The 72,089-nt window shown below is 37.0% G+C and overlaps 2 protein-coding genes across 3 annotated transcripts in view; both read left to right on the forward strand.

Moving 5' to 3' along the window:
* G2E3 (G2/M-phase specific E3 ubiquitin protein ligase) overlaps window positions 1-1,291 on the forward strand; it is a 17,125-nt gene extending 15,834 nt beyond the window's left edge. For both annotated transcript variants that reach the window (XM_032189176.1, XM_032189175.1), the window contains one exon: window positions 1-1,291. This exon is cut by the window's left edge and continues 250 nt beyond it. The gene's annotated coding sequence lies outside the window, so the exon portion shown is untranslated.
* Window positions 1,292-4,127: 2,836 nt separating this feature from the next.
* On the forward strand, window positions 4,128-47,613 carry SCFD1 (sec1 family domain containing 1). The gene is made up of 25 exons (XM_032188429.1): window positions 4,128-4,181; window positions 6,709-6,779; window positions 7,526-7,614; window positions 8,546-8,636; window positions 9,259-9,381; window positions 10,576-10,663; window positions 11,823-11,912; window positions 13,074-13,129; window positions 14,014-14,099; window positions 15,929-16,028; window positions 19,329-19,468; window positions 20,354-20,444; window positions 20,771-20,844; window positions 21,435-21,516; window positions 28,112-28,208; window positions 31,851-31,921; window positions 32,903-32,982; window positions 33,550-33,612; window positions 34,578-34,653; window positions 35,535-35,588; window positions 40,224-40,276; window positions 41,426-41,459; window positions 42,723-42,788; window positions 46,012-46,080; window positions 47,101-47,613. Exons 1-25 carry the CDS (start codon window positions 4,151-4,153, stop codon window positions 47,122-47,124), a joined length of 1,899 nt encoding a protein of 632 aa, XP_032044320.1. The 5' UTR covers window positions 4,128-4,150; the 3' UTR covers window positions 47,125-47,613.
* Window positions 47,614-72,089: the final 24,476 nt, after the last annotated feature.

A 72,089-nucleotide genomic window follows, 5' to 3' on the forward strand; every position in this document is an offset into this window, starting at 1 on the left:
CTGATTGTTGGAAACTTCAGTTTTCTCGGGGAGTATCTGCTGGCAAGGTGCTATTGGATTTTTGGATTGCGTGTTCTCTGCCTTTTCCCACTTGTCCTCCAAAGGCATGCTGAAAGTAGTAATCTTCTAAAATGAAAAACTGTTTTCAAATTATAATCTTTTTTTTTTCTTGTTGAAACACTTTTGTGGTTTGAAGTTGGTTTTATGAGCCAGCAATCTCTTGCAGAAGTAATTAAAATAGTGTTTGTTTTTTTTTCCTGTAGACTTAAATGAAATGTTACCAAATTGTAACATTCTAGCAGTCTCCTAGAAGTATGTTGACTGTGTTACTTACATACTTCAGCAACTTATTTCTCAAAGTCAAATCAGGTGCTTTTTTTAAGATAGCTGCTGTAGAGCTTTGTCTTAAATCACTGTGATGCAGTTCTTCAGTTTGATGTTGTTATTTTCAGTAATTGTGTTTATATTGATGATTCATTTACATTTTGGTTCTTAGGAACCTACGAAATTTAGGAAGCTTGAAGTCTTTAGATTATTATGTTTAGAGCGTTAAAATGCAATTGAAACTTGGAGAAAACCTAGGCAAAATAATCAGGTGCAAACAAAATCTGGTTCAACTTGAGTTTCTTTTGTTTAAAAAAAAAAAAAATCTTTGGCATTTGCACACATTTCTGCATTCTACTGCTATATAGTAGTTTTTTACTATTTTGGCTATATGTAAAATTAAAAGCTTGGCGTAAGTCTTAAATATGCAACTATAAGTGATCTTTCAAAGTTAAATATAAAAGAGTAAGACAATGTTATTGTATTGGAAATCATATATATATATAAAAAAAAAAAGGAAGTTTCTTTCCTGCATAGAAGTCAGTATTTTCATATGAATAGTCACTAAAACTATGTTAAATTTCAGTCTACCATCAAGCCTCTTGTCAGTGTCTGACAGTTGTCTAGATTTTATTCTAACTACAACTGTTCAATTTTAGGTGCGTTTTGAGTAAATCCCAACTGTGTAAAATATTTTAATTCTGCAGTATTTGTATAAATAACGTTAAGCCATAAAAGATCAGTAGTGAAATTCCTACATAGTAACACTATGTACTAGCACTAAAGCTATGATATTGAAAGAAAATTTAAGTACAATTAAGTACAATTTAATTTTAATGTATACAGGTCTCTTTTCTGAATAACTTTTTTCCCCTTAATATCAGCTTGGTCACTTATACTGTGTCACAAACACAGGTTATTCTGGATATGTATATAGATACATACATGTATATATCTATATATTTTTTTTTTTTTTTTTACATTTTTCAAAATACTGAAAAGTAAACATACACTTCTTTTTTTTAATCAATAAAGCATGTTTTTAATTGAAAATACAGGCAGGATTGCTTTTCTTTCAAATGTCTTGGCAAGAAAGTATAGTTAGTGTCCTGTATAAATGTGGTGGTTTAAAAATAAATCAAAATGAATCCAGGTTCTGGTTTATGGTTCATCACGTTTTCCTTTCATTAACAAATTGTATTACTAGATGCTAATTATGTAGCAGCATACTGCAATGAAGACCTGTGGAAGTGGCAGTCACTATTTGGGACTGTGCTATCAGGTTAAAGACAAAGAAGCTGATGTGTATTTAAGTTACACAGGTCATTTAACAACATGTAGGTATTTTGAAATCTTCCTTAAATTGCTACAGCATCTCTTCATTTCTTCTTGTTTACAGAACTCTATCATTGGATAATAAATGTGCACGCCCACTTGTTTTTGCATTTCAAAGTATTAAGTTAATTATTCAAAAGTTTTGTTCAATTACATCTTTTTATTAGCTACTTTGAAATAATCTCATCATAAATCCTTTGATTTGAGTTTTAAGAGTATTTTAAATTAAGGTAGGAGTAGTGGTGCTCCTCTGATTTTGAGCCAGAATTGTGGTAAAGTCCCTTTCAAAATGAACTTTAAGCTGCTAATGACCTCTTGCACAACATCATTTAGCTTTTTTATATACTAAATATTTTCTCATTCTCTTATGATCTCTTTCTCCAATAGCATGTCAGTTTTTGAATGCCATATAGCCAATAAAGTTTTTTAGATTCTCAATTGCATTCAGAATAATGTTACCCTTTACAAAGAAGGCAGTCTGTTGTTAATTGATTTGCATAACAAGGACTCATGTTCATTTTTTTAAAATACAATTAATCTCCTACAGATAGAATATTATGCTTTGAAAATGAGTGGTGTACCCAGTGCACTATTTTTTTTTCATCTCTGATTAGAGGTTAATGTCATCTGTGATAAAATCCATTTGAAAACTTGAAGCAATTTCTTCAGCTGTACTGACTGACCATCAGATTTTTAATTGATATGATAGGTCACTGAAGTGGAATACTGTTGGGTAATTTCCTTATTTTATATAAATGATAACTAGAGGCACATTGAAAATTAGGCAAGTTGCTTACTTTAAGTATTTCTGCAACGCAAGAACAGTAACTGTGTGTATGCATTAGCTGTTGTATTTTCCTCTATTTTTATAGAAGTTGCATCCTTCATAAGATTTGACAAGACCATATGAGAACTATTACAGTCCTCTTTGTGTTTGACTGGCCAAAGAACTTTCATGTAGTAGTTTCTGCATCAACTCCCCAAGCTTCCCTCAACAACCTATACATAATATAAGCTATTTCCTCAGGTGATCATTTTCTAGTAAGCAATATTAGGTTACTATTAGTGTTTTTGGCATGGTCTCTTAATATACATATAATTTTCAAAAACATACTCTATTTTATATATATGAAAGCCAAGAGATGGGAACTTTCTAACTTAATTTCATCCATGCTAACTAGAACCAGCTGTTAGCATTTTTGATGAAATATACTCATTTTTTCCTTGTGAGTATGTTTGTACTGGAAGTCTAAAGCATCATGTGCTCAGCCCTGACATTTTTCATTGACATGTTCAGTCTTGGAATTAGAAGACTTGAAAAATTTTGGAGGTATAACCGAGCAGAGCATTAAAGTCATTAATTCACAATTGCATTCTGCATATGCATTTAAAAATTGTATTAAAAAATAATTCAAGTAGAAGGAAATGAAACTGGAGGCTACAAAATATGCTTTAAAGTTCATCTTGATTTGTGGGAATGCATTTTAAAGCTCAGATTTTACTGTTTTTTTTTTTTTTTTTTTTTTTTTTTTTTTTTTTTTTTACCTAAGGGACCTGTTATTTGGATAAAATAAAATTGAGATGTAATAACTTCTGGTATGTCAATCTTAGTGTATACAGCAAATTAATAATTGTCAAAATATTAACGTTTGTAAAAACAACACAACCCTCTAATTTTGTATTGCAATAATTTTTAAAATTTATGGTAATTCGAGTATTAAACAATTATGTATAACTTTGTAAATACTTTCAGTCGACTGTGCCATTAGTGCCTGTAATATTGCAGCTTCAAGCAATATTATGTGAGAAGTGTAGCATCAGTGTTGAAATACTAAATTGTGGGAGATAACTGTCATGTATATGTTCAAAGTGCAATAAGGGGTTAAATTACTATTGTGTTAAATGTGATGTTCTTTACTATTTCACTTTTGTTTAATGGGTTTTAGCTTTGGAAGTGTTATTACTGTTTTCTCTACTTTTGTTAGCTTCTGTTATACACGTTTTGTATGCATCTATTGCATGTTTACCTCGCTATCTTTGTCAAAGGCTGAGGGGGGCTGTTCCTACTGCGTGTCCAGCCTGTATAGTGTGTCCTATGCCCTGTAAGGCACAGATGTTTGTACTTAAATCCTCTACCTTCTTTTTCACCTCAATAAATTACTGAAAGCTGATGCCTCTATTTGAAACACCTGCCCTTTCCACGTAGTTAATTGATTGCCTCTGTGCCACTTTGTTTCTCCGGCAGTCTTTCAGCTGCTCCTCATACACGCCCGGTGTGAGTAAAGTCACAGCACCTGCACCCCTTGCCCTTACAGCGAGGGCTGCAGGCGAGCTGAGGGGGGCAGGCCCCGGGGCTGCGAGGCACCGCCGCCCGCCCGCCCTCGGCACGGGCCCGCTGAGGCCCGGCCCCGCCTGACGGCCCCGCCACGTCGCCCGGCTGCTGCGTGCGCGGCCCTGGGCGGGGCGCGGCGCCCGGCTGGCGGGGAGGAAAATGGCGGCTGGTATCCGGGAGAAGCAGACAGGTGAGCGGCTCCCTGCGGCTCCGGAGCTCGGCGCCGGCCTGCCCGTGGCGGGGAGGGGAGCGGGGGCGGCCTCACGCCGCAGCTGGGGCTCCTCCGGCGGCGTCTTCCTTTCCCTGGCGGGTCCCCGGGGCGGGATGGAGGCTTCTCGGCTCCGCCGCCCCGGCTCTCCCGTGGGCCTCCTTCCCTCCTCGCCCCCCGGAGGAGCGGGGCGCCGGGCGCCCGGCCGGAGGCAGCGGCAGGCCGGCGGGGAGCACGGGGCCCCGGGACGTGGCCGCAAGCCTCAGGTGTCGGCGCCGTGTGGTGGTGCCCGGGGGGTCTCGCTGGGCGCGGGGGGAGCTGTGGCCGGGAGCCGGGTCGTGCCACCCGTGTGGCGGCTGCCCGGCTGGATGGGACAGAGATCCACGGGAAACGGCGCCTAAAGCCGCAAAAATAAATCTTCAGCTGCCGTGGTCCTGCGCGTACGGGGGCCTTGGAGCACGTGTTGACCCCCAGCAAGTTGGGAATACGAGGCTAACAGCTCCAGCTAGCTGTACAGGTTTGCTGTGTGTGGGTAAAAGGGTTGGTTTCTCCGTCTGTCCTCGCACGTTACGGTGAGTTTATAATTGGCTCTTTCATCTCTCTCGATGCTGCGTTGTGGAGCTCTGAGCCATCTGTTTGAACGTATTTCTAAAACATGAAACACGGCGCCTCTGTGTTCATGTTTATTTCCCGTGCTTGCAGAAGTTTCTGTCAGTAGTTTGAGCTGTGGTCTTGTTATCTTGATAACTGACCTGTCCTGGTGGCATAGAGGATGCTGGGTGCATTTATTTAACATGGCATATCTGAAATCAAATGCCTAAAAATTCCAACCTGTGTCTCCGACCTTAAGTTTATACTATTATCTTTCCATCTGTTCTGTACTGTAACTATACTTTCTCTAATCTTCATTCCTGTGACCACTTACTATTGATGGTGCTGTCTGGTGTTCCTTTACAATCCTTTCCTTCTTTTATATATCTTTCTCATAAAGCCCAATGTCTTTTACCCTTTATCGTATGCAGTTGTACTCTTTTATTTCATGTCTCATCTTGTTACGTGATTATTTTAGTCAGTGTTTATACCTGTGTTGTATTGCATTTGGGGAGGTTATACGTGGGGAGGTGGATCAAACAACTAAAAGGTGTTCACCCAGATGAAAAGATTTCCATCATTTGGTACTTGTGCTACCTTGTGAGTGCACCATCTGTTGTGCTTTGGTCCTGATCTGTAACCTGTTGGAGTGTGTCATAGTACATCATGGTAAAAACCTGATCCTTGCCCCATAGAGCAGTCGGCCTAAACATAAAGGAAATGCCAAATATGGAAAAGAAACCTAGAGACTTGCTGGATGTTTGTTATGATTGTCACAGCACATCAGTAGTCTGATTGTTGTCTTTTGTAGAGAGCTGATGCCAAGTTTTAATTTAAATGGCAAACTCTACAGGGAAGTTGCTTCAAATCCAGTTGTGCCCAAACGCCTAACTAACTTTATACAGAATTTCTCATACAGCTTAGATGTGGGAGATGTCACTGGCAGTGAGGGAGTGAAGGTTTCAGGAACAGTCTGTAAGCAGTTCCTGGGATTGCTCAATGGTTTAAAAAAGCAAGTATTAAGCAACGTGGAAGGGTTGATTCCAGGGGGACCTCATCTGAATACTGTGCCTAATCTGTTTGTTGCTCACTGGTACAGGAGAGGTGTTCAGGAAAGACTTACCAATGTGGGCAGGCACTGGCGCGTTTACCTCATGAGGAGAGGCTGTGGGATGGGAGCTTGTTCTGCCTGAAGGCAGCTTCTGCAGGGAGCCAAGGGCAGCCTCCTAGCGCCTGATGAGGGTGCTGAGAAGATGGAGCCAGGTTCCTTGCAGCAGGGCATGGCAGGAGGGTGAGGGACAGCAGGCATGAATTGAAATGAGAGGTGTTCAAACTGGGTATAAGGAAAACTTTCCTACCATGAGTCAAACACTGCAAAAGATTGCACAGAGTGGCTATGGCACCTCCATTCTTGGAGGTTTCAAGATCTGACTGGATGATACCCTAAGCAGCCTGGGGTGGCCTCACACAGAACCTACTAGAGGGAGAGGTTGAACATCTGGGGTCCCTTCCAGCTTGAGCTGTCCTGTGATACTGTAAACCTCGTGAAACTGCCCTGCGTACTCTCACAAGCTTCATTTTGCTTAGGAGTTAGAATTTAATCAGAAAGATACTGAAACTATTTTTAAAGCAAAATGTGATAGAATATAGCCCATATAATTAAAGATAGAGATTCTTTCTTCATGCTTTGGGACTTGCTTCTTTTCTTTTTGCAGTGTCTACTGGAGCCCATAAATTCTAGTTAACATGTTATGTGTCTGTAAAAAGGTGCATAAAAACAATGTAAATATGACTTGCTGCACTAATATTTTATGTTTTCCCTCTCAAATGTTATAAAAGTCTGCTGATGTGTTTAATGGAAATGAAATGTATCTTGAAATGTAAAGAGAGCTAAGCAGTATTCTACTTTATTTTCCAGTGGCTTTGAAACGTATGCTGAACTTCAACGTTCCTCCTGTTAAAAACAGCACAGGAGAGCCAGTATGGAAGGTAAGGACTATTTGAACTGGAATGGGAGAATTTTATATACAGAATATTCTGAAGTATATTCTCTCTGTCTTTAATTTATAAGGAATATTTTTCCTGTGTGTTGTGAGTACAGAATTAAATATCAGAGTTGTTGAGAAAAATACATATTTCATATATTGGCTAATAAAATGCCTGATGACTCATTCATTCTTTAGGCAATATATATATAGGAGGATGTTTTTGAAATATACTTAAGTCTCACATGTTGGCAGAAACATACGTGATACTTTACTCACAAAGTCAGAAGTCCATGAAAAAGGAAGAACTACTGGTAGCATTACATTTAGGACAAGCTGAGCTCAAGTTATTCTCATTACCTTTAAAAAGTAAAGTTGTCTCGTGAAAAATTTTTGCTACTGGAAAGCATGTATTCTGTTTCTTCATCTATTCTATTGTCTTTTTAATTATTTTTTTCCCTGTGTTTCTCCCATTTTTTCCACTCATATATAGTCAGAGAAATTCTGGTTCACAGTAACAAATTTCTGACAGCAGATCGTTGTTTGACTGACATTTTTCAGAAGGAATTGATGAATTTTTGCCAGGTTATCACTGAGTTTTTTGTTTGTTTGTTTTATCTTTGTAAGCACAAATGGAAGTCCATGATAAATTAATGATTATAACTTTTAAAGTTAGGACAGTAGTTCCTTAAGCCTGAATTCCTGTATCCATTGTTTACATCTTCATAAAAAGTTACATATCTGTTTCAGGTTCTCATCTACGACAGATTTGGCCAAGATATAATCTCACCTTTGCTGTCAGTGAAAGAGCTGAGAGATATGGGGATCACTTTGCATCTGTAAGTATTTATTTTATTTTATTTTATTTTTAGTAATTTTATGAAATATTCCCCTGAAATCATGAACAACACACTGAAAATCATTCAATGAATAACTATTAGAATAAATATTATTCACTGTTAGCAGGATTTCCTACTACATAGATGAGGACCCTGTTCAAAAAAAATCCAGTAAGGATTTTTGAGGATGTTTATACAGATCCCTCTCTTGTATATTTTTAATTTTTTTTTTTTTTTTTGGTACAGACTGCTACAAGTGACTGTACATGATCTCTGTTTGTCTTTTTACATGTAGACTTTGTCTCATCTAGGCTAAGAAATTTAAAGTATTATTTTAAGAGATTTCCCATTTTTCTCCATATTACATGTAGTTAGTTCATCAGTGTTCTTTAGCTGTGGTAAAAGTCATGGAGGAAATTTGGAAGATGAGTTTATTTTTTTAAAAGTTTATTAACTTTGCTAAGTGAAGGCTAGAAATCAAAACACAGTTGAAGGTGTTGACTTAGCAGCAGAAATGTTAGAGAAACATGTAAGCACTTTGCCTTTCTCTGTTTTAGTTAGCAGGAAAGGCAAGTGTAATAGTATGAGTTACACAGGTGTTATGTTAAGTAATAATTGGCATACGAATGTTGTGATGCAGTTTTTTTTTTTTTACCTTCCCCTGAATGGAATAATATATTGTGAAGCCTTTTCTCAAACATTGAATAAATTTCAGAGACTTCTATTAACATTTTGAGCTACCAAAAATTATAAAAGTGTGATTTTTGTATTTTTTCGTGTTCTTTCTAAAATCTAAGTTCTAAGACTTAAATTCTGACTAAATTCTGAGAAATTAGAATAAGTCTTTATATAAAAATAACTTCTTTAAAATGTATAGCTTTATATAAATCAGAAGAGGAATGCACTAGAAATGTATTTTTCTTCTTTTCAGGCTTTTGCATTCAGATCGGGATCCTATTCCAGATGTTCCAGCTATTTATTTTGTTATGCCGACAGAGGAAAATATCGATAGAATGTGCCAGGTAACTTGCATGCTAAATGTTTAAAACAGGTGGATACAACAGGCTCCCTGTGGAAAAAAAAAAAAAAGTGTACCAATGCTAGTGTGACTGTTCTGTATCTAGTTTTTGTATGTGTCTCAACGCTTCTGTTTATATTTCATGGATATTAGCACATCATTGTCATAAAGATACTGCCCAAATTTTTTACATGCAAAACTTCTGTTTCCCAGAAAGTAGAAGTATAAATACGTCTTCAGAGTATTGGGAAGTGAAAAGTCCTGAGGCAGCGGGCAGAGATTGAGATACAGACAGTTCCATTTAATTGTTTAAAAAAACAAAAACTTCTGTAACGAGGATGGTCAAACACCGGAACAGATTGCCCAGAGGGTTTGTGAAGTCTCCATCATTAGAAATATTCAAAATGACTGGACCCAATCCTGAACCACCTCATCTCTTTGACTACTTTGAGTAGGAGGACTGTACTATACAATCTGTATGAACAGATAGCCAAGTACTTCAAAAAATTTCATTTGACTATAGATAATTGGATCATCACATAGTAAATGCTTGCATATTCTTTAATAATTAAGGCTTGTAGTAGTACTTAATCAGGAAAAGAGGTTGTGGCTTTGCTTTCTTTTAGGATCTTCGAAACCAGCTTTATGAATCTTATTATTTAAACTTTATTTCTGCCATTTCAAGAAGTAAACTGGAAGATATTGCCAATGCTGCCATAGGTGCTAATGCTGTAACTCAAGTGGCTAAGGTAAGAGAATCCTCCAGTCTCTAACGTTATAGGTGCGACCATTACAGGCATTACTGCAGTCTTATATGACCACATCTGTGCCACACACAGTTTTTCTGACTGAACTGTGAACAAAATAAATGTTCAGCTAGATTCAGTGATTGGCATGGATTTACTGGGGGGGAAAGAGGGTATCTGCAGTCATCTCATTAATCCAGCTTGGTATTATACTTCATCTTAGTCAAAAGTCCAAGTGCTGCAAGTCCTTTGTATTGAATGATAAGAGTGGAAGTACAGTGGTTTCAGAGTATTCCTGATTGCATTAACTCATTGAGCGCATGCAGTGGGAATTTTAGCTACTAGCTAAACAAGAAATGCAGGATGAGTACAGTTTTTATTTTAAATATACAGAGCATTACAGAGGTAGACGTTCCATACATGCACGCTGTTATTCAGTACATTGCTATACCTTTATAATTTAAAGGCTGGTGTCTGGCATGTGTTCTCGTCTTAAGTGCCTGTACCAAAATCTGTATGTTATAAGCTAATGATTTTCATATATACTTAACTACATTCACTTGTTCTCACTCCTCTTACGGAGTACTGCTGGCATGAAAGAAACTGTTGTGAAATGAAATGAAAGCTGCTAGTATTGTTTAAGCTTTAGGTCTTCAGCAGGGGTGAATTGTTGTAGCACTGTGCACTGACTTTTGTAAAGCTGTTTTCCCACTGTTCTCAGTTTATGCTATAGAAAGGTCTATTTTTTTTTTCTAAATGTACAAGTATTTTAAAGAAAAAATAGCATTTGTGAGCTATTATCTCCTAATGTGTAGCTTTTGCCTTCTTTCATCTCTCCTGTGTGAGAGCTCAGTGCTGTTTATATTGTAGTTCTTCATAAAGAAAATAACCTGTAATATTATAACATCATCCAACATTTTATTTTTTTTCTAGTGATGGTTTGCTACTAACAATTTGTCCAAAGAAATACTTGAAGTTGGACTGCTTTCTTTTAGCACTCCTCAGGCGCTCTCATATCCTGTGTTATCACTGGGTCCTTACACAGGCTTTTATAACTCATACATTGTATCTGACATTTGTTTCTTTTCATATGTAGTTCTGTAACATTCACATTTGAAAACATGTGGCAATAAATCACAAATAGGTATTTTTATACCTTACTCTGAACTGTCCTGACCATTGTTCCTTGATTTCTAGGTGTTTGATCAGTATCTCAATTTCATTACTTTAGAAGATGATATGTTTGTATTGTGTAACCAAAACAAAGAGCTCGTTTCATATCGTGGTAAGTAAAAGTTGTTCGTGTAAAAAATTCTAATGAGATGCGTAAAGTTGAAGCTTAATTTTGAAGTTCATTAACATCTGTTAATGATTTTATTTTCCTTTGATCTGCTCAGAGTTCAGGATGATCTGTTAGACATATCATTTAAAGTCATGAAGGAATCATTTCTTAGACTTCTTGGTTATAGCTGCTGATTAAAAACTGCTAATAGAGCCCATCTTTCTCAAGTTTTCAGAGGACAAAAACTAGGGGGGAAAAAGCACCTTTAATGTTAGAGAATGATTATAACTGGCTACATAAATGACCATGATGGGAGGCTTAGTAATGTTCAGAGCATTGGAGTTCCTGTTTGAAGAAAGAGTATTAGGCAAGTAATTATTTAAAATATTTCCTAAATTCAACTAAAACAAAGGAGAGGGCATTTATGGGATGAGTCCTGAGGTAGTGCTTGACTTGAGACCTGTGATAACATTAGGTTTGATGTTTCTTTTTCGCTACTGTGTTCTTGTCAGTATTAATTATTTGATAGAAACGTTGCTAAGCATTTCTTGGTTTTACTTAAATATGGGAGGGAAATCTTTTTGTTTATAGCGTGAAATGTTTTGGAAATTGGGCATTATCCTTAATCTGGAGATGTAAGGTAAATTTATCTATTAAGAAAAAAAGGGGGGGGAGTCCATTACAGGAGGTTCTGTAAGGTTTAGAATCTTTAAATATAGATAAGAGAATTATGGTATGCAGTTAAAATTAAACAGGTAATTCTTGATGATTTTACATTTAAGAAGTGGTTTCCAAGTGGATGGCCATTCCTGTTCCATAATGTGTGTTTTTCTAGAAGAGATTTTTAGTAATACAATAATTATGAAATCCAGAAGTTAGAGTATGCATTGTTAGAGATAAAGGGGAAAATCTGTGTAAAGTTTGACCTTATAGTGAGCAATAGTTAATATTTCCCATTTTTTTTTTTTTTAAAGTAAAAGGAAAAAAGGGGAGGTAAAAGTAATGGAAGTGCTAGGGAGGGGCATTTAATAATTTGCTACCTTCAGCAACAAAAGCTGTTGGCAGTTAGCAGCTGTTAGGTAAGAAGAGAATCGCTTTCTCAGTATTAATGTCGCATGAACTTCTTTAACCCTGATTTTAACTGTTTTCCACACCATTTTAGCCATTAACAGACCAGATATAACAGACACTGAAATGGAAACTATAATGGACACTATTGTTGACAGTCTCTTCTGTTTTTTTGTTACGCTTGGTAAGTTTTCAAATTCTAGCATATTTTCAATCTGTGTTCCTTTTAGAAGAGACCCATATTCAGTATGGTAGCTAGAAGTTTACTGATTTCATATAGCTGAGTTAAGGCAGAAGTAGACATGTGACAGAAATCTTAATAATTTGCTGAGAGCTTTAATGGTCTTGCTAAAATTACTGCTCTGCATCAGTGCAAAAGAAAATAAAGGTTGTCCAACATGGGAGGTGATACGTTTAGTCTTCAATGTCAGTGGGTGAGGAATACTGAAATGCAAAGTTTTGGTTTTATTGTAGTTTGCACTGTGGGTCAGTAGTGCTAGGAATTTGGATTTGCAGCTCAAACAAAAAAAGGGAGGGGAAAAAAACATCACACAAACCCTGCAAGGATCTAACTAAAATAACTCATAGAGTAGGCAGATATATTAAAGTTACATGTTGTGAATTTTATTGTTGCTTAGTTCATATTTTTCATAGTGGCAACATCTAATCTAAGTTCTCACTGAGATCAGTGAATCTGAGATAATAATCCTTCAAGAGAGTTTGGGGTCTCAGTGGGGCAGTCTGTTCAAGACAGGTTCCCTTGAACCAACTGAGTTCTTCCAAGTATTAACATGATACAAATTAAGGCCCTTTTACACAGACACTTAAACTCATGGTATTTGAATTTTCATATTTGTATAGGTTAGTGGGATACAGCAGCTAAAGATTGTGAAATCTGATCCAGTGTAAAGTGTGCTTTTGAAATTAACATTCCCCTGCAGTGAGATGTAACTGATACATAATTTTATGTTTTTTTGTGGTATTACTTATTATTGTTTTCAAGTGACTTCTAATCTTCTGAAACAAAGTTTTAATGCTCCCATATGAGAGTTCATTTGACCAATTCTCAGTATGTTAGCTGTTGTTCTAGAGTACACTATGCATTTCATAAATTCATGCATGAGGTATTCACTTACTTTTGTACAACTTCATGTACAATATTTCTATGTAGTGTTCTTGGTTTCACAGGTAAAGACTGAAAAAGAAAAAAACTAATATAGAATTGGTATTGTCCACTTGAAAATTTTTATTTCAAAATGTTACTAAAAATTTGTTTTATGAAAAGTACGCTAACTTAAAATCTTAAAATTATAATGCAAGTGGAAGTCAATATATCTTTTATTAGGAGCTATTCCTATAATCAGATGCTCAAGAGGAACTGCAGCTGAAATGGTGGCAGTGGTAAGAAATGATTTTCTGAGAAAATATTGTTATAAAACTTTGCTTTTCTCAATACCACATAGAGATCTAGTAGCATTGTATCTTTTTCGTTCTGAAGGAAATAAAACTGGAAATAGATATACCGTTTTTTCTTTCTGATTTTAGTACCATGGAACTCATCTGTAGAAATTGTAAAATTATGCAATCAGCTGTTAAGAAACTTAAATCAGAATGATTTTTTTCTGTATGTCTAAGAAATTTTTCTCTATGTTACTGAGAAACACATTTTTACTGTATCAAAGTAAATTTGATCATCAAATAGGAAGGAAATTGTCAAACTAAATCACAATTAAAAATCACTACAGCGCTGTCTTCGCTAGGGATCATCACTGTGCTTCATTTCTTCCATCTTCCTCACATCTTTCTTCATTAGTGAAGCCTTAATGTTGATAACATGTAAGCATTTTGTCTGCATGCATTCATACTGGGGGTAGTCACAGTTTTTGAGATGCTTACTGTGGTAGTGACTGACAGTCCAATTTTCTGCTTCTACCTTGGTACCTCTTTGGTGCCTCCTGAAGGTATTTTTTTTGTTCATGTGTTTAGGGAAAGAGTGGTAATTGCCTGAGAGGGATATTAGTGGACATAAAGTATTACCTTCTGTGCAGTCCTGAATCTAGATAAAAATGCAGGAGGGAGAAAAAAGAAGGAAGAGATTTCTTGGGAGTCAGGTCTACTGTGCAGTTGATCTAGACTTCATGCAGCTTATAGACTACACTTACAACACTTATAAACTACAAAATCAGCACAATCGTAACATGTTGATCAGGTAAAGAAGTTTAGAAGCCATTGGTTTGTTAAAAGCTGTTTTGTGTTTTTTTGTTTTTTTTTTTTTTCCCCCACAGAAATTAGATAAGAAGCTCAGAGAGAATCTAAGAGATGCCAGAAACAGTCTTTTTACAGGTGATACGCTTGGAGCTGGCCAGTTCAGGTATGGTGTTAGTAATAACTATGTATTTTTATTTTTCATATTTGAGTTGTCAGAAGGATCTCATTAGGATAAGTCACCGCTGTGTGGTGAGTGAAAACTGTTTACAGGGATTAGATTCAAATTCTGTATTAACAGAATTAGCTGTACTTCTAAGTAAGATTACCTATCTCCTTAGTATAACTGGGTTGGAAACTTGTGACGAAAAAATGTACAGTCCTAAGACAGTGAATCAAAAATCATTTAATGAAACAGACAATTTTGTTCACACTCTAAACCTAGCCCCTGCTATTATACTCAGTTTGCAGTACCAGGATGTGCAGCTGCATGTTTGAACATACCTGTTATCAATCTTTAGTCCATTAAAAAGGAGGAAATACCCATTTTCTCACTTATGAGCAGTTATAAGTTGTAGTTATGTCAAAAGCAAATGTTTTTCAGCTTATCTCTTTATCTACCTTAGGAGGACTGCATAAGGACTGACAGTTGGATAATTAGACAATTAAGAATGGTTGTCAGTATTTGAATTGTATGAGGGAGAAAACAGGGTTGGGAAAAGACTTTGCAGGTGTTTGTATGCATCTGGAATGTGTTCTCTGTCACCTGCCCTACATCTGTTTGCTGACAGATAGTTGAATACTTGACAGGCTGCCTAAGGAAAGTGTGTTATGGTAGTTCACACTGTACATGAAAAGTAAGGAGACCTACTGGGAAGACTAGCTTAAGGCAATGGTTATGATCTCCTAACTGGAACTAAAACAGTCATTATGTATTTTTATCTTATTCAAAGCAGAATTTTGGTAAAAGACACACAAAGTTTGTGTGGCAAAATGAAATGAGATTGAAAACCATTAGGAGAGAGAATAGCTGTGAAATACTAGTTCCCTCATTTCCATGGGAACTGAATTGTAAGCACTGTTCTTCCTTCAGAAGGATGGCTTGTTTTTTTGATAGGATAGCATTATTACCCTCAGAAAATCAAGATACAAAGCAAAGGAAGAACCTTTACATTTAAATGTCTTCGGATCTCGAGTTTGCTTTTCAGAATGATACAGGCAGGTGACTAAGGCTCTTGAGATTAAATATCTACATAAAAATACTTTATTGCAAGGAAATCCAGAGCACGGAATTAACATGCTTTTACTCTGTTCAAATACACTGCAATTTAGCTGTCACATTTATTGTAGGATTAATGTGCTTTAGGGAAATGGATACACCAATGGCCTGTAAATTCACAGCCTTCTATCTTCACTATAATTTTTTCATGTAGCTATAAGCCCAGATATTTAGGCATGTCTGGATTTTTTCTACTTAAAGTTGAGTATTGATGCAGTTACCATAATGCATCTCATGAGTTCGTAATCTTTTCTTTATGGACTTTAATACAAGCAAAGAGGAAAAATGATATGGAAAACCATTGAGAGAGGGATTTTGTATTTGAGGTATGTAATGAGGATTAAGGTCAAATATGACCCGCTCAAGCAGGTTTAACACTTGTTTAGAACTCATATGTGTATCCACTCAAAAAGGTATTAGTTAATACCTAAGGCTAGTTACTGGTTGATGTTTTGACTTCTGCTTAAAATTATGCATAGTAATCTCACTTAGTACAAAATTAAATAAGCTTTTTATCATTAATAAGACAGTGGTTAATGGAATTTCTGGCACTGAACAACTCCAGATGCTTTGGGAGAAGGATGGAGGAACTCTGCAGTAGGGAATTTGGCTTTTAACTTAAAATACAATGTAGAAGGTGGCTGATCACACTCAGGATGTTATTGGAATGTTCTGAACATGTTTAAAGAAGTACTAATGCAGTGTCATCTTTTCAGCTTCCAAAGGCCCCTATTAGTCCTTGTTGACAGAAACATAGATTTAGCAACTCCTCTACATCATACTTGGACATACCAAGCTTTAGTGCATGATGTTCTGGTAAGAATAAATCTGATTTTGTTACCAAAATTTTTTCACGCAGCGTGTTATTAAACGTAGTACCAAATTTTCTCTAATTTCAAGAACTGTTTTTTGTGTTTTATTTGAAAGTTGTTTAGTTAAAAACAACTTTGAAGGTTTTTTTGAGAAGGTCTGTGTAGGAATAACTTCTAAAATTGCTATAAAGTTGAAAGTTTGATATAATCAAAAGATGGGTAATTCAGCAATCCTAGATTATTCTCAAATAGTTCATGATCTTTTATGTTAACACAAAATTCCATAAATTCAATTTCTTTTATGAAAAATGCTTATAAAGAATTTTAAAAATGATTTTAGTATTATTTTGTATTTCAAAAATATCTGTTTGATTTTCTCCACAAGATGGTGTAGATGTTCAGCATAGAAGTGCCAAGTGATATGACCATACTGTGAGGAATCTAAAATAGATTTATTTTTTCAAATGAAGATAGCCTTAAAACCCTTCCATTTCCTTGTGTTTATGTTACAAAACCACTAGCAGAAATTTACTTGAATGAAAGCCAATACTATTTACCTATTTGCTATTTGTGCATTTCATACCTGGTTACAGTGTAATTAATACAAGATACGAGTAAGAATAATTACTTTCTGGATGTTTTTTTTTATACCCTGGAGTTAGTCATGCAAATCATTTCAAAGCATAGCTTTGAGAAATATTTTGGTTTTATTGTCGAGGTTGTTAGAGGAAGATGTCAGATACCAAATGCACCTGTGTTGATATGATTATGTGTTTGTAGTTGGTTGTGAACTAGTCATATGTACAGTGTTGTACATATGTAAATAAAACTTGTATTGTTGCAAGGAAGATTTTTTTTTAGCAGAAATTGGACTGTTTATGACACTTTAAAATCCTATTTTATGTAATTCATTTGTTGTGAACAGTCCTTTCCTCCTCACCTAAAAGACATTTTTTACAAATAAACATCTTTTGGCCTGTTTTCTTCAGGAAAGGCCTATATGAGAAAAGTATGGTTTGCACTGTTTTTTCCAATAACTGTTGAGCTGTCTGGAGACTGGCAAATGGATATACTACATTTTTTTCTGAAAATCAGTGAAAAAGTAGAGAATGGAGACCCAAATTAGAATTTTACACCTGCAGATGCTATTGCATAAAGTCAACTTTTACTGTCAACACTTGTTTGTTGCCTGTGAGCCATTTAATAAGCAAATGGTTGCTGACTAGCTAGTAAATACATGCCATGCTCTGCCTATGTGCCTCTTCCTCAGCTGCTACATAGATAAAGTACCATTGGGTAGCCTCAGGCATGTGTTGGGTATAGGACTTTGGTACATCAAGATACAAAGGGATCAAAGATGTAGTGGAAACTAAGGATAACTACTGCTGCAAATATGGAGAGGTATTGGAAGAACACTAGGAGAATGATTTGAGGGTTGTTGGAAACTGACCTGTACTGCATCAAGCTTTAGTAGTCTCCCTGGAACAACTTGTTAAATGTTGCTTGTTGCTTCTCGTTTTTGACTGAGTTGATAGGATTATGAATTTGTATCATAAAATTGTAACCAAATGGCCTGTGATTCCATTAAAAGGGCAAAAGTTTAATTTAAAAAAGTCAAGTTACTCACCTTAAAGGCAAGTGTGCCAAGTTCTTTGCAGACTGAGCATAATATTCATGAAGTCACCACAGCAACCTTTGAAAAGGCCATAAATTGTAATTGAAAATGGCAATAATTACATAAAATGTACAGCCAGATAAATTGTTTTACATTTAAGCTCTCAGTTAAGATAACCGTGGAATTCTGGGGAGTGTTAAACTAAATACTAACCAAGCCACAAAATGGTGTGCTGTGTCATTTGAAATGGTGATGATGGCATCTACACATACACAGACTTGTATGCAGAGATCCCCATTTCCAACTAAAATACCCCTTGGGAGTGGTTGCAGAAAGTGGGAGGCACAGATAGAAGGCCTTTAACGGACAAAATGTGGAGGTCAAAGGAGGGGAACTGGAATCAATCATTTTGGTAAAACCTGTCACTGCCAGAACTAACTGGGAAACTCAGGTCACTGTTGAGCTAAATTGAGCCAAAACATAAATCTCACTGTAGTGAAACAAATATACATTAAAAATACCCTATTTTTTTTACTGAAACTTTAAGCATGCTGTGTGTAAGATGAGGTTTCTACCCATTGACTGCATGTGCTTCTTTTCAGTAGCTACTTGGTTTTGCTTATATATAGGCATGAATGATTTAGAACGAAATACTAAAAGTGTGAACTTTGCCAAGTGATAACTAGAAACATTTAAAAATTGTTTTTATTTGAAAATTTCACTTAATATGATCTACTGTAATGAACATAATAAAATGGAATTTTATTTCTGGAAAAAAATACATAATATAAGATTCTTGACAGTGTCTGTAAAGTCAACAATATAACTCCTTTTATCATTATTTGCCAAGCAAAGATCACCTCTGAAATTTTAAACGTTCCTCAAAAGGGTTAGAGTAAATTCAGCAGTAGGATACTTGCTAACCTCTGTGTTGAAAACCTGAGGGGTTATACTGTCCCTGGCTAAAGTAATGGGGGAAAGGAACAAAAGGCATACAGGAAGCCATGTGGTGACATGGTACGTGAGCATAACTGTGTCATTTAGCTAAAAGACATAATTTATAGGTTTGTATATCTGTGGAAGAAGAAAAGCTATATGGAGAAATAGCAGCTTTGTTGCAATCTGTTGTTTTGTCACACACTATTTCACTAGTGTTTAAAAAAAATAAGGAAAGATCTGTGAGGGTTTATCTAAGTAATCCTCATGGCAAACATTCCCAATGCTGATGTCTTGACCTTCTTTGCAAGTTTGATACATTTGCTGTAGTTTTGTAAGTGAAATTCAGCCTTAGAAACTTCTTTTTGTATGCAACACAGAAACTTTCACTTCTGTAATGTTTTGCTGTGTGCATTTAGAGTGTTCAGCTATTGCTAAATAATTTATTTTCCATACGGAAAACAGTATGCCTCTTGGTTCAGTTTAAGAAGGTTGCTTACAAGACAAATCAGATGTCTTTGCTTGACATTTGTTGCTTTCTTTGATGGCTTTTCAGTAAGTGCAAGTAATATTTTAGTTCATACATTGCTATTATCTAGTTAATAACTTGTTTACCATCCTCTTATAAAATGTTCATAAATAGTTGTTGCTATTTTTTCTAGAAAATATTCTGGAAGATAATTGAGTATAAAAGATGGATTAAATGATTAAAAACTACCAAATAGTTAGATAAGATTCTTTCTTTTATTTTAGGATTTCCATTTGAATAGAGTTAACTTGGAAGAATCAACAGGAACAGAAAGTATTCCAGCAGGTGCTAGACCTAAGAAAAAAAATAAGAAATCCTATGATTTAACTGCATCTGATAAATTTTGGCAGAAGCATAAGGGCAGGTAAGCTTTATAGGTACAAAGGTTATATTGATTTAGACAGTTTGTGTGGTAGAACTTCCTTGGGTTGGTTTGGCTGCAAGGGCATATTGATTATATCATAGCACTGCAGATTAGGCTCAGGAATCCGAGTATGTGCCTGGAGAAGTTTTCTGTGGTCTTATGATGTTAGTATGGTGGGTTTTGTTTGTTTTTAATAGGCTCAACTATTTAAATCTAATTTGAAGTGTACAAATTAACAGGTTTGTTAGAACATTTTTGGAGCACAAAGGGCTCTGGGTTAGGAAGTGCAAAAAGAAACAGAAAAGTGTGCTGTGATGAACAAATGAACAAAACTACTCAGATGAACAAATATCTATACAAAGTTCCATCTGCCTATAAGGCTATTGTACTTAAGGAAAGAAACATTGTGATTTACATGGCCTGTACTATGTGTTTCACTAAGTATTAAATTTTAGGGGGAGAATTTGCTACACGTAAATTCCTGTAGAAAATTTTAAGAAAAATAAAAATAGTGAGGAGGGTATAAATTCAAAGTATCCTTCATATTATGGTAATTCTATTTTAAGCTTTTTTGTAAAGATTTTTGATGATTTATTTTTTTTATGGAATGAGCATCATCCATATTCATTGTATCTGCTTTCGGCTACAGAGCATGAAAATGTTTTTATCAAAATTACATAAAAATGTTGAAAGCAGTGAGTATGTATCTTAGAAAGTTTAAGTAAACATATAGTAAGATGTCACTGCTCATGGACTTGATAATGCAGCATGATGCATGTATTGATATTTCTGTCATTTTCAAGATCATCTTGATCATATAACTTGTCTGGTTCTAGTGTTTCAGTTTGTTGATTTAATTGAGCCTAATGCAAAGTGTTGCATTAGTCCTTTTCCAGAGGTAGCTGAGTCTGTTCAACAGGAACTGGAATCCTACAGAGCCCAAGAAGATGAAGTCAAAAGACTTAAAAGTATCATGGTAAGGTTTATATTTGAGTTTTATCTAAAGCCTAATAGATGCTCAGCATACTACACCAGTTGCAAAAAATAAAAAACATCAGTGCATGCTGAGTCTTAGGCATAATGTAAACACGTAGAGGACTGTAAGTACCATAATTCATGAGAGTTCAATTTCTTGCATGTATTGACATTACATTCATATAACTTCCATAATAACAGTAAAATACAATCCAGACTTTACTATCACTATGAGAAAACAGGTTCTGAGTGCCCTGACTGTATTTCGATGTAGTATTTTCTTGCTTACAATTATTTTCATTCCTTTTTCCAATTTGTCAAAACCAGGGTATTGAAGGGGAGGATGAAGGAGCAATAAGCATGCTTTCTGACAATACAGCTAAGCTAACATCAGCTGTTAGGTAAGTTAAAGAATAAATAAAATAATACATTATTTTTTAATTAATTGGGAACAATTTATAATTCCTTCTGTCATTTCACTTTCAATACCCTTTGAAATAAATAGTTTTAAAAATAGGCTATTCAGCTCAGTAATAAAAATTAAATGGTGGTAAAGTTAAAGACAGCACCCTTCACAAGTAGTTGTGCATGCAGCTTCCACAGCATGTGCATGTTTGGCCTCTAAACATGGCTTTGGAATGCTTCCTCAGCAATGCTGAATGATCTAAGTACAGCATAGATTTGCTTACAGACTCTGCATGGGAATCATATTCTCCTGCTTCTGTATTCATAACTGCTTTGAATGACACTAGAAGACTGAGGTTTAGACTAGTTCCCCATTGTAAACCTAAATTGTAAATTGTTTTTCATTCCACTACCGCCTTGGAGAAGGGAGGTGTTCAGTTTTCTGCCTTTCACTGAGGCCCAAATCAGAAGGTGAAAGGAAAGATACCTATCCTGATAGTAGATGAGGTGATATGTCCAATGTCCTGTAAGATCCAGCATGTGTCTGCTGCAACTCAGCAGGTTAGTTTGTATTTAATCTTTTCAGCTCTCTTCCAGAACTTCTGGAAAAGAAGAGGCTCATTGATCTTCATACAAATGTTGCAACAGCTGTTTTGGAGCACATAAAGGTAGGATTGCTCTCTGACTTGATTTTCTGTAAGATGCTTCTTGCCTGGAGCAATATATTTGACCAAATGAAGCAAGATAGGAAAGTGAGCTTTCTCAGCTGTGCTACCTTTTACAGAAACCGCTGTATAACATTACTTAGTGTTGAAGGGTGAGAGGGAATGAGTTTTGAATGTCTATGCATGAAAAGTAAATACAATTTCTTTGTATTGGAATTTACTACTACACTCTTGTCTTTTTTACGATGGCCACAACCTTTACTGTGAGTTAAATTCTTTCTAAAATAAGTTTACAATGGAAGTGTTTGGTTTATTTTAGACGTGTCATGGCAAATTATGATTTGAGTCTAAGCATTCATTTTCTCTTCTGTGTCTGCACTTATCACAAGAGTACTGTTTACTGTTCACCTAATAAAAATGATATCCAGAGGTGTGGCAATGATGCAAGTTACTAAACTGGTCTTTCCAGCAGGGTCTGTGTTAGATGTGCTTTGTGCATAATCTAAACTCTTAAGAAGGATGTTTGTCCTCTTTCCTGCTTAAGTCTGCCGCTGTTGTAATGACAGGAGGGATGGGCCTACACCAGCATTACTTTATATACAATTTGTCAGGCAGAAGACAGGTTTCAGAGTGGGATGTGGAATGGAAATAACATTGTTTTTGAACAACAGTGTTCTCTTGGCAACAGTCAGATGCACTTGTTCCTTCTAGATTAGGTGGTAGCAACACACTTCTCCATTACCTAGAGGTAGAAGGAGTTACTTAATGTGTCCCTCTGCTGTAGCCCTTCTGTACTAGCCTTTAGGCTCCCTCCTCTGATAGGAGCCTGGTACTACAGAGCTCCCAGGGAGTGATGATCTATTTCTCCATAGATGATTCTCAATTCTTATCCTGCAAAATGTTCAGGCTCCTTACCTTCTGTAGCTGTCAAAAGCTGTCAAAGAAGTTTGTGAGACAAATGGGAATGCAGTTCCTTCAGTATGTTGATGATGCATTGTCTTTTATCAGTTTCTTTTGATTTAGAAAGAATCACTTCCTTCTCCAAATACTTAGGAACTATCTAAACTCAGGTTAATGCAGAAACACATCTTTTTTTTTCCATTGGAATTTACCAATAGAAAAGCCTTTTCACTAATGATTGTAGAATTTCTTCCATTTCCTTTGTCCTGTCTGTTTTCTCCCCTCTTTTTACTCTTCAGTGTTACAAAAAGAATTTTTCTAATTCAAGCTGTGGAATTTTAAAATGCAGGATGAGATGTTACCTCATGTACTCCTCAGAAATATTTTCACAAAAAAACAGTATCTCAGCCAGTACTTCGTAAAGAAATTCTGATGGCACCTTGAGGCTGTGGTAAAATATGTTTTATATCTGTTTGAATACAGAAACCAGATTAGGATAAGGTAATTTTTTTGACATGTGCCCAGGTCTCGAGGAGCTAGTGAGGCACCATGATTTTCTACAGGTTATTTTATTTTCACTTTTAAAATGATCTTGAAGTACCTTCAGACTTCAAAATAGATTCTTTGCATTGTCCATTATGTTTTACCTTTTTTATTACAGTAAATATTTGAGCATTTTTTCTTCTTACATGTATGAGAGTCAGTGTAAAGAATGCTATGAGACCCGCTCTAATTAGACTGAGTTTAATTTTTCTTCAGTGCTCAGTTAACATCTGCTTTCCACGCGGTCTTGGATCATTTTCTAAGACACAGCAAGAGGAAACCAGAAATTAATCACATAATCAAAGGTCCTGGCAGTTTTTTGGAAAATCTGCGTTTAGTGAAATGACGGAAAGAATGCATCACTTTCTGCACTAAATGAATCATCAACTACTTATTGTCAACACTTAGAACAAAGGCGTCCTTGTTTTGCATTGTTTTTTCTCTGAAGAAGCTGGTGGCTGAAGGATTGTACCCAACTGTTAACAATTTTAAGACTAGAACTATGGGCATCTTTCTACCTACTTTAGAGTTTCAAGTAATACATATCTTGGCACGTCTCCTACGAATGCTTAGATTACTGAAGTATGTCAAGGTATGGCATGTACACTTATGCTTTTCTAAAACAATTAAATGCAGAGAGGTGTAGGTTATCATTGCTGGAATTCTATACCTATGAATTTAAGTTGTGGATTTTAAATTATTATGTCTTAGATTACTAACTCTTGTTCAGCTTAGGATTTTGTTGAATACCTACATAACTTTCTTACCATGTTTCTCCAGTTTTATTACTTGATCTCAGGGCCTGATACTTTGAATAACTCAATTATCAGGATGGCCTTCCCAATTATCCATTACATACCTTGTAAAAGAATTCCACTATTTTAACAGTTCTGTTTTGTCTTGCCGTGTGAACAGAAAAAGTGTATGTAGTAAAATGTATACGTCACAGTGGTCCAGGCCAGTTCTCTGTAATTCAGAGCTGGTAATTAAGTAAATTCCCAGGAAATTAGAGAAATTAGAGCTGAATTCTGAATTCAGCTGCAGTCACCTTTCCTTCATTGTTCTGTGGGTAGCTCGGTACAGTTCAGTCAAAGGAAAGTGGCTCCGGCTGCCACCTCCAGCCTTCTCCTAGAGCTTGTCTTTGTCCTGATAGAAGCAGGCTATAATTGCCTGACTAGCCACACTATTACTGTTGATTTCTGTGGGCTGTTACTTTTGGCTGTTTTCTGTCAGTATCTTTGAGAAATTCTTTCCAGTAATTAAAAATACTTGTATCTTGTTGTCTTCTGCATGTTCTCACTCTCTTAAAGGAAGTACCTTTGTACGGTAAAGAGGATTGAAGTCTCCTACAAAGCCTTACAAAAATGACCCTATAAGAGATTTCAGTGGATCCTGCTTCCACTTTTCTGCTTAAAAGTGAAGGAATTTTATGCCTCTTTTGGAGTCCAGCACTCAGGTGGAGATTCCCGCGTGTCTCAATATCTTACCCTAAAATAAACTTTGGCTTATTAACAGCTTATTTCTAGAGATGCTAAGTTGAAAGTTTTCACCAAAAAAAGGGGGGGGGGGGGGGGGGGGGGGGCGGGGGGGGAAGCAAAAAAAAGCTAAGCTGTGGAGCTTTAACTACAATAAAGATCTTGTCCCTGAATTGAAACCAGAAAGGTCTACTGAATGGTGTTAGCGTGGAACAAGATGTCACATTAGGAAATGAAAAGCAGGAGGCAGGAAAGGAATAACTGGAAACGTAAACACATCTTGATTTTATTAGTAGTTTTTATTATTTTTCTTCACCTTGCTATCTGGCATGGCACCCGTAAGAACCTCTTCTTTGCTGTCTTGTCCTATTGGAATTGATGGTCCTAGAGCTCTTTGCCAACCTAAGTGATTCTGTGATTGGATCTCCAGGATTGTTTAGCTCTTTCTCTTAGCTTTTTCTCTTGGCATCTCTGGAAGTCTGTCACTAGGTGAGCAAAATGTCACTTACTTAAATGGAACATCTGGTTCTTACCAGCACGTCTTAGAACAGTGGGCTCTTTGGAAAGTAACTTTCTCCTTGATGTGGCATGTCTGGGAAATACCTCAAAAGCTAACTAGCAGAGTTCAAGGCTATTCAGTACTCCATGTGAAATCTTATTTGTAGTCCACCTAATTCCTAGCATACATGTGTAAGAAAAATACTGCCTTAAATAGCACCTTTGCTAGCACCCCTGGTTAGTTACCTACCGATGAGTAGACTCACCGTATTGATCCATCTCACTAGTTCATGCTTCTGTCATACCAGCCAAAACATTGAAAATTTTATGTTGGTGCTTATCTCTGGTGTCCCTACTTTCAGCTTATAAAAGATAACTATCTCTGAGGATAACAGTTAATGCTGTGAAGTGTGCTCAAGAACTGACCACTCGCTATTTTGAGGGCAGAAGGATGTCTTTTGTTTGTCATAGTGGCTACAATTACATAGAAGGTGAATGAGGTGACAAAAAAGGAGGTGGAGCTTGACAGACATAAATGAACTGAGTTTTTTAGGATTTCCAGTCTGTTTCTTTTTCCCAAACAGTGTTAAGTTCACACCCCAAAAGTATTTGTCCAAAATTTTTAAGATGTACCATTTAAGATGTACATGTACCATTAATGTTTCTGTTTAGGCTTTAAGCATAGTGAATATATGCAACCAGTGAGGCTTTTTTGGCTGCAGGCAGTCTGTTTTGTTTGGTAGTCTTACCCAAACAATCACGAAGTGGCAAATAGCTGAGAAGAATTTTAAGCATTTTGTGCTCAAAATAAGTTAACAGCTGTAAATCTGCTCTTAAAGTATCTAATGTTTAAATTATATAATTTTATTTAAAAGTTGATCTGTAAACAAATATATTGAATTAATATATTTTGTCTAGTTTTAGATGCCATCTGTTTAAGACATATTTGTTCAGAACACCAGCTACGATAATATAGGCACTGCCAAATTCAACAATATATTTATCTTCCTAAGATGAAGTTTCCAGATTTCATGACAATCCTTTGTTTGTTGGATGCCTTTTGTCTGGGAAAAACATTTTAAGCTTAAAAGCATTGACTTTAACTCTTTATAAGGAGCTACAAATGTATTTAAATCACAGAAAGCAAGGAATGGAAAGACTAGAAAAATTGTGGTGGCTTCTTTGCAATTGTTTCTCTCCAGAAACAGTTAAGGAAACTATAACACAAACAAGAACTGTAGAGTTGTACAGTGCCGTGGAGAGGAGTCACAGAACTCGTCTGACATGCCAGATACCAAATTGCACATGAAGTAGGGACCTGGAAGGAGGCTAGTAGTTCACTTCTATTCGCTTTAAACTAGTGCACTGTGACCACTAGTAATCACTTTACCTTTCAGCAAAGTTATTATTAATGGAAGTCTTTACACAGTGTAACTACCAAAATATGGCTGTGACTGCTCTTCTAATAGAGCTCAAGGCAAATACAGATTGAAAGAACCTCCATCTCCTTTTTTGTCACCTCATACACCTTCTATGTAATCATAGCCACTATGACACACAGAAGACATCCTTCTGCCACTCAAAGTAGTGAGTGGTCAGTTTTTCAGCACGGTTCATGGTAACTGTTATCCTCAGAGAGAGTTATCTTTTATAAGCTGCAAGTACAATTGCTACAAAGGTTTTAAATTAAGTTGCTCTTCTACAAGTAACTGCTTTTCTTGGTGTGTTCAGTACGTAGTGAATGAGAAATGGAATCGTTATGTATATAATACTGGGAAGCAAGGGGCTGCCTCCAAAAACTTCTGGCAATCAGCTTATGATATTAAAATATTCTTGTGACTTATTTTGTGTTGTCATCTGTAAGTCTTTTTTGCCAAACTGAAAGTACTCAGAATGAGTTTCCTTCTTTTTTTGTGTGTTATTTCCTTATTTGTTATCTCAGGAAAAGAAAAATAAGTTGGTTTCAAAGACAAATGAAAACCAGACTTCTAAAGTTTTTCTGTTGCTGTCATTACACCAACCACTGCACCAGGTTAGAAGGTGCCATAGTAATTTTTCATGCCTCGGCGCTATCAGGCAAAATTTCCTGAATCTGTTAACCTGAGAAAAACCCCAGTGACTCATGCTTCAATGTGGTAATACCATTTCAGTCTCCCAGTGGGTATGATCTGGAGCTGAAATACTTCCAAGGCAATGAGATGGAGATCCACTCTTGCAGTCTCTCTCTTTCGGAGCCAATGCATAGCTGACGGTGTCCAAACACCGGAATTTAGTCAGTTGCCAGACGTTAAGGTTTTGTAAGCTGAGCACTTGTAACATCTGTTGTGATACTACATGGTAATTTTCAAACCTCAATAATCTGTGATGGAACATAAATTTTTTAATACACTTTAAAATGCATTTTTGTATATTCAGATTGAAAGTTCAAGATCAGACGTGCAAAGCTTGGCTGTTTGTGCAGATGTGCTGTAATGCAGTCATTAGTTGAGTAGTCACGTGAGGTCTTCCATAAGCCTTTTCCTCATTAATTTAATGCAGTACCTGTGACATCCTTCTTAAATAAAAGGGGGTGGTAGGTTCACGTCCTGGTCTGCATGTGATTGATGTGATTGCAAGTGAAAAGTATGTCATAGTGTAATGAGCGGCTTCTTTTCCAGTGTTAGCCAGATAGCCTAAAGATGGAAACTTCATAATTAGTGTGAATGAGATATTTTGTACAAACCCTTTAGATTTGAATGGAAAGCTACCAACTTTTCTCTGGAATGATGCCTTACCATATTCAGGAGTTTCTTGTGTTTAGCTGCATTGAGTTAATGTTCAGCATAAGTTTGATATAGCATTCACTTATCTTACTACAGCATAATACTATTTATGATGGCATGTAGCTTTCAGCTACAGCAAAAGCATAGTTGAAAACAAAGCTCCTATTCCAGTTGAATATTTGCATGTCAGACCTCTTAACAAGTTGCTTAACTTGCATTTTTGCTTCTGATATGAGAACTACATAAGCATCAAGTTTCTGGAATTGATGAAGGCTAGCATTAGTTATTTTTTCTGGCAATTTACTTAAAAAGAATTTTCTAGAAACGGTCTTGATAACTAAAACTATGTACCTTTTTTAAGAGGAAAGAAATATTCTTCCCAGTGTGAAGATGATAATCCTAACGCTTATTCTTAAACAGGCGAGAAAGCTGGACGTGTATTTTGAATATGAGGAGAAAATAATGAGCAAATCCACTTTGGATAAATCTCTCCTGGACATGATTTCTGACCCAGATGGTGAGTACTTTAAATCTGAACTTTGTGTCAACATTGTTAAGAGATGCAATAAGCCTATACACACTATAAAGAACGTATATGCAAGCTGTGCAAGATCTGTGAAGGAAAGAGCTTTTTACTGGTTTTAGTAGCAGTCTAGAGAATTAATTATTAGGTTGAGTAATTTCCAAAATACTGGCAACTTTTGCAGCTCCATTAAAATCCATTCCTAAACCCTTGTTTCTGAAGATCAAAAAATTTTAACTTCTGTGCTTCTCCAGTATTTACTAATATAGCATGGAATTGTGTGCTCTGAACAGTCCTGGTTCTTTAGAATCCCACTGCATGTTTTGGAATGCATCTATTGTAAAACCAGAATGGAACGGGGCATTTCATAGGATTTGGTTAGGTCAGGGAGTAGTGGTGTCGGTAGCTTTTGCTTGTGTGAGGGGGCGAGGGGGGGGAAAAGGTGGGTGTGAGAAGGTGTAGAGAAGGGAACCAAGACATAAATTGGCCACTTAGCTGGAAGACTCAGCTGAGGTTTTATATACCTTGACCCACCTGTGGCAGCATGTCCGTTTTCATTGTCTAGGAGCAGAGCGTTACAGCTGCTTCATATATGGCTCATACATAACAAAGCTTTACAGACTGGGTGATGCTCTGGTTCTCTACCATCAAGAGTCACTAGGGGCCTTTCTGTAAAGAGCTGAGATAGAACGGGTTCTTGGCTTTTTGTGGTATCATGGCATAGAGGCAGTGGCCTCACGTAACTGTCATTGCAGCCTTTTACAACCTGAAGTATGTTACAACACACTGATGGATTCCAGTGGGATCTGATAGCAGTCAGCAGGAACAAAATAACCTGAAGAAGATTGTAAAACCTAGGTTATGAACACAGACCTGTGCGCAATAGGGAATATTGGCAAGTGTATTGGCAAACCTTAAGTTTTTAGAGACCCCAAGTCTCTGCTCTTTTCCCAGTGTGCTCTTTAAGAAAATGTTTTGTTATTGCATGCTTGTATGTATAGTCTTGTAGCTGCATACTGAACATAATATATGCTTGGAGTTTCTGTAATGATTCCGCTGGGAAGGAAGAATACATATAAAACCTGTTGATTTTTAAAAATCTTTTATTAGTGTCTGCGTTATAGAGTCAGAAGGCAGTAGAAGTCATAGATGGTTGGTGGAAGTCTGAGCTAAAGTTTTACAGATCTCATTGGATCAAGACTAGAAACTAACTTTCAGAAAATCTATAATGTCAGATATCAATCTGTAATTCAGTAGAAATCTGTTGTTACCAGGAAGTTAATTAGAATATAGACAATCTTCACTTCTATTAATCAACAATACAAAGTAGTCCTTTTCCATGTTCAGAATTAGCTGTTGGTATAATATTTTGATTTCAACTCTAATGTTTGCATGAACAGTTGATGATTATATATTAAAACAGAAATCATTATGCTTGCCAGCATATCCTACTGGATCAATTACTTTTTACATGAACTGACATTTCCTATGCATATTTAGATTGCAGTCTATATCTAATTGTTTTCCAAGCTTGATGTATCATATCAACATTTCTTTTAACAAAGATCTTGGGTTTACAGAAGAGAAAGATTGGACATCCAAGCTACAGTTTCCCTTCATAAGTTAAATATTGAGATGTTCACAGTAACTCCTTAGAATTTCATATGCTTTGCCTAGATTTAAGACATTTATATAACAAAAGGATATAAATGTAGGTAGTGTGATTATTTCAGAGTATGCTATCTTGTAAAACTGACCAGCTTCCAATTGTGTGATTTGCTGTGAGATACCAGCAGCGAACATTTGTTTTGAAGAACTAATGCCTCAAGTCTGCCAACACTTGCAGTGGTGATTTACTTGTTTGTATTATCTGTGGGATACCTGCCTTGTGGACAGTATCTGCAAAGCCCTTCACAATAGCACTTAGAGTTGACCACTTAACAGCTTCGGTCTCCCATTTTTACTGTCGTATAGTAATTTACTACTTGTGACAATTAGCTGCCTTGCAGTGGTGGTAAAACTGAAGTTACTGGTTTTGCTTTGCTCTAATAGTCGAGCAGTAGCCCTAAAGGCTTCCAGCTAATTTTTGAATTTAAGATGAAGTTGTTCTATGTTAGGTTTGTCAAGTTTTCTTCAGCATATTTACTGCTCCCACCTTCCATGCTGTCACAGACCCTGCTGCAGGGAAAGTTTACATTCCAGCCAGACCGAGTACAAGACCATAGCTTAGAAAAAAGCAAATGCTTTACAGGCAGCTGTCCTGAGTCTTATCATTGTTTGTCATAGCTATGGTTTATATCAGCAGTATGCTTAAAGTATTTTTGCCAGAAAGAGTGGTTTTCCTAAGACTTAGTTATTTTTGTAAGAGAAAATATCACCTACTCATGTCTAAGTGAGACCTCTTAGCTTCCATGAGCACAAGCCTTCTAGGAGTTTTGTGGGCATGGGAATGCTGTTAAGTTCTAGAATGTATTGACAAAAGCTATAAACTGGCAAGTTGGCTTTTAGTTCCAATGATGCAAAGTTTTTTTTTTTTTTCCCAGTTCTTGATTTTCTAGCTTACTGTTTAAAACTTATTTCCTAGAAAAAGAATTGTACCAAGTCATAAATGTTCATTATGACAGTGCTTACTAAGAAGTGTAATTCTTAACTTCTGTCAAACTAAGTATATGCTCCCTTACAAACAGAAGTTGCATATTAGACTAGGTGATCCCTGCTGTCATTATCTACAGTCCATAGTTAGGAAGAAAAAAATAAATAAATAAACTTTTTCTTCCCTACAAGTACAGAAAAGTGCACTTTTTAAAATATTGAACTATACCTAAAGGTAACATGCTTTTCTAACAAAGTGTTGAATTACAACTTTGAAATGTTTGTTTTGAGAAGTTGTACTTCTGAAATCTTGCATTTAAACTATGCTTTTTACTAATAGTGATCCTGTTCAAGGAAAAAAAGTAGATGCTGTTCAAAACCTGGTATAGAAGGTTATATCTATATAATCTAAGAATGACACGGATGGTCACATCGTCATTTTGATGTGGCAGAGATGAATTTTGATTGCCATTGATAATGGTTCCCAAGAAACTGGAGCAGTGTTCCCCAAGGAATGGTGTGATGATAAGTGATTCAAGAAGTAAAATCCTTCTTGAAGACAAGTTAAAAGCTCAGCATTTGTTCCTGACCAAAGGTTCACATAAGTGCTTTTGCAGTCCTCAAGTATTTCAATACAGACAACCCTAAAGCTACATAAACAAATCGTAGAGGTAAAAAAAAAAAAAAAAAAAAAAAAAGCCACGGCTTTTCTTCAGTCTTTTTCAAAGATTACTGCCATTTAATGCTTACAGTCCCCTTATAAAACAAGACATAATGTCACTAGGTAACTTAGTTGTATGTTACTTGAAGAATAGTATTTGTTACAAGCAAGCTTGGCAAGTGTAACTCAGAAACAGTGAGCCAGTCTAACCCAATTTTTAATAAAATTGCCAAATATCTTTTACTGCTGTATATGCCAAACAGGGCCATGCTTAGAAGTAACAAGTACCATCTTAACTAAAGGCTTGAATGTACAGATGTATTATTACTGAAGGGCAATTAACATAGCATAGTAACAATTTTTTTTTATTTATTTCACTGCAGCAGGAACTCCAGAAGACAAAATGCGTCTATTTCTTATCTATTACATAAGCTCAGCTCAGGCACCTTCAGAGGTATGTCCTTTATTAAATCTTACCAATCAGGATTTTTCTGTTTTGTCTCAGCATTAAATAGGTATTTCTCCTTCTCTTTGAAGAGAAGTATGAAATGCCCAGATCAATATTACAACTTTAAGTACATTGGGTAGTGTTACCAGGTAATCTGTTCACAAAGCATTAGCTACTATTGCAAAGGATATGAATGGCTAGTGAGAAGGAAGATAATCTTTGGAAACATTTAGTCAAGAGTCCCTACAAGACCCATCTGGGCACAATTTTCATCATTCTGCTCTACTGCCCAATATAAGTAGATTTAAAAAAAAAAAAAGTTAATGACTCTTTTCACCTTATCCTTGTATATTCAAAAATAATTTGGTTTGTTGACTAGCAGATACATAACGTAGAACTGTTTTTATGTCAGTATCTGACTAATTCAGGAGGCAATTTCTTAATAGTTCTTTTGAGCTTATGATGAAGTTTTTTATTGTATTGTAGAAATATGTAATAAGGAATTAATATAGATAACGAATCATTTTATGGTGAACTGCTGTACTGGCTCTATCTGGAAAAAAAATGTTAGATTAGGCAAAGAAACTATTCTTATAAATGTACAAGAACTTCTATGTAAACTTCTCTTCATTGTTATTAGTCACTGTTGTTCCATTTTATGGAAACGAGATTTCTGTCAGGTTTTTGAAAGATGCTGATATAACAGACTGTTCTCTTAGCTCAAAGTGGACTGGTTTAATTCCACAAATACAGTTAAATTTAGTAAAAATGAAAATAGCAAAATAGCATCAAATAAAATAGCAATCATAGCAAATTGCATTTTAAGGTGTATTTTCATATTTGGTAGAGGATGGACTTTGTAATTGTTTTTTAACTTTGGTTGCCAATGCTTTACATGTAATATTTAGGTAAGGATATCTTGTATTCCACATGGAGGGAGTTAAGAATTGTGTAAATCTGTTGCACTTCTCCACTTTGTAATTTCAGGTTGATCTGGAGCAGTATAAAAAAGCATTGACAGATGCAGGTTGCAATCTTGCTCCTTTGAATTACATAAAACAGTGGAAGTAAGTAACTTCATTTTTCTCCTATGTAATTGGGTAATTTTACAGAATACAGCGTTGGTATCAAAGAATTATGTATTACTTCTTATACACTGCAAATTATCCTTAAACATTTGTTCTGGCATAATGTTTTGCTGTCATTGTTATGGTAATACATGCAAAATCTTATTTTACAATTGAACTCTGAATGCCAGAACTCTGCTGAACGTGACACATATTGGTGTCCTAAATTATCCAACCCAGAAACAATGCACTGAAATCAGTGAAAAGTTGGGCTAGTTCAGACTCCAGATTTAGTGATATGTTACCAGATGGCCATGCTGTCTATCAGTTGCTGTAGTTACAGATGTTATAAAAATAAATTCTCTGTATTTTAAATATAAAATCAAATTCCTTTCAGTTCTTTAACCACTGTAGCTCTAGACAAAAGAGATGCATGTAATAAACAGTTACTTTCTGAAACAGTTTGAGAAGCAAAAGTATTTTCACTTTCAAATGACCAGAGTGGAACATTCTGCAGCAGGATATGCCATGAGACGAAGCATTTGATCTCTACCCCTGCTTTCACAGGGCTTTCACCAAGATGGCTTCGGCTCCAACCAGCTATGGAAACACTACGCCAAAACCTTTGGGGTATGCTTTTGATTATTTTTTTGTAAGTCTTTGGGTTCTTTTAGCTTATTTCAGTAGTACCAAAAGTGTAATTAGTTCTGTACATGGCTCAGAATGAAATATTTCTCTATTTGTAAATAAATAAATATTTAGACACAATTACAGAACTATTTATCTCCTCTTAACAGTGCACAGGATTTATGCACAGGAAAATTGAAAGATATGTGGCTAAATCCAGAAAGTAACTTAACATAGTGATACTTGTATGCCTGCACGTTAAATATACAGGTTCTTATAGGAGAAGAATTCAGCATATTGAAATGAAGCTAAGACAGCCATAATGTTGAGCCTTATTTAATCAATGGCAGAAGATAAGAACAGCCCTGTGCATTCAAAATGAGTTCTCTCCAGGGCTTGAAGACTGGCTGGGATGAAAGAATGTGCTTCTTTTTCTTTAGGATCTCCTGGACGGGTTGTCTGTCAGATCAGTCAAAAGTGCAGTTATTTATTATCCCATACAGAATCCTCATTATTAGCAGTACTTTCAGAAATGCGCTGTGACTGTCGTAAGGAGACTGTCACAGCGTGTTTAGAGAGAATGCTGATACTGTCTCACTTGGAAAAATTACTGTTTGGTAGGTGGGAAATACACTGAGCATTTCTGCTAACTCTTGTGATTAAGACACTCACTTGGAAAAAAAAAAACAAACAACACTCAAATCCTTACACTACTGAAGTTTATTTTTAAAACTGTTTAGTGAAGCAGAGTAGAGAACACAACTTCTACTAATAGGTGAGGATCTAGTTATTAGATGACAGGTATATATTCCCATACAGGTGGTTGCCATGTGGTGTGAAAAAATTGAATGAATTAGTACCTAAATTGCATCAGCTTTAATGGAAATTTAATATATAAGCTATATCAAGCTTGAGAATGCAAATTAAAAAAAATAAATCTTACATATCATCTTTATTTTGTTTTTCAGTCTGTTTTCACGTGTTATGAATACAGGATCACAGTTTGTGATGGAAGGTGTGAAGAACTTGGTACTGAAGCAACAAGTAAGTTTAAAGACCAATATAAATAATAACAATAAAATTAGCCTATCAAGTAAGCATTGTGAACATTTAGAAAAACACCTTTCTTTACCTCTGTCATACTAATAAAGTTAGTTGTACAGTAAACAACGCCATCAACCTCTGCTGTTGGATGTGTCTCGCACTTTGTGGTTTTTAGTTTTTTGGTAAGTAATGAATAATGTTTAAATTGTCTTTGAATGCCTCCATTTGTAAGGAGTTAGGTTTTAAGACTCATTTCAGTAATAAAAAAAAAAAAGCAGCTGTGAAATATTTAAAATAGACTAGACCTTCATGAACATGAAAAGTCCTCTGCACCTTTGCTTAGAACATCATGTATTAAATGCAGCTGTTCCAGGATGATCGAAAGGCTCAAAGCATTCATTCTCCCTTCAGTTACAATTGAAGCATTTCCAATTTTCCACCTAAGTAACAGACAGCAACCTGAAACTTAGCTCCCACTAATAAAGACTTTGGCACTGGGGTTAGGCTTGAAGGTGGATCAGCTTCACTGTGGGAGAACAGAAAATATTTCCTGTGAAGGCTTTCTATTTGCTATAATAAAAAGACTGAAGCAGTAGATGAGTGACTACCATAGAAAGTGCAATTTTCCAAAACTGTAAAAAGAAAAGTAAATTTTCTTAGATTTGGAAGTACTATATTACTATTGAAATAGAATTAAAATGAGCAATAGAAATAATGTTTCAAGGATATTATTTTGCATTACAGTAAGTTAAATCCTTTCTTAGGGCATTCCAGGCAAGTGTAGCTGTCAGTTGAGTTTCCTGGTCCATAAATAATGGTGTACTTGTGAATAATTCCTAGTTATCTCCAGCATTATATTAATTTCTCATTTTGTTTAACAGAATCTACCAGTCACACGTATATTGGACAACCTTATGGAGATGAAGTCAAACCCTGTGAGTATAATTGCCTTCACACAGGAAGAGATGGAACAAATGACATCTTTATGCTGTGATACGTAATATGCCAGAGCTATGTTTTGTTTGTGATAATAGAGTTAAATCTAGTCACAGTGTATCTCAGTAATAGAACCATTTTCATAACTATTTCATAAGATTTTTCAGCATAAAGGTAGGTTCTAAGTCATGACAATTTATTGTGTCTCAGTGGAATTTCTGTTTTGTGGGAGCAGTTCTATTCTGAGCTTCTATTACTGTTGTATTATACTGAGTTTCTGTTGCTCCTGAATTTCTAAAAGTTCTATTGTGGTCTGAAGTTTTCTTTGAATCAAAGTAATTATTTAAGAGTACAAATTCAAAAGTCAAGTAGTTGTAAATGGGCTTATTGCAGAAAATTTTGTTTTCCACAGGTTTAAAGGTTTGTTATTTAGAAGAAATTTTTTTGTTATGTAGAAGAAAATGTCAGTAGTCTTTCAGTTTGAAATGATGTTTGTTTGTTGTCAGAAAAGTCTTCTTGTTCCTGTGAGAGTGTACTGAGACTTGCCTAAGTTACTGAAGTTTTGAAATGTTTAAGTGCTTGGTGTACAGTCAAGACATGTACTAGAATTTACAAGATTTGGCTAAAAATAGCCCAAAATCTTTTCTACGTAGTTTGCAGTCAAAGCTGTCTTTTTTTTACTACGTATTTAGTTTATATTTACATATTTACTACATATTTAGACATCAGAATTGGAGAGAAAATTGTAGTAGCTCACCCTGGTTTATTTGTATACCTAGAAAGAGGTTAAGGTAAATCCCTTTGTTTTCATCATTAGAACGTTCTGGGTTAGTAACAAAAAATCTGATTTTTGCACTGTTATGCTTCACAAATGTTTTAAAAAAATATAAAAAAAATGCATGGATATTTTTAATTCTACATGGATTTTCACGATGATGCTTAATGATTTCTGCTAGTTAACTAACACTTTTTGGCTATTCAGAGCTGGTCAGCCATTTACATCCACTGACCCATCTTTACCTCTTTAATATGGAATGCCAATATGTTAGTTAGCAATTCCCTCATCTGTGCATCCTCTTGTGAGTTAGCCAGTGCCAAGAGGTTTAATGGTAGGTTTTAATTCTGTGCTGCAGTGTTTATGACAGAAATATGGGTATGCCTGGTGAGTAACAAAACTCACCAGATTTGAAATACTCTTAGTCCACTTGCAGCTTCAGGTACTAACAATATGTAAAGAGAGATAAACAATAGTAAAACAGGAAAATGATCAATATGCAAGTAATTGTATTTTTTTTTTTAAACTGTACTTTATAGATAACATGTCAAGATTGTTAGGCAAAAAAATTGTCTTCTGTTAATTAACCAAGAAATTTGTGCCATTTTCAGCAGCAGAGTTGATTGTTGTTCCTTTTTGCAAGACTTGGAAAAGATGTGCAGGGCTAATTTTATCTAGTCAACCAGTAGAGGTCACTCAGAACACTTAATATGGTAATCTGAAATTAAAAACTACTGGTAACTTAGGTTACCAGTAAACTTTTACCAGGAAACCAGTTTATTTTGAGAAACTTCAAAATAAACACTACTTTTCTTGGGTTCCTAATTTAGAAATTGATTTGGAAAAGTTTACAAGTCATTTTTCCTGATTTGATATTGTCACGTTGTATTTACAGAAAACAGCCACATTTCCCCTTGGTAAATTGGAGAAAACATTGATCTTCTCACTTGAAAAAGGAGGGATTGAGATTATCTGCCTGTCTGTGACTTCATGTTACGCTAACAAGTCAGTGACTAGAATTTGTGACCCAAAACAGGGAGTCCTACTTTTCAAGTCACAGGGGACCAGGCAAGCCCTAAAGAAAGATTCTCTTAACGTGTAGGAAAAGTGACAGCAACTTTCTCAGTAAGTAGGTTCCCCCTTTCAACTAACACAAGAAAGCCAGGGAGTTACCATGGAATGTTTAGGCTTGCTGTAGGATAAACCAAAATGAAATTGTACCTGTAAAAAGGCTGCATGTAGAAACAAAGCATTGTGGCCTCTGCTCATCTTCAGATGTTTGAGGTCCTTTTCCACCCCCAGAATACAAAACTATGGCAAAAAGAAAGGGAGGGGATATGACACAGGAAAAAAAAATCTCTTTTTTACATTATCTCCTTTATAGTTCATTGAACCTTACTGGCCAACCACAGCAATCAAGTTAAATGTACACACAGATAAAAGTTTTATGCAAGACAGAATATTCAGAAGTCAAGCAGGCATTACAACAAATGCAAATAATTTAAATTATATTCCCAATATAAAATGCAACAAACTATATTCATTAAATGTGCAACTTACACCACTAACATTCACAAATGCTGTCAGTTAAAATTTTGAATCTATTCTGAATGGTATGCTCATGCTGTGTAAAAATTGTCTGCAGTTGTCTTTAAATTGATCTTTACGTTGATTGTCCCTAGTGCTTGTTTAATCTCACAAGGCCATTTACTAGGAAGGACAAATGTCTACACCTGTGCTTTCCAAGTTCCTCAGAGCAGGAATGGATAGAGTAGTTCATAGGGGCAGTAATACCATCCTGTGATTTTTGTCTAGACTGTTTAACTACAGCTAGACTTTCTCTTGCAATACTTGTTCTGAAACATGATGACCTTAATCAGTGTCGTTTTTGTTACTGTTGTTTTTAAAATAATGACATTGATCAAAGCAGGTTTTTATTAATTGCTTTTGAAATTATGATTCATAAAGGAATGTTCTATTTATAAATCTAATAACATAGTTGTCTGATTTTTAATCTCTATTTAGTGATACCTAACCTTAAATTTTCTGAACACACATGCAAAACATATAGTCAAATATATACAAATTTTCATCTATAGATAGTAAATTGAACAATTTACATAAAATGGTTTGATTCTTGAGTACAGACAATATTTGATGTACGAACTTTTAATACTATTATCACAAAGTCACAGAAAGAATTTAGTCAATCAATACCATATGTACATTTGTAGTGACTTGCTTATGATATATACGAAAGGAACTGTATTTTCATTAATGTCATCTCTTTCAGTGAATATGGTAACTTCTAGGCTTAGAGATATAGCATATGTTTACTTTTCGTGCATTAGAACAAAAGAGTTCTAAAACTGGGGGACTTCCTTAATTCAAACTGATCATATTAGCTTCAGCAGAAAACCAAATACAGCCTGAGTTGCAAGGATATTTCCATGGGTCTTTCTCCATTTTAATTTGAAAGCTTGAAAATCGATTTAAATAGCCTGAAATTTATTCCTGAATAAAATTCAGCCGTGTAAGGACATCTCTATACAATTGTCTGTGTTGGCAGAATAGACATTGCTTAAAGCAGAAGATTTTTATTTTCCTGCAGCCTCAGCTGATAATTATTTTTAAGTAAAAGGTTTCTGTTTACATCTCTGTTTCAGTCTGGTAATATCTCTGTGTTCCTAGTTCGCTCATTACTTCAGAGTTGCTATACCACCTTTATAAAACAGGCTGCCAAAATCATGAATGCTGGCAGACTGCAAATTCTGCTGAAATTCCCAGTGGAGTGTATAAAAGCATTTTACAGAGATTCAGTGTGAAATTAGATCTAAAGTTTTTTAAAAGGACAAACTTGAGGATAAGAGACTTATTTTATGTATTTGCAGAGGTCCTTAATCTCAAATAGATTTTCTTTGTGTGTACCAAATACCATACTACCACATGTATACTAAATATTTTGTAATATTAGAGATAGTTACGCTGTGTGAGCTCTAGTGAATTCCCCAGATAACTTGTCTACTACTGGAGATTTCTGTTCTATAGAATCATCAAAACACAGGTCTTGCATGTAAGCACCCAAATGAAAACCACTTTAGTCCTGTATGCAATTTATCCATAAATTAAACATCACAGTACCTGGATGAAAAACGTAGTATAGGAACAGATGCAAGCCACACAGTTGTCAGAAGCAGTTATTAAGAAGCTTTGTTTTTCTTATGTTAAGAGTTGGCAAAAATCCTGCTTGTTGCCAATAAAAATATTGGAAGTGTCTCAGTGTTCTGCATGAAGGAAAAAAAAAAATAGTTTAGACAGACTTTTCAAATTCTTGTGGAACTCATTTCTTCACAAGCTTAATTTTGGTTTAATAGTAGTCATAAATCATGAAATGAAACGGTAAGTTTCATAACAGTAGCAGATTTTGATCTATCTTGTACTTAGCATTCATTGCCATAGAAGTGTTTTGGTTTATAGTATTAAATCACTAGCTGTTCTCTGGAAAATTTGAACATTTATAACCGCATGATGGTCCTCTGAAGCTGGTGACACCTTAATATTTTTTTTCTGCATGTTGCCTTTCTGTTTGTTATGCAACTGATGTATTTTTTGGAAAGTGTGTAATAGTCAATTGTAGATGAATCAGATGCAGTTCATAATTCTCTCTTGTTTTTCTGTACTGGTTCAGTTATGTACAAGTATGTAAGTAAAGTATATGTGGATGTCACAATTAATTTTGAATGATGGTATCTGCTAAATTGGGAAATTACATTGGTTTAAATGATACTTAATGTAACGTACAGAAATACATAAGCCAAAATTATTTTTTTTTTTGAAACTAAAATATGCTTTTTAATAGGAGACAGATGACTACCGATATTTTGATCCCAAGATGCTACGAGGCAGTGACAGGTAAGTTTACTGTGAGTTTTGCTTGTTTCCTTCTATGCCATGAAAAGGCTAACTTAAAAAAATCATTCTTATTTTCCTTGCTGACTACATAATACCTCTAATTATTCATTCTAAGACAACACAGTTGATATTGAAGGAATTCACAACCGGAAACTGGATCAACCAGATAAATCTGTGTAACACTGCAAAAAAGACATGGAGATGATTCTTAATTTTAACATAGCTTCAAAAAATAATTTTCATCACAGCTATGAGATAACAAGCTGATTTAATTGTGGGGGTTTATTACTGGATGAATATGGATAAAGTAGATCCGGACCTGGTTTTAGTCATTTGCATTAAATAAGAATTTTATTTGTCCTGACTTCCTCTGTTCTTGAATCATGCAAACTATATTTCCAGTAGAATAAGTAGGAGGAAGCAAATTTCAGAGAATCATCTATGTTTTACTTGAAAATATTATTACAGCCTGTGTAACTTCAAAGGTAAGTAGATTTTGAAGGCATCAAAGAAAAATGTGTATTTTCTTTCATTTTAATTGCAACTTTAATTGTTTCATTCTGCTTTTGTAACATTTTTTGGAGGATTTTCCCTACCACCCTAACCGTAACTTCCTCCGTAAAACCTCTTAATCGTAATGGTGTAGCTGTGACACGTACCTGCTGCCTGTAGTCATTTCTGAGATTTTGAAGCATTAGTAAGAGTATCCGCAGGCACCACAAACTGATTGACTTATCAAGTTAACCAGGAGGTTATTCCAGGAGGCAGGGTTTGTGTCATAAACCATGCTAATGAAGATTTTGTTTTTATTCGTATGTCATTATATTTGTGTTTCTGGCTAGCAGCACTAGAATTTGAGCTTAAAAGCTCAAAAAGAAGTGTTGTCATAAAGCTCATGATTCAAACAACAGCCTTAAAACTGATGAAGGAAAACTCCCATTTATTCGTTTGTTTCTGTAGAATGGATGATGACTTTTCAAAACAAATCGCTTAAATAAAATACTTCAGATGAATGCAGAAAGGCAATTAGTGTTCTATTTTAAATTCTTGTCTAATATTTAGTATTTCATAACCTTGTACATGATATAAAATACTTACATTTTGCATATTTCAATCAATATCTAATAAGATATACTTTTTTTTAAATAGCTCAGTTCCAAGAAACAAAAATCCATTCCAGGAGGTAAGTCATGTAGAAATTACTTTTTGGTGTTCAGGTATTAAAAAAAAATAAATTCTAAATTACTAGTCATTCTTGATGATTATGATTAAGAAAATGAGAGGTCCTGTTTGCAAGAAACACTTAGTGCTTACACAGTCCTTTGAAAAGACTTCAGCCTACCATCTAATTGCAATTAATACTAGACGTAATAAGACTAACTAACAGTGGAGGGGAAAAAAAAATAAGAAAATGCTTCTTGAGATAATTAAGAGTAATTTAGTAACACCATAATTGGGTACTCAGTAAATTAACACCCCTATTTTTATATCAGAGCTTTAGCATGTTCTCTGAATTTAAACTTCTACAGTCTTGAACAGTAATATTGACCACTGAGTTACGTGTCAGTATTTTGAACAGTCCCTGTAATTTAAGGAAAAAAAAAAAACAATCAGTGTTAGCGGTTGCTCCATTTTCGTTGTACACAAATGCCTGTAACTTTTAGTCTTTTTCAACATAAATGTTTGCAAATAGAAACAGCCTTATCTATTCATTACCAAGGTAACTTATTACCAAGTTTCATTGGCAAAATTTTTGCCTTGGCAATAGACAGACATCTCTGATTTCTCTTGAAATGTCTTAATTATCCTCTTGAGCAGAACTAATGATACCTCATGGTGTCGTATAGATGGTCATAGCAAAAATGACAGTAGTAACACAGAAACTACACAAAATTCATATGGTCAAACAGTTTTGCAGAATGAACGTTAACAAAAAACATGCAACTATTAAGTCTCCATATTCTGTTCATTAATTGTTCTGCTTTTAAACACAGCCCAGGAAATACCGATGGCTCTTAATGTTATTATTACTAGTAGCAAGTGGGAAAGGGAAGGACAATGAAAACGTGTTTCTTCATAACAAAAGTATTTTATTCGTTTCCCAAATTAGTTCTTAAGAATCCATGAAAATACTTTAACTGTTTTTATGGACACTAGAGACATCTCCACAGAAAAATGTAGTATCTTGAAACTATGTAAGTTTCAAGTATTTCTTAGAAATAAAATGACATCTTAGAATAAAGTGACATGTTAAAATCATTCTGCTTGCTATTCTGCATCCTAATGAAACTATTATTTCAAGTAGAGAGCTAGTGAAGTTTTATGCAGTTCTTAGTCTAAGTGTGATTGAGATGACTTGCTATATGTTTAATGATTTGGTATATAGTTTACTACTGAAATGTTAAGAATTTGACTGCATATTCTTATTGTGTGTGTTGCATTTTAGGCAATAGTGTTTGTAGTTGGAGGAGGCAACTACATTGAATATCAAAATCTTATTGACTACATAAAGGTACGTACACTTCTTTTGGTTGTGATTAACTTACTTAATCTAACTTACAGATAGAAACCAATTTGAGCAAGCTCTCTAACATTTAATATTTGGAAGATTAAATCTTACAAAATTAGCTTTTACGTTAATATTATATATACCATCTAGAGGAAAAAAATGTATCTGAGAAATTGGTAGAAAATGAGGATTGTTAATTCAGAAGAACAGTTGGTTCTGGTATTTTCGTTAATGCTGCACTTCTGAATGCAGAGGATATGCTGTCAAAGCAAAGATCATGTTGACATCATGGAATGGTTTGGGTTGGAAAGGACCTTAAAGGTCACTTAATTCCAGCCCTCCTGCCATGGGCAGGGGCACCTCCCACCAGACCAAGTTGTTCAAAGCCCCATCCAACCTGACCTTAAACACTTCCAAGGATGGAGCATCCACAACTCCTCTGGACAAAATCTACACATCAGTATCTCAGCATTTACTACTTACCTACATTTAGAGGTTTTTGCCGATGAGTTAAAGGCAACTCATTCTTGAAATGATGGATCATTTGATTGTGTGTAGATAAGATTTGATGGTGTGTAGATATGATGAGAGTTATCATATGCACAAAGAAGAAAATGTGTAACCAACTATGTAATGGTGGTGTAAGGGATTTAACATCTCTGGTTCAAGCTTGCCAGCCTAACAGAACACACACACCAAAAAACAGTGGAGGGAGAAAAGTAACCAAATCATTAGAATTCTTGCAGAGGCAGGAATTAGATGCAAGTGCTTACCTTGATAAAATTTAGAATTACGAAATATATTACTTAAGAGCAGCAGCATACCATTCTTCCTGCCTGATTTTACCTTATAGTACCATGCTGGTGAGGTAACTGATTTTACTATCTTCCTGTCCTGTGGCGCATTACATTGAAGGCTTTCCTAGAAAAGAATAAATATGAAATATTAGTAACTGAAAAATACCTCTTTCATGTAACAGGCGCTTCATAATTTTCTGTTCTAGTAAATAACACAAAACAGGGAGTTAGAACTTGTGAGCTAGGCTGTTTTCCTCCTGGAGTAGCCATTTTGGAACATAGCTGGTCTGAATAGGGGAAAGGAGAAGAGAAGGAAAAAGTTACAGAAATTGTTCAGGTTCACCTTAGCACTTAAAATATCCTTCAAACTATTTAGAACATTCTAACTGTAGCAGAGTGCACTGTCAAACTTTTTGCTTGCTCCTTAGTTTACCCAAAGCTGTTTCAGGTGCCATACCAATTCAAAAGACGGCCATCAACATGTGTATTTGTTACTCCTACTAAAATAAACCTGATTTTGCCAGAGACTAGTATCCTGCTTAGATACCTAGCTGCATACTGACATAGCTGAGGTTAGCTGTGTATGCATATACATATCTATATACAGAACTTTTACAGGATGGCAAGCTAAACACCCACTTTTTCGTATAGAAGAGGCAAGAATCTGAAGTTTCTGAGGAGTAAGAGGGCAAGCAGGAAGTGATAGGGTAAGCAGAGGGAGAGAACAGATGGAACTGAAAGCTTCAGGAATAATAGTAATGTTAGATCTTGTGGAGAATGAGAGGTCGGGCATAGGTTTTCTGTTGTTGTTGTTCTGGAATCTGTAGACAGAGATGATCATGATCTTCACGATTAGTTGTTAGAGCTGAAGTGTGCTGGACATTTCCCTGGTCAGACTGTGTACTTGATCAGTGGGATATGAGCTCCCAAGGGGGAAGCCTGCCTCACCGTTATTGTCTCGTTAGACTACATGATCTAAGAGGTCTTTTCCAACCTAAATGATTCTGTGATTTTATGTAAGACCGGAATTGTACAGGAATGTGTATTTTAGAGCTGCCTGAAAGGCAACAGTCCTGTTTCACAATTCTTTCTAGTGTTTGAGTTTGTTTTATTTTTATTTTTCCTTAAAGGCTATTCATTCATATTACTGAAAACCGAATCTGTCAAAATATATCTGTCAAAACAGTTTTAGATTAAAACCTTACCTCTTCAGGCCTCGATTAAAGACTGGCCTGAAACATGGGAAGAAGTAAGCTCGAGTTCCTGCTCAGAGACAAGAATAGCTTATTACCACAAACCACTCAAAATTAATAAAGATGAGGACTTGAACCAGGATTACCATCTCCCCTATTAGCATGTGACCACCAGCTACTGACTGTTAGAATCTGCTTCTGTGACTTTCTGCTGAAACAGCACGAGTGGCAACATATACGGAACAAAATTGTTTTGTGAGGGCTTGTATTCCTATTTTGCTCTTTAATAAGTAAGCTTTAACTTCCTGTCAGTAAAAAAATAAGTTTACGCAGATAGGCCTCCTTGTGCTGTTCTTGTCTTGCCCATTCTCCTAACTATATACATATATATAACTTTTACTGTTATATATAACTGTTTATATACTGCTTATATATATAACTATATATTTATAACCCACATATAGCAGAAAATACCAACATGAAGGTGTTTTCTGTTTTTTAAATTGCAGGAATTTGACTAATAGGGAAAAATTCAAGTTAATTTAGCAGTGAAACAGATTTCTGAAGCCTATACTTGAACTTCAAGGAACCATGGCATTATTAGCCCACCACCGGTAGTAAATCCAGTCTGAAACTGTATTACTTATACAGGTTTTCACTTCTAAAATGATGCAGTATCAAACAAATACTATGAAACTGTTCACTGCAAACTAGGATTATTATGTATCCAACAGAGCTCAAAATAAATTTCACAAATAAAAAAAATCTGCCTCAAACATCATCATAGGGAAACAAATGACAGAAGCTTTCTGGCTGTAATACAACAGAAATACGCTGTTACTATTCTTACAGCAATGCCCAGTTGTTCTAGGGGATAGGGGTTGTTCTTTTTTTGTTGGAGGCAGCAGCGAGGGGAACCTTTCAGATAAGGTTATTACTTTCCCCAAGCCATTCATAGATGCATCAAAGAACTTAACATTCTGATGAGCTGAAAAGTGTATAATGCCACATTTTTCCACGTCTTTAGGCCTCAACTCTTCTTTTCCGCTTCAATTTAATTATTATTTTTTCCTGTGGTGGACCAACTAAACCTTTTTTTTTTTTTTTTTTTTTTTTTGACAAAAAGTGTAGGACTTAAAAATTGTCAAGAAATAAGTTTTTGGTATGCACTTAGTTAAAGCCACTTCTGCTGCTCTGTTGAACACTCAATTTCTTCCTGACTTTTCTTTTTATTAGGGTAAACAAGGCAAACATGTCCTCTATGGCTGCAGTGAACTTTTTAATGCTACACAATTTATAAAACAGGTAGGTACCTTTGACAGCAACACCATCATAACACTGCTTACAGTAATAAATATTATTTCCATAACTTTTATTTTTATTTTTTAGATTTATAGCTCTCAATGGTTTGTTTGTTTGTTTTTTTAAATACAAAAACAAATTGCTGTGACAAATTAATGTACTTATTACTCTGTTTTCACCTGTTTGTAGTGTGGGGGTTGGAGTCATTGCTAATTTTGTTTAACTTCTTGGCCTGTATTGTCCATGTGAGTTCACAAGTAATGCAGTTGAACTCATAATAATTGCCTTAGGAATCCTAACAGGAAAAAATACAAAAAACGAAAAAACCTGTTCTTGATACTTTCCTCAAATAGCATGTCTTCCCAGGCTACTCTAGCAACCCTTACAGCTTAAGATTGCTACTCAACTATGATCTTGAAACTTTTGTCCTAAATTTTGTTATAAATTTATGAGTACTGGCATAAGGGGAACTTCAGGTTGCTCACACCTATATTAAAATCAGTCTTTTTAAAACTGTTAATAAACTTATAATTGCCATTACTTCTCTCACTCTTCCCAATATAAATGAAAAACACATATTCACAGCAATCAGCAATAATAGCCCATCAGTATGCTACCTATAGTACCCAACTGCTACCTATCGTTTTACTTTTTCCCAAAAAGAGAATAAATTGTTATTCAGACCTACATTTTGAAGAAATATATTCATTCTTCTTGCACTCAAAGGAAACGAAACAAACAGTACTATCAGCTTATAGCTCTTCAGTCAGCTTATTAGTTTCTTTGTTCTTTCAAGACCGACTGTATGTACTATTCCTTTAACACTGAAATTTAACCATATCATATGATATGAAACCCAGATCCTCTCCTGTGAAGGTACACATTAAAAATTCTGTTACTAGCATGCTTTTGGATATAAGAAATTACCAGAGGTTATCAGACAAATGTTTACTGTATGAACTGGATATTCGTTGCACTGAAAGAATAAAGTTACCAACCTGTTTTTTGTGTCTTCACATGCAGCTGTCCCAGCTTGGCCAGAAATAAGACTGAAATACTGTGACCTGGATGGCAATGTGACAAGAAGAATTCTTACAGCATTCAGATATCTTCATATCTATAATTTTGTCATTATATTAAAACTCAAAACAACTCCATTAACATAACTTTTAAAAAAGAACTGTAATTAATACCGTGTATATCAGCATTTCTGAAATAAACCTTAAAACCTGATACATTTTTGTTGAGGGTAAGTTTCATATCATTACTTTCTAACTGCAATATTAACTATGGTGTATATGACAGAGCTGTCTGAAAAGCATAGCATTTTCAAGATCTCATAATTTCAGTTACAGTAAACAAAGCAATAGTTTGAAGAAAAGGTCAAGTCTGTCTTTAGGAGACGTGTTCTTGAAAGCCAGCTATCTTCATTTAACAAAACTGAAAAGGACAAAACTGCCTTTTAGGATCACAGACAAACGGCCTTAGTGCAAGAGAACTCTGGCTTCCACTTGTTATGCTTTTACTTCACTGAAGTTCTTTTAGGTCTGCTTACATTTGTGCAGGCTTTGCTTAATGATCCAAAGATGTACTTGGAAGTTACCTTCAGTACAAGTTTTTGATACAGTAATTTAGCTTTTCTTATCAGGTTACATATTTCCATTCATCTACTTGCCTACACATTCGCAAACTATAAAGCCTTCAATAATTTTCTTCTGCACTGTCGCTTTGACTGTTATGTTTGGGAAGAAACCAAGCCCTAATCACAGGGCAGCTCTTAAATACAGCTCTGTTTTTCTAAGTGCATATTTAAAATACGCTTACTAACAATTGCATTAGGTAGAGCCAGTTTAGGAGTGGGCAGTAGTTAAGAGAATCTCATAACATAATTAACTTTCACCAGTAATGAAAACTCTGGAGAGCATGTGCAAGAACTGAGAGAAGGCAACAACACCTCTTTATAGCTGTAGGTCTCTGCCTTACAGAAATGTCCTTTCTGAAAGCAGCATTGCTGCTTTCAAAAGCAATAATATGTCTTCAAAAAGAGATAAAGACGATTTCAATACTTTAAACATTCCTCTCTTTCCTCTGCAAAGTAGATGTTTGAGTTTTGGTGTATCATCAGTCTTAAAGATCTCAGTGAACATTAAAATCTCTAATTTAATACAACCTGAGGTATTACATGCTGTTTTTTTGTTACACGGTCCTTTTCCCTAAATACCTCTGTGGAACTAGGGAAGTTACAGTAGTTCTTTGTCACTAACCCTCAGTTTTCAAGTCTCAGGACTGGCAGGTCTGCCCTGGAGCCTATATTCTCATTTAAAGAAAAGCAGCACAATACTGAGTCTCAAGTACACCATACTTGTTCTCAGGAAGATGTTAGGCAGTCTAGTCTGCAGCTGTTGAAAACGAGCACATTTGTAGTCAAATATTACCAATGGCTATTTAAAAAAAGTGATTCACAGCTTGAAACAACAATCCTTCATTTTCTTTCTCAACACTACCATTTAGAATATTTAGCTGGATATTTTGTGAATTAATGTTGTGTTTAGTGCCTCTGTTGTACAGACTTTCTAGAAAAAAATATTAAAGTAACCAAAAACATAAAAGTAACCAAAAAAAAAAACAACAAAAACAAGCAGAATGAAGAAGAGAAGCCTCTCAAGACCACTACTTGATTTAAATGTCCTTATCAGTGAAATACTCTTGTTACAAAACCAGTACAACTTCCCTATCTTCCCCAGTAAAATTTGCCAAGATCAATGACGTTTACATCAAGCTGAACAGAATGCAAGGTATCAGCTTTTTTCTTAAAACACATCAGTACTTCTGAGAATAGAAATGACCCTATCATTCAGAGTTATGAAGGGAACACTGCTATGCATACAAAGCTCGCTGACTATAGAGTTGACCTGCTCATTCAAGTATGTTTTGAATCAGTAATTTACAGGGAAAGATACCTACTTCTAGAAGACAGCCAGACACAGTAAGTAGTGTTTTGTTTTTTTTCTTTTTTCTTCCCAGTGAAAAGAAGTTTTAGATAGCTAGCCTCCTGTGGCCATAATCATGCTCAGATAAGGTCTTTGAAAGCAATAACACGTAGATTCGGAGTACAACAGAAAAAGCATTACTTCCTGTGTATGGTTTTTGTTGTTGTTTTTTAAGTGTCTCCATCAGAACAAGTCACCTTTCCCATAGGAGGGATAACACAGTAGTTTGAAGGAGAAAAGGGAGGAAACACAACAAAAAAATCATATAAGCGACAACCAGAAACCCTCTGGGAGCGTCAGAATAAGAATACCGGTTTGTAGACTCAATATTTGCTATGTGATTACGTGGCAACTTTTCCTGGAAATTGTACAACCCTTCGCTAGCCATGTCACTGCCTTTCTGATGCTTCTGCAGACCACAAAAAGAATCAGGTCTGTAAACCTAGCCTTGCACAGGGCAAGAAAAAATAGTGGTGTTCCCAGCTCAGTGCTCTCACGGAGTAGAGCAACTGCTAATGCCCTTACACACACTTCTCTCGGAAAAGCTGAATTTCTGCACGCTCAAGGCCCAACACGAAAACAGGTGACCCAAAAAGCTATCACCCCTGTGATTTGTAGAGCAGGTCCGTTATTTTTTGTGAGGAAAAAAAAAAAAAAATATATAAATCACTCTCTTACTAGTTAGAATTAAGTTTGTCTTTTTTCCCCCTTTCCTCTCCCCCTCAATGCACGGGCGTACAAGTGATCAAAAAGCACAGTCCCTATACTGCAGGACAGGATCCAGATCAGCCAAACAGTCAGTGGAAGCCTGATGAAAACTATAGTTTTAATAATTGGGGCAGTCAACCCTCAAACACCAAATCCGTGATGTTTTCCAAATTCTTTTTCCTCCTTTAGGTGTCATTTGTAATTTGTTCTGCTATTCTCCTGGCCTGGCCTCCCTATACACGATTTCTATCTCGTCAGGATCTGGGCTCCCAGTGCCAAGCTCACCAGTACCCTAGCCAGGCTTTCTACAAAGCCTGACAGTTTTTAGAAGTTCATTCTTCAACACTGGCATGAGCCCTGAATTCCATAAAGGCCTTAGAAACCTGTTCCAGTGTCCCAGCAGAGACAAGGATTTAGCCCTAAAATGCTAACATTGATACCTGATCAAAGGAAACAGCCAGTTGCCTTCCTAAACCCGCAGCAATGTTTGTACATCCAAGGTTCCGGAAGCAAACCAGTGTCAGATTCAGAGGACTCTTCTGGCACAGGATGACCTTGCTTTCTGTTACCTATTTCTCATAAATACTCGTTTCGGGAATGAAAACAGTGCTAAGAAAATAAATGCAGCTCTGGCTGACTTACATACAGAGGTTTTCACAGTAAGAGATCAAGGACAAACGTCTCCATCATTTTGATGCTGCTCAACTATATTTTCCCAATGGCAACAGAAAAGTTAAGTTAAATGACCTCAAAGGATATTCACTGAAAAACAACCATATTCATCTCCTTTTACTCAAAATTACCACATTAAAATAATTCCCTGTTGTTCAAGCGCTCTCACCAACTCCCCCCAAACGCAGCCCCTCTATACTCTGCATTCCCATTTTCCTGGCGCAGCAGCCACGCGCAGTGCTCCCGAATGCACGAACAGGCCCACTTCTGCAGCAGCCTCCTGAAGAAGTCTGCGAATGACCAGTCAACATTTCCAAGCCCAACTTCCCAAACATTTTTTTTTTTCTCCTCACAATGGAGGTGAAGCTGTCTGGGAAGGGGTGGAAGCGCTGACTGCTCTTTGCAGCTGCAGCTCAGTTACCACCTTATTTCGCTGAGGACCAGCGTTGGCTGTGTCTGCAGCCCCGTGACTCCCAGAACGCCAAGCCCCAGCCCTGCACAGCCTGGATCTCAGCTTTGCTGAGGTATTTTCATCCTATATCACGTTTTCTACGATAAGGAACAAGGAGGACATGTGCCATGGGCCTATGTTGCTGCCTGCTGGGTAGCTGGGGGGCTTGGCTGGTAGCAGTGAGGGCCTGGAGGGCCTAGGAACGAGCCAGCCTCAGTTCCAGAGGGGCCACCCCCTTGTCCCAGCTGAAGGCCAAGACCAGAAGGTAACTGGGATGATACCAGCAGCAGGAAGGGCTTATAGGGCTGGCAGAGCTCAAGGCTCTACGAACTTATGTGGTTCACTGAAAACCCTGGAACAGTCAGATACTAAATTCAGCATGACCATAGGCAAGGATATGTAACCAAAGGGGTTTGGGCCTGTCTCACAAAGGGATGGGAAGAATCAGGCCCTTCCCAAGACAGCAGGGGGGAGTGAGCACTCAAGCAGCAGCACTGAAGAGGAAAGGGATCATAGGAGGACTGCTTGGGGCATCATGAGTCCAAGAGGGAGATTCTGTCCTAAATGCCATCGGTCAGCAAACCTACAGTGACAATGCTGCAGGCTGCCCTGATCCTTCCACGGTGGCCATGAGCAGGGGCTCCATCCCATGGGATGCTCCAAGGACAGGGGCTTCCCCCCCCCTCCTCTCTCCTTCACGCAGAGCCATAAGCCTCTGGCGGCCACTTGTGACATTGAAAAATCACACCCTGCTGAGCCAGGGGTGGGACCAGGGACACGGTGGCATTCTCCACAAGACAGATCAACTACCATAAATTCACATATTCAGGCACAGCCCTAAATCGCAGGGAAAATGAATGCTGCCTACCCAAAGAGTGTTTGCAGATCTTTTGTCAGCAGAAGCTGTAAGCACAAGGATAAGACAGCTCAAATGACTGCACCGGGCTCCAATATACCGCATACTGTTAGGTTGACCCTGCTGTTCTTGCTATTTACTGGAAATCCTGGATGCAAAGGTAACACAATCTTAACCATGCCCAGGTATCAGACAGATGTTTATAGAACACTAAAATCACCTTTTGTCACAACTAACAGTCCAGATATTTTGACAGAAAGCACAAGAAAACAGGAGTTTATGCAAGTCAGCTGCTTCAGCACGTTCACGATCAGATTCTCGTATCTTCAAGAGAGACTGGTACTCCTACAGCCATATGCAGCTCCGTTTGGATCAAATCTTGACAAACAGTAAAAGACTAGCTGTCAAGAAATATCCACATGCAGTATCTTACTACTGTTTTGTGTGTTCTTTTGTTCATCCCCAAATTCATTAGAACACACCAGAAATGTCTGTACTTTACGTAGTACAATGGCAGACATGCAATAAACATTCCCACGGGCATAAAGACAGAAGCATATTTCATAATTAAACTCAAAACATCCTTTTAGGGATCTTAATATTTTCCATATCCCAGCTGTAATTAAATGAACGTGTTGTCTTCTTTATGAAAGTACTTTTCTTGTATCTGACACTTAAAAGGTCTGACTGTATCTAAATTTAAGAAATCTTGAAATCAGTTGTTTTGAAGTGGGAGAAGAGTTTACATGATTATGTGAATTGAGATAAAATTGTTACTAATCAAATGACATCAAGTTATTGTGTTTGCTAGAAGTGAACCTGCCTTGTATGTGGATATTATGAGCCATACTTAAAATGGAATGCAATTAACTTCACATAGATTTTTTTTTTTAATAAATAAAAGTGTTTTTCATTACTCAGTGTTCCTTTTTCCTTTCCCCACTGCGATCAGAATTTAACTGCCTAAAAGTTCATCTGGCAGCGGAACTGTTGTTTCCAGCTTGCCTACAGATACAGTCATTTCTCAGGGGCTGGTTCATAGCAGACCTTTTTGTAGATAGTCTTTAAACTTTGCCATTTCGGAGGCAAACACTCTCGATCAAAGGATGAAAAACAAAGCGGCCACAGGAGATCGTTCTCCACTGACTACCTCCGAAGGGTCCTCTCGGGTAACGAGCTCTCAGAGCAACAAATCTTCCTTTAGTTTTTATTAACTTCTGAATTCTAGGCCTGTAGGCCTAACATTAACTGCAGAAGAACCCTGTGGAAGAGGAATACTTAATTTTATTTCACATGCTATTTCTAAGGAGAGGAGGAAGGGGAGTTGTGGAGGGAAGCTGATGCCGCCGCACAGCACCCAGCCCATCGGGCTGTCCCCTCTGCAGGACGGCTGCACCGTGGACTGCAGAGCAGCGGGGTGTCGGTAGGAGAAATACAGGGCACGCACTCCGAGGGCAAAGATTGTGGATAAAGAACAGAACCTAGGAAGCGACAGACATTTAGCCACAGAAAAAAGAGCAAGGGAGAACGAAGCATGGCCAAGCGCATAAGCACTGTCCCTCCTCAGAGAGCAAGGAGTCAGGATGCAGGTGCAACTGGAGGAGTGGGTAAGAACGAGGGAGCCATACACATGGTAGAAAAACTGCCAAGAGGATGGAATAGCCACCATTTGAATTAGATTAGCTCTCAATTTGAGTCTCCTACAAGAAGTGAAAGAAAGTACGGGCACTCACACATTCAGTAATATCCTTGAAGGAGGAAAGTTTTTCCTGCTGCAAGAGAAAAGGGTCCTGTTCTGCTGAAATGAACTACAGGCTATTTAACAAGACTTAACAAAAAGAAAAAAGAGCATTTTAGAACAATGCATCTATTATAGCCTTGTTTTCCAGCAGATGTTTTGAGGTGACACAGAACAGCTTAGTAGCTGGGTGTTCTGTTTTAAAGACCATGCTGTGAGTCGTTCCGGAACAGAACTATTTTGGCTATACAGGGCTTTTAAATTACCATCTTTAAAGTACATTTAAGATGGTAAACTGTGTGCAGCTAAAGACATTTGTTTGAGGAGGAAGGGCAGAAGGCCAAGAAAGGTACCTCTGACGAACGGAAAATCGGCTCTATTAAATCAGAGGGCACACACAGTACTATCTTATCTGTTTTTCATACATCGCTCTGCAGCCTTAGTAAAGTAATATATTTCACTTCAATTCAAAACTAACATTTTTAGTACACAGAAGAAACGCTTTTCCTTTGCAAAAATATTTTTGCAACAATCAGGTGTCTGAAGGCACTTCCCAAAGAACTAGCACGAAGTGAATAATGATGCTATGAACTACACTTGATCCTTAAAGATGCCTTTCATTCTGAAACGGGGCCTTCATTGAAGCAATAGCACTATTTAAAATGAAAAATTAAACAAAGTTGTTCAATATGAACTTAGTTTCATGAAGGCTGAGTTCTGGAGGCTGAGCCAGGAGGCTGACAGTGCTTATTTTGCCTGTCACTACCTGAAGCACCAGGCCAAAAAAGAGAGCCCTAGTGCTACTCTACCATCATCCTTTAGAGGATGAGCTTAAAAGAAAGCAACCTGAAACCCACCTTCGGCACAAGCAGTACTTGAGTACTCAGATGTGTGCTCTGTAACTTACAATCCAGGTATGTGTTTCTTAGGAAAATTGTTTGTGGCCAGCAGTGTTTGATACTGTAGTTCTGCCCAGAGTTAGCACGTGGAAAATACACTTACATGCTGAGGCTGAACATACAAAGCTGTGTCTTGTTCAGGCAGTTCCCCTACTACAAGAGGCCCATCCAGAACCTGCAGAGAGATAGTGCCTCTGCAGATGCTTAGTTTATCTCAAGCCCTGAATTAATACCATGAGTTCCTACAGCACATTGCATTTCTGATAAACAGTCTAAATATTTGAGAATAATAAACTGAGCTGAATCTACTGAAAATCTCACAAGTTACAAATGCAATGCAAGACACAGGAGAAAGAAAGTTTTCTAAAGTTCCTACGCGGGGGAGAAGCAGCCCTGATACAAACGGGACTCTGCACAGCCCTGCCTCCCCTGGCACTGCCTGTGCCCCTGAGAGGTTTCTGCTCCCGTGAGCCTCTCTGGTAAGCATCCGCACTCAGCGTGCAACAAGCCGACCCTCAAGCAGTCTCTGCATTCTGCTGTTTGACTTGTCTGACACTACACAAGTGCATGAGTTGGCTGCAATTGTTAAAACCTTCCATTTTCAATGTAGTTATTTCTATCGCTAGTGAAGAAATCAGACATCATGGGGAGGGGAGGATGACGACACATGCCACAACATCACCAAAACCACCCACCCCACGCTATTGGTATTTTGTTGAACAGTTCACTAAGAAAACTTGAAGCAATATTAATAATGCAATGTAAGGCATTTAAAACTGTTTTCAATCATGTCTGTTGCATGTCTGTACTCATCGTCACCAGGTATCACGTTCTGAAGGTTTGTAACTTAGGGCCAAAGTCGCACCTTTGCAAATTGTTTATGTCTTATTAAAATCAAAGTAGAGTTTATATAAAAACAGATATCTAAGAACTTATCGAAAGTGCTAATCATCACCTGAATTCTGCTGCAACTGAAGGTAGCAAAAACACAGGAAGCAGCAACAGCCAGATTAGCAAGACCAAGCAATCCATCTAGACCAATACCTCCTGCAGGGTCAATACCAGCTGCTTCAGAGGGGGAAAAAAATTGCAGCAGATCACTTGTTTCCACTACAGATTTCCATCTCTCTATTGACAAATCACAACAGGTTAGCCCAAACTATCAATATTTCACATGCCATAATCAAAAACCTGATCATTACAATTACCATATTGGTGTGTTTGATCTCATAGATGCTTTGCAGATACAACATCTGTGTCCTAGCTGGCCTGACTTTTATTTTTTAATCACAGGTTTAATGTTAACAACCCAACAGTCCCTTTGAGCACTTCTTGGAAATCCCTAAGTAACATACATGTGTAAGCACACAAATGTTTTCTCCATGTAAAACCACAATGCCAACTACAGGTAGTTCAGAGCTGCATATTCACAGACACCAAGAGCTGTACTATATGTATCTCTGCACACAAAACAAGGTAGTGGGAGGTGGATACAAGATCCCAAACACCTCTCTCACTTCCTTACAGCTGAATAGAGCAGAAATTAGCCTTCTAAAAATAAATAAATAAATAAATAAAATTCAAACTCTTCAACAATTGTTGGAAACCAAGCCAAAATGATGGCTGCCACCGCTAATAGGTCCCAGAGGTACTGCTCACCACCACCACAGAGAAGATATGTAATTTTAATGTAAGCAAATATTTATCGTCTTATTTTCTACAAAGTATAAACTGCATATGCTTTTTAATCATAGCTGTGGCATTTATCATTTCAACATTTACTGTGAAACCAAGGAGGCTAGTAAAACGATCTCACTATTAATGCTAATGGTATCACCCATTGCTAACTTGTTAATATTTTCTAGACAAATTACTTCTTTACCAAGTCATTTTTTCAGCACTTACTTCTCTTCTCTGCTTACTCTCCATCAGGTATTTCTCACACATGGATTTTCTTTCTCACTTACAAACATCCACTAGGCATTCACTAAAATACCACTGGACATCACTAATAGCCAGAGAATTAAAAACTATTTAAACCATCTTGATAAGAAAGGAAGAACCAGGGAGAAGAAACTGAATGGTTCTGCTGAGAAATTAAAAAAAATAAATCACTATTTAATGGCAGGTGCCTCCTCTGATAAACCCTACAGATTTCATGTAGAAAATTCTCCCCTTACCCTCTAAAAATCAGCCTCCATGAATGGGAATATTTTTAACTTAAATCGTGAGTAGAATCTTAACTCTGTTCCATATAGATAGGAGCCATTTGACATGGCAATCTTAAAATAAATCCTCTGCCTTCAAGTTAGTCTTGCAAGCAAGCAGATGTAACACCACATTTTTCTGCAACAATTCTTTGTACTGCCATTGAAAGAGATGCCCTGCGTGCTGTCAGAGGGACTAGTCTGCTCCACACTAAAATAACTTCTTTCAATTAAATTTTGATGAAGGTTAATGCACAATTGGCTTAATAGCACTTAAATCTGGAGAGCAGCAAGTGCCAGGGAAGCAAGGATTTTTGCACTTTCTGAAGCCTGAAAATCAGTAATGTACTGAAGCCATAAACGGTGGCAGGAGAAAAGACTCTTTGAATTCCCATCCCCTCTTAAATATTGGAGAGGTCAAGTGATTGACTGAAGTTCAGAAGTTATATTTTAAAACCTCCAATGGAAGGAAGCAGTCGAAGGTAAAATTTCAGTGCTAAGAACTGTTTATTTCTTGCTGACCCTCAAGTAATTCTGCTTCTCGCTCTCTGTCCATAACGCCCGCTGGGTTTTACAGGCTGCAGCCCTGGCATTCCTCAGCGCTGATGCTGCCATAAAACCCAGCGTTGTCCAAGACCCCAGTTCTCCTGGCTGTTAGTTTTGTGTGCAAAAACTTACAGCACATCCGAAAAATTTAAAGGGTGATATTAAAAATAGTGTCTAATCCAAATTAGACAATAAAGGGTTGACAGTCTAGATCGAAAAATAATAATGAAAAAAACACAGTGAAACTAATTTATTTGACATTCCTGCAGAATTTCCAGAATTTCTACATAGTACCACAAAACTTCAAGTCAGATTACTGTTACTAGCCTTGGCTTTGTTTATGAACCTTTTATGTATGTGGAAATTGTTCTAACAACAAAGTAATTTCAACAACAATTGCTTATCAGCAAGAAGAAAGTCTACTCAACACTACTAATAGCTGCCAAAGGTAACAGATTAAGTCAATGTACTCATCTGGAAGTTCTATACCAAGCTATTTTGGAGACATGATGAGCCAAGAGAGTTAGGAAAGTGTTCAAGAGGTGAGTTAATCTTATTTTTCTGAGGCAGGAAAACTTCCCACATGCCTTTTCTAATTTGTCTCAATTTTCCAAAAATAAAATAAAGTAAGAAGGAACCCTAGCGAGAGATTATGGATGCATCAGGGAAGCTATTTTGGCCATGGTGAGATCAGTGAATGCAAGAAGTGAAAAGCCAAATTTAAACATGGAGGTAAGATCAGTTCCTACAAAGTGAATGAGGATGAAAATCAAAAGCAAATTTACTTAGAAACCTAAAATACCGTTCTACAGAAATTTCTCTCTCATAGGAGGTAGAAGAGATTAATTTCCTAGTAGATAAGCAATAAGAAATATTACAAGAATTGGGTACTCTCTTCTGCCAAGAGCTTGAGTTTACAGGAAATTCATGCTAAGGAAAGAGGAGAATCAGAAGGGTGCCGTGTTTGTCAGTAAGGAAATCTATTTCTTCCTCTTCCACAGGTGCATAGACAGGGCCTCTGACCTTTTTGGTCAGTCCTGCAGATTAAGCCCAGAGTAAGTACAGAACAAATAATCCTGGAGCTGACAGAAAAGGAAAGGTAAATTCAGTGGGAAGAACAAAGCTGAGAAGAAATTGCTGTGGAGAACAAAGAGGACCAATCTGGGCACTAAGGAGCAACACGAATTGTTCAGTTAAAAGCATAAGGAAAGATCCCCTCCATAATATCTGACAAATGGGAGTTAATCATCCTTAAAATAAAGCAGAAGCATTTTGGGAATAAGACTGGGGAAAAATATTATTAGATTTTGAGCAAACGAAATATCATTCTTCAATTTCCTTTGAAATTACTGAGTAGATATTTACCACAATAAAGGAAAGGATTCTGCTCTGTTCCTGCTGGAGGAGAAGTGATTGTTGAGACTGTCAGGTAAGTATTCTTCACGACTTGTTTGAATAGGATTAGTAATTTAATAAGAAGCCTGTACCAACATGATTTAAAAATTCAAACAAACTCACTGAGAAATAAGTCAAAAAAATCAAATAAACAGACACCAATGAAATAAGTTTGGAGGACCACCTACATTTTTCCTGAAACCTGATATTTTTCACTGTTCATTATTTTTTTGTGGCTGCTTATTAACTTGGAGTTCTCCACATCCTAAAAACACTCTGTTTTCTATTAAAGCTTAGTGAGCACAACAGTAAGTTTTTAAATAACATGCATGTGGAACACTGCAGCCACAAACAGCCAGTGAAGCTACGTGCCATTAAAAGAGATCAGAATATAAAAAAATAACTCTATTGCAAATTGACAACAGTGAAGTTATACTCATGTAAATGCCTACACTTATCTCTCCCAGTAAGTTCAACAACCTTACAAGTAGGTCATAATATCTTTGTTTTATAGGATTATCAATAAACAGAGGACATTAAAAAAGGGGGGTAAAGTTTAGCCTTTTCACATCGCTTCTGTTTCCAGATAAACCCTGTTGTCATTATTGTACACACCATGCAAAGTACTGTCCTTTCCCCTCCGGTTCATTCATTGTTTTTCTCCACCCTGATTTAACATCACAACCATGAAACCTGAAACAGCTTTATATAAGGCAAAACCGAAAGATTAAGAAACAGTTTTAAGACTAATTTAGAATATATAGACAGACAAAGACAAAAGTAAACTGGCACCTAGGACCTTGCTGCAACATTTGAGGAGGCCTGATGAGCTAGCCTCTCCCTTGCAATGCATCATAAAGCACAGTTTTGTAGTGCTTGTCTTGGTATATTTTAACAGCCAGCCTCCTGGATATCGCTCGCTAGTTCAGGAGCATAATTCAACTGTTATGCACACTGTCTGCCCAACAAAAAAAGAGCTTCATCTACACAGCAGACCTCTGAAGCACCAGCTAGAAATTGTCTGAAAAATTACATATACTGATGTCAACTAAGTTCTTAGTATTTCTCCTTGTTTCAAACTTCTTGAGGGAGAAAATAAATATTTTAAAAAAATAGCTTCCAGAGATGTTATCAAGAATCAGGTGAGTTTTAGAAAAACTGGTCTCTACCAGATGTTCAAGAGACCTTGGGATTACCAAGTCTGACCCAGAGTTGACATTCAGTGTCTTGATCATTTCCAGTACACATGTATGGGCAACTAAGTGATGGGAGGGGAACACAGCAACATAATGCCCCTTGGACAATGTGCTATTTGAGCACAGAGCACCATTAAAAGGCACAGCAGCAGTATGCACAGCAATGCTTGTGTACTATTCTGTCTCCGGACACAACCTAGAAGCAGAGAATGCAGAGACATCAACCTGGAGAAAAGACTTGCACCTACGTGAACTGTACGCACTACAGCAAGTATGCAATCTTACGTTTGGAACAGAACATACACACTTGTCAAGTTTCAAATAGCCACTTCCAAGACATTAAATGCTTGTAAAATTACTCCAGTTCTCCTAAGCTCAGTTTCATTCCTCAAAACCACAAGCCTGCTGACAGGAACAGGTATCGCTTCCCATTCCACCAGCCTGCCCAAGATGACTGCCTATGGGCACCCTCAGGACTGGCTACTGCACGCAGGCCCTGCTCTGACCAGTTCCCCAGCAGCACTACCCGCTCTACCTACCTGACACAGCTGAGGCAAAGCAGCATTCTTGACATGATCTGGCAGCTCTTATCTTAGGGATTTTCTCCAGTTCCCAGGCAATTCATTCCTGACAACAGCCAACAACAGAACGGTGGGGAACGGAGCACCTTGGCCTACACGATGAGGAATACTTGCTTCCTCACATGGCTCCGGCAGTGGCTCTTACACTACACAGTCTGTACCTTTCATCTGAGCAAACCTCCTGAGATGAGGGCTGCAAAAAGCACAGGTGTGGCCCATGTAATCACACACAGAGCTGAAAATTTCTGCCTTGGGGCCTGAGTTTCTCAAAGGATGTGTCTGAACAAAGTGCAACACACCGTTGTTCCAGATATTACAAAGGACTTTCCCTTTGCTGCCCTCTACATTTATTCTCTATTCTTCCACTGCTGTATCTACTAGCTACTCAAGAGATAGCTGCTGTCAATCCTGCAAAGAAAAGGACATCAATCCTGCAAAGAAAACTTTTTTTTTTTTGGCAGGGGGTGAGGGGGGAAAATGGAGGGAGCTGACTGAGCTGAGGTGACTCAGGACAAGGATATCTGCCTTCAGTGTCTACAATTAGGGTGAGATCAGTGATCTCCCTCTCCAGGCCATCAATCACACAGAGCCCTTTGCTCTGCAGGGTGTCAGCAGCTCTGAGGGGTGCTCCACGAAGCAATCCTCACAACAGTAACCAGCTGCAACAACAGGAGGATGCAGTAAATGAGAACAAGAGTCTGGAAAACTGTTAGGCTTATTTGCTTCTATCACACTGCTGTGGTTACAAGTACAAAAGAGGGAGAAAAGTGAATGCTGGACAAGGGTTTGTTGTTAAAACGTGGAGTTATGGGCTTGCTTGTGCACTGCAGAGTGCTTCCATCAGCACTAGAAGACTTTCCAAGAAGGGTATAAACTAATCCAAAGCACTTATTTCAGAAACTCAGGATCTGGAGCATTCTTCAGAGCACATACCAAAAACCAACTGACGTCGGGGCAACCTCTACATTAACTAGAATAGATAATTGGTGACACGGTACTCTAGAGAACCCTCCAAAAGGCAACTCACAGAGCCAAAGGTCTGAAAAAAGACTTTGGTTTGGATTTAATTCCTGGAACTCTGAAAACTTTGTAATTTTCATTTTTTTTCTCTCCCTCAGTCCCACTAGTCTTAGATTTCCATTATGTTATTTTCTTCTTATTCAAAGTGTAAAGTTCCCTCAATTACAGATGTTAAGTAAGTAATTTCACTGAAGGTTGCAATTGCAGTAAAATGAAACATAGCTAACAGTGTCACAGCATAACACACTCATTAATGAACAACCCTCCTCCCCAAAAACACCTCTTCACTTGAACTGCAAAATAATGATGCCCTTTAAAATATGGTCTTTGTAATGGTTTTATTTCTGTTTCAACATAATCACTTTCAAATAGGAAGCCCTTTGGAAATTCATCTTTCCATAGAATTGTCTGACAGCATTAAATCTGATGACCAGGAACCAATCTGAAGATGATACTAATTGACAAGCAGATGGTATGTCACAGATAAAGCTGCCTTGTTTCTGCAGGATCACTTACTTGCCACACGATGCAGTTCTCCTCTTTCTTATCAGTGAAGACCAACATCTGCCTGCCTCTCCTCACTCTTATCTCCAATCCGTTCAAGCGAACTCTGATATGCCAGCTCTGCTGATACCTATCTAGCTCCCAGCAGAATGTTCACTCAGGCTTTTTATTAGGAGGGATGGTTAGTTATGTCTACCAGACATACCTCAGGGTACAGTACCTCTGGTAATCATACCCAGAGAAATCTGAAAAGTGGTTTTCAAGGGTTTATAGTAAGATTTTTACATAGAGTTGAAGAGTGAAAGACATATTCTAATACCAGAAGGCATAACTGACATTGTTCATTTTGCCTTGTTCACGTAATTATGGAGAAACAGGATTTGTCTCTTTAAGACGATGTAGAGCTGAATTGCTTCGGAGGGAGCAGTAGGGGATTCTTTGTCTACAGGAACAACAGCTACCTTTAAAATGACCCTTTTTCTTCCCCACAGCCTGCTACAAAATATGGCAAGGTTCCTTCAGCAAGAATAAAGGGTGAAGAAAGTAGCTCCAGCTCTTCCTCAAGCATGCTGACTACACACCTAGGCCACACAGAAAATGCAGGATGTTCCTTTTCCCTTTACTTTACCAAGGCTTAGTCTTTCCCATCCAATTCCACAGTACACAGCTGATTAAAGATGGCTCCAACGTACTCTCTACTGCTCATTTTTCACTAGCACCTCCCATATACTTGTAAACCCTGATGTTGAAATGCTCCATTTACTTTACCAATCTATGAAACATAACAAAAGAGTTACAGATTGCATGCTAGGTAAATTTTCCAAAAGTGGTAGTTCTAATAACAATTCTTTTAATACGTTCATTTTCAAAACAACTAAAGTGTGTGTTTTGGGTCCCTTCCCAGCTTCTCTATACAGATCTAACAGCTCCATTTACACTGTCTCCTTATTTACAAGCTACCAGTTCTCCACAACATTTTTCATCACTTCTTGGGCTTGGTCTTCCCAAGTACCACAGCTTAAGAACTTCTTCCTCACACAGAAGACTCATGAATAATTCTAGCTACCACTTACTGAACAATACAAATCATCACTAGAAACAAAGCTTACATGAGAGAGTATTTCACAGAAAACTTAATTATTACTTTGACAATTAAAATCAGCAAAACAAGTGAAGTAGTGGTAAACTTTAACCTCCTAACTTTTCACTTTGCTCTTTTATTCCAGTCCTCCTTATTATCCAGCCTCCTGCCACGTTGCTCTCTCTCATCTCTTTTCTAAAGAACTTCAGTGTACTTTCTTTTTCTAAGTGTATGATTGCCAGTCTCATGAAGCAGTTTGGAGGAATCAGCATCCAAAAACTCAGACAACCTATCATAGTCACGAATTTTAGTTTCCCTCATGAGAATCATTTCATACCCAAGCTTATGGATGTAGCAAAATTCTCATTTGAACGAAAATACTTCTCCTACAGTATCCACCAGAATCAGCTTCTAATTTTTCTAAGAATCTTAGGTGATTAAAACAGAAACAGCATCAAATAATACCATAAATTTTTACTGTGTGGCCACAGAAAGAAAAAAAACAAGCATTATATTATTTCTAGGTACAAAGTTGCATTAAAATACACCTGAATAAAGAAGCTCTCATGCTTGAGTATGTGTTTTACATCTTCTACTTGAACAAAAAGTGCATTTGAAATGACTAAATATCAACAGATTTAGTACAATGCAATATAATAGAAGTAAAACAGACATCAACTTACTGTGAGGTGTTTACATCCAAATCTTTGCAACGTCCTCACATACAGTAATTCACTCAGATACAGAAAGAATTCTTTCGGAAAAAAAAAAAAAAAGAAAAAGAAAAAAGGCATTTGAGCCACAAAACTTTAGTCTGAGAGTAAAGAATTTCACTTAGCTGAAAAGAATGGAACAAACACAAACACTGGATCCTCAGCTGAAGTAAATTACTAGAACTTCATTTATGTCAATCCAAAGCAGCTGAGGTTGTGTGTCTTGAGACGGGTAGTCTACAGCCCCTTCTGCTAGGCAAGGATCAGCTTCTGTCTCAACATGCCAGGGGTGCATGAATTGAAGCAAAAAAAAAAAAGCTGGGGGGGGGGGGAATAAATTCAACTTAGTAGAAGCAAAGGGGTAAGTCATCTCCAGGATACAGTTCTCCCTTGCTGTATCTGTAAAATAAACCTGCTATGCTCTATAGTGTGTTTCTTAGTCATGTGCTTAGGTGTACAGAGTGTGGGGGGAACAGAGCCCAACATCGGGGAAAGTGTTTCCACAGTCTTGGCTCGCTGATTGCCCAGGGAAATCAATTACGGGGCATTTTATCTTTCTCTATCCTGACACACTTCCATTTCCTTCAGCCAGAAAACAGAACAAGTGAGGGGATAGTGCACGCACTCACAGTTTGCCTGAGACACAAGCAAGATGTGGCTACAGCACACATCAGATATCAAAACTGCAGAGATTAACTCCTCTGCAGTACAGATGCTGCTATATTTTTTCACATAATAGTAAATATCTCTGTTAGCACTCAAAAAGGTGAATGTCATAGCTCTGCAAGCCATCCCACTTCAAGCGCTAGTGACCTTTCATTTTCTATTGTATTTTTAAACTAGGTTTTCTATGTCCCTATTCAGAATGCTACTCTTATGCTAAGATGCTAACATCTTATGTGGCTGTAGTGTCTCCATCAGATGGTCTCAATACAGCATGAAGACTATTAGGGATATTAACAATTATAGAAAAAAATATATAAAAAAATTGTATATATAAAATATATAAAAAATTGTTATATATATAACAATTATATGTTATTAGGGATAATAACAATTTGTGCTTTATTTCTGTTTCTTTTGTACCCAGACTTAATGTAAGACTGAGTGGAAAGCAAAACATCCTGTAATAGCTGCTTGTTTGGTGCAGTTGCATAAAAATGGTTTACAACTGAAAAATTTGAACAGTATTATAACACAACTATGAGAAGGAATCAGCTGGCATGCAATGTGCCAAGAAGCAACGCTGCTCTGAACAAGCTGGAGAAGGCTGGCACCCAGGCAGTGGCACCCAGGTGCTAACACATCCCTCAACAGGCCAGAACACAGGCTGGCCCATGAACGAGACAATAACCCTTTGGACCAGGCAGATTTTGTCCTATGGAAAAGTATACATAAACATCAATGCTACACAGTGAAGCTTAGAAAATCTTATAGCTTCCCCCAAGAAGCAGCCTTTGAGCTCAGCCTCAGAGGAAAGAACAAAGACCTGCTATCAGGGCCAGCAATGTGGCATCTGACTTGTGTACTTGTGTACTAAGGCCTGAATAACACATTGAGTAGTCTTTGCTTTTCAGTAGGTAACAGAAAAATTACTTCTCAGCTGACTATAAATAAACGGTTGTTTGATGTTTTGAGGTTTTGCCTGGTCTCTCAGTCTCTTGATACTCCCACCATGCTGGTACCGAACTCACAAATAATAACAGCAGCAACATGTACAATAACAATGTCTTACAACAACCTCACCAGATTATTATCCCTGTTTTAGACTTGAGGAAACCAAGGCATAGCGAGGTTAACTGACTTTTTTCCAAAACTAGCAAAGCCTTGATCTCCCAAAGCAGGCTGTTCAGCAGAGAGGACTGATGCAAGGGTGAGAGGCCCCTATGCTGCGGATGAGGATCCATGCAGCCTGCCCTGCCTGCAGCTCCATCTGGCCCTGTCAGAAGTCAGTTTGTCCTGATGATCTAAGAACCACCAGAACTGGTAATTTTTGGTGTTCTTGCAAATAAATCATTTCATCTCTTACTTTGTACCTCTCACCAAAGCATAAGAAATGTAATGACACATCATACTCTTAATATTTAGTAAATTATTTCTAATTACCGCAGTACAGTATGATAACTCAAGAGTTCCTCAGTAACATTTCACAAACTCTCAAGCATCATTTTTTCCAGACCACGAAGTAACAGGATGGCAGAATGTTCTGTAAACCTATATATGTATGTACATGTATGTATGTCTTCTTGTGCCAAGCCTTGTAGACATTGGGCGAAGTTCTGGCAGTTTGGCAGACACAGGGCTCTGGGACTAGTTACAAGAGGGCATTTGCATACAAGTCTCTATTTATAAATCATAAGTAGAGAAGAAGTGTCAGTGGATTTTATTTTTGAAAACGAAATATGAACATTTTTATATAAGCTGAAAAATTTAAACCTTTTCTCTTAAGTTAGAAGTTAGCTTTGATTTGGGTTTCTAGACACACAGAACGTGTCCATATTTATACTAACCTGTGCTTCCACATGTGTTCAGATAGTTTCTGTGGGCAGGAATGCAGCCTCACCTGTGTTTATTGCCTGGATTTGTGAAGTCTGAATTTGAACTAGACCCATTCTATTCTCTTCTTCTGTTTTCCCCTGGATGACTTTCATTGCTTAGCAACTCAGCTGCTACTCTGAAATCTTGAAAGTGAGCTCTCCCATTTACTTTTTAACATAACCTTTCTGAGTTGAAAGTAAAAAGGAGATTAAAAAATGAGGCAGATTTTGATATCCTTGTTCAAGATAATAATCCTTACTTCACTAGGTGTCACCAAGTTCAGCTGTAGAACAAATTTCTCACACAAGCAGAATAATGAGATCAGGATTTAGCTGTTAGCTATTTACAAGTGCATTTCAAATATAGTATATGAAGAAAATAGAAAAGAAGGAAAACATGACTAACAGACAGTTGAGGGAAGTACGTATTAGTGTGTATCTCAGAACATTAATAGCAATAACATTTCACATTTAGTTCTTGAAAGCTAGTCAGTCATTAACCCACTTAATTATACTCAGCCTCCCATGAATGTAGACCAAAATTTCAGAAATGTTTTAACTGCACACCTGAGGAGCATGCTAAGCTTCTGCTTCTGAGAGTTTATAACAAAAATATTAAGTTCTCAGTAAAGACCAAAGTGCATCAGTGAAAACTAATTGCTTATGTTGCCATTTATTTCAATCCTATTATATCTCAACAGCATATCTGAAAAAATGTATCACGACACCTCAAATCTGACGTGTACAATGCTTTTTCCCAGACAGTATTTTTATTTAAAAAAATGTGAGACTGACACCTTTTAGACATGAAGGCCTTTCAGGTAAAACCAAAGTCCACACTAAACATGAAACAGTGAAAACCAGTGTAAATAAAAAAGCATCACAGAAAATATTTTGATGACCACACTGGTACGCAATCAGTTTTACATCATAATGATCAAATTTTGTATAAGCATCTCAGCTTCTCACTTTACAAATTACTCCCATTGTAATGTATTACTCCCAAATTGTCCCCAGGTCAAATCCTGTAAGGTTTTGTAACTCCCACAACACTTGATGGATGACCAGGTGGTCAGAAGGCTGAAAATATATCCCTGTGTAGGTGAGCACCTATTAAATGCAACGCCTACTCTTTTAGTCCCCAGGATCAGTTTCTGACTGCTCTATAGATTTAAAGAGGATGCAGCTGCTGCAGATTTGATGGTGCAGACATGAACAACCTGAAGCCAGCAGGAAGAGACACCGGAATTTCTCTTTACGCAGAACAGGTTGCATTGATGAGCCTGCTTTCAGTTCTCCAGCTGGCAAATCTGACTCTAAGGGCAATAAGCAAATGCTGTCACCTGACAAACCTGCATAAGAAATAAGAAGCTCAACGTGAAGGAGACAGCTGATACAAGCATGGCATTTTGCCTCTCTGAATCCATCTCCTGGATGTGTCTGTGAAAGACTACAACTTCTCAACAGTAGGTAAAGGGCAGGCAGTAGAAGTGGTGTGATGTTATCAGAATGATTCAGGGGAGTTTTATAAATTGAAGTTTGAGAATGAATACAGTTGTGGTCTAGAATAGAAGGCATAACCAGACCATAGGAGTATGGGATGGGGAAAAGAGCTGGAAATTATGGCAGGTCTTGATTTATAACAGATTAATGCAAGCAGTATTTTCATGTTAAATTACTGAGTTAGCAGGGAAAAAAATAAAAGACTACATATGTTTTCATTCACAGAATGAAATGAGATGCATCTCTCTCTACTTCTTTTTCTTTGAGACTCATGCTTTTGACTCGTACAGCAGTTCCTAAATCCCTCTAGCCAGTCAGGCTGGAGGACACCCATTGCTTGCTAAGGGCCCACTCAAACTGAGTGAATTCAAGTTCCCTGTTCCCATATATTTGCAAGCTTTCCATTCCCAACCAAATGGAATATTCATAATTGTTTCCAATTTTAATACTAGGCAAATACTCTGTCATGTGACACTTGTGACATGCAAGACATAACAGTCCCAGCTCAAGAGAATAACTATTCCAAAAAACAGACCAAATTAGTATAAGTGACCAAATAAATATTCAAAAAAAAAAAAGAGCTTATTTTTATCTAGTCCATTTTTTGATTCAGAAACAGGAAGAACATCACTGACATAAAAACTCACTCAGCTGAGATTTCAAATATCTTAAACACATCCAAAAACTTGTATTATTTTTAAAAGACATCTGCTTTAGTCATGCATTCAAATCAGAAGTGCATTTTGTGGGGGTTTATGGCAGAGTATCCTCAGTTGCTCATTTTTTTGTTTCAGATTTCTCATTTAATAAGAGAATATTCAATCAGCACAAACAATCCAATAAGTGAGTATGGAAAAGAGCGGTTCACACAATTGTAGAATTATTAATTAGGAAATATAGAGCAAAACATTCTCAGAGAAAAAAATCCAACACCAACCACCCAGCCTCTGCAGTTTTTAGTGAGTCAAGGTGAGGAAAAGGCCACCTTCCTAGAGCCCCTGATTAACATCAGCATAAAGAAGCCTCCTGCTTTCAGAAGGAATTGGATCAGAACCATACGTGCAAAGGCGTTAATGACAGCAGAGCCCATCGTGTTGTTGGGACTACCGGCACAGGACCACAACACATTGGCTTCAGCTGCTCCCTCCCACCTCCGGCTGCGTGGTCCAGCTTTTCCGCTGCGGCTTCCCGCCTTCAGTTATTCCACAACAACTGTTTGTGGGAGCACAGGATAAATGGGATCACTGAAAATAACCTTGTTTGAGAGTTATTTTTAGCCTGGATCACTTCAGATCATGTCAGCATTGCCTCACAAACCTTTGTGTGCGTGGGGTGGTGAATAGTAGTACAGGATAACAAGTTGCCAGCAGAACAGTAGGGGAGAACAGAGGATCCTTTGAACTGGCTTTGCCCCTAAAGGCAGAGTATTGTGGAACTACATCCTTGTCTAACAATTGTAAGATGTATGACGCAGAGGGAATACAGGTCTTTGTGTCACTCTCAAGAAGAACAATGAAGTTCCAAAATGATGAAAAAAAACATTAAAATACTTTTCCTTTCCTTTCTTTTTGCCCGCACTTAAATGAACGCACAGAGAAGATATTTTGCAATTTTAAATAACTATTTTCCTCACTTTCTCTATCCTCTCATTGTAATTCACTGAACCAAACTTCTTCTAAATAACTCAGTCAAGGCCAAGTCAGTGTGTCTCCGTGACATTCACAAGAGAAATCTCTTTTAAGACACGGCATGGTGGCTATCTACAGCACAAGCACTTACTTCCAGTGTTAGTGATACAGTAACTTTGAGATCACTTTTTTAATGATGAACAATTGTGCCTGAATTAAAGAAAGGAAATAGCCATACAGTTAATATAAAAGCCACTTTCCATTAGGAACAGAGAGAGGCATAGCTCTAAAAAATGGGGGAGTGAAGCTTTGCTTGAGACTTGTCATTGCATATCCATCCACAGAGACTGAAGAGGTGTGTATGCACTTGCATAATAAACACTGAATAAATGCTGGAAAAAGGGAGATATTTTTTTTTTTTTTTTCTTAAGAAGTTCTTTCGTTTATTTATTGATAGATGAGTGCTATACCTCCTTCTCAGAAGTCACTCTTCTCCAGCTGCTATAAGGAATTTTTTGAATAAAGAGAGTTTCATAGGTCAGGGAACAGTGAGGGAAAAAGCCTCATCCTAGGAGTGGATTTTCTTTCAGCTCTTCCATGCATTTGTCAGTAATCATAAGGCCACTGACTACCTGTTTGAAGAACTACGGCCTGCAAAAAAACAGCTGCAAGAACAAGCAGTTCAAATGGTGCTTCTGTACCTAAACAGAATGTTCATAGTAGCTATTATAATATCTATTTCTAAACATTTTTTAATGCTTTCGCAACTCCCTGAGACTGATGTGGGATTGACATTTCAGCCGCATTTTCTTGAATCCTGATTCATTGCCATGTTGCTAAAAAACTTCTGCCTTGTATATACTGTTCTACTTCAGTTATGTCAATAAATATTGACCTCCTCCGCTTACTCTTTGTAACTCCTGGTTGGACAAAAGCCTCAAGGCATTTCAGGAGAGCAGAGTAAGATCAAGGCTTCAAATTGTTAGTATGCAAAAGAAAGAACAAGTACAGACTATTCAGCCAATTATCTTTCTCCTGCCTCTTCTCTCCTACTGCATCTCACTTGTCATCTTTTTTCAACACCTCATTCTCAGCCTTTTCCATTTTCTGTTCTTTCCTCACTTGGTCTCACCCTCATTGCCAGCAGTTCACTGTTTCTCTTTCCAAATTCCTGGTGTCATCTTGTTGCCACAGCAATATCAGACATTAAAAAAAATTACATCTGCAACCAACTGCTGTTCCAGCAAAAGTTTATAGTAACAGGCCTGATCTACAATGCTAATATTTTCGGAAAATTCTGCTCCTAAAGTTTTCAATGCTAACATTTTCTCCGCATGCTATTTGGTCTCTTATCCTTAAAATAAACATGCTGGAACCCTTCTGCTAACCCATCATATTTAGCCTTGTAGTTTCCAGACTTTGTAAATACATGTCTATATATGATGTGGAGATACTCATATTTACGTAAGTACTTCCTTTGGTTTCTTAGACACCCTCACAAAAAGCCTATGCACGTGTATACCCTTACATGAACAGACTACTTTCTCCAATCTGCTGTTAAATGTGTGACACCCAAAAATCTGTAGATTCATCTCTAATTTTCCTGTCTGCTCCTTAACCTTTTATCATCTGACCTATCACTAGTGCAACAGGTCATCTCACACTCTGAACTGCCGTTTCCACAATTCATATCCATGGTGGTGTGCACAAGTAGTATTTACACACAGAGGAAGTCCATGCTTTGCATCCCACCAGTTATGGAAAACAGGGTATTCACAACACACCAGAAACCCAGGGTCACCCATGGGGATGGCAGGAAACAACAAATGGGTTAACAGGCACAAGACCAGCAAAGGCACTTACTTAAGGAAGAGAGGACTGGCATCTCCTCAATCACCTTCTTCCCTGTCAGGTACCAGCCACACTGGTGAGGAGTTCCTAAGCTGAGATAAAGCCTGGTTTCCAGTTTTCACTGATGTGCATCTGAAGGAGACTGTTACTAGCATTTTGTCTTCTGTGTTTTTCCTGCAGAGGAAGCCAAAGGTGATTAACTTCTAAATTATCCGATGAACTTCCAGTCCAAAATAAGGTGATGATGAACATTCCTCACAGAATATTAGCCAGCAATCCCATTTCAATCATTACAGATTCTACCTGCCAGTGGCATGCAGGTGCATCACAGCTAGTGTGTTTTCTCTGAGAGGCTTTACAGCATTGGGGGTACATATTGTATTTGAGGTATGTGGCAAAACATAGTCTAGGAGATTCACTATATAAATATTCTATTTTCTTCAACAATCTGCAAAATCACCTCTTATCACTGTTTCCTAGTGAGAAAATTAGCTCTGTCTTGCATATATACCTATGAAATTACCCCAGTTCAGATCTTGAATTTCTCATGACAGCTGAATTACAAGATTACAAATAAAAACATTAACTTTCATTAAAATTGAACTGAGAATTTTAACTAAACTAGTGGTTGATCATCATGAAAAAAAACAAAACAAACACAAAACAACACTTTAAAATGTATCTACTAATTATTCAAAATTAAAAGAAAGCACTATCTCTATCAAGAAAGAATAGAAGAGGGAACTCAGCAAGTGAGGACAGCTGCAGCACAATATATTTTTTGTAGCTGGGGTTGTGAGGAGAGGTTGTTTGGGTTTTTTTCACTTGAGCTTTTTTCTCCTGGAAGCATGGAAAAAAACAGTTACATGTGGCTTTGCATATGCCAGATGTGACAATGAGATCAAATCCCCTTTTGGGGAAAGAACTGCTTCACAT

The sequence above is a fragment of the Aythya fuligula genome, chromosome 5 (genome assembly GCF_009819795.1).
Source record: "Aythya fuligula isolate bAytFul2 chromosome 5, bAytFul2.pri, whole genome shotgun sequence".
NCBI classification, from domain to species: domain Eukaryota; kingdom Metazoa; phylum Chordata; class Aves; order Anseriformes; family Anatidae; genus Aythya; species Aythya fuligula.

Bases quoted from the DNA above. Each gene is read 5' to 3' on its own strand.
- SCFD1 (XM_032188429.1), top strand. From the start codon at position 4,151: ATGGCGGCTGGTATCCGGGAGAAGCAGACAG. The intron at 8,637-9,258 runs GTAACTTGCATG...GCTTTCTTTTAG, and splicing joins ATATCGATAGAATGTGCCAG to GATCTTCGAAACCAGCTTTA. The intron at 40,277-41,425 runs GTAAGTTTACTG...TTTTTTAAATAG, and splicing joins ATGCTACGAGGCAGTGACAG to CTCAGTTCCAAGAAACAAAA.